At 39.7% G+C, this 72,089-nt stretch overlaps 6 non-coding genes across 6 annotated transcripts; 4 read left to right on the top strand and 2 right to left on the bottom strand.

Moving 5' to 3' along the window:
• The first annotated feature begins 4,312 nt into the window (after window positions 1–4,312).
• LOC148567502 (small nucleolar RNA R71) lies at window positions 4,313–4,415 on the top strand. Its single transcript, XR_015881563.1, has one exon. It is a non-coding gene; the product is annotated as a small nucleolar RNA R71 (small nucleolar RNA).
• A 9,429-nt stretch (window positions 4,416–13,844) lies between these two features.
• LOC148567501 (small nucleolar RNA R71) lies at window positions 13,845–13,947 on the top strand. Its single transcript, XR_015881584.1, has one exon. It is a non-coding gene; the product is annotated as a small nucleolar RNA R71 (small nucleolar RNA).
• Window positions 13,948–29,680: 15,733 nt separating this feature from the next.
• Window positions 29,681–29,788, top strand: LOC148567500 (small nucleolar RNA R71). The gene has a single exon (XR_015882190.1). It is a non-coding gene; the product is annotated as a small nucleolar RNA R71 (small nucleolar RNA).
• Window positions 29,789–54,819: 25,031 nt separating this feature from the next.
• On the top strand, window positions 54,820–54,927 carry LOC148567499 (small nucleolar RNA R71). Its single transcript, XR_015881906.1, has one exon. It is a non-coding gene; the product is annotated as a small nucleolar RNA R71 (small nucleolar RNA).
• Window positions 54,928–61,787: 6,860 nt separating this feature from the next.
• Window positions 61,788–61,895, bottom strand: LOC148567498 (small nucleolar RNA R71). Its single transcript, XR_015882244.1, has one exon. It is a non-coding gene; the product is annotated as a small nucleolar RNA R71 (small nucleolar RNA).
• An 8,750-nt stretch (window positions 61,896–70,645) lies between these two features.
• LOC148567497 (small nucleolar RNA R71) lies at window positions 70,646–70,749 on the bottom strand. Its single transcript, XR_015882327.1, has one exon. It is a non-coding gene; the product is annotated as a small nucleolar RNA R71 (small nucleolar RNA).
• Between the last annotated feature and the right edge of the window lie 1,340 nt (window positions 70,750–72,089).

The following is a 72,089-nucleotide window of genomic DNA, read 5'->3' as shown; positions in this document are numbered from 1 at the left end:
TTGCACCAGCAGCAATGCTGTCAAAATTTAGTATCTTGATGGCCCAGAGAGCTTTGTGTTCCAGCTCCAGTGGTAAGTGACAAGCCTTCCCATAGACCAGTTGATATGGAGACATTCCAAGTGGACTTTTGAATGCTGTTCTGTATGCCCAAAGAGCATCATCCAGCTTCTTCGACCAATCCTTTCTAGATACACCCACAGTCTTTTCCAGGATCCTCTTCAGCTCTATGTTGGATATCTCAGTTTGCCCACTTGTTTAAGGATGGTAAGGTGTGGCTACTTTATGTTTTACCCCATATCATAGGAGGAGAGCTTCTAGTGGTTTGTTACAAAAGTGGCTCCCTCCATCACTGATGAGGGCTCTTGGGACTCCAAACCGGCTAAAGATATTCTTCCTGAGGAAGTTCATGACTACCTTGTTATCATTAGTTGGGGTTGCGATAGCCTCTACCCACTTGGAAACATAATCCACTGCTACCAGGATGTACTTGTTTGCATATGAGGTTGGGAATGGTCCCATGAAATCTATTCCCCACACATCAAACAGTTCCAGTTCCAAGATGAAATTTTGTGGCATGGCGTTTCTTTTGGGCAGGTTTCCAGATCTTTGACATTCATTGCAGCTTTTTACTAGTTCCTTGGCATCCTTGAAAAGGGTGGGCCAAAGGAATCCGCTTTGTAACACCTTTGCTGCAGTTCTGTCCCCTCCAAAGTGCCCGCCATAACATGAACCGTGGCAATTCCACAGGACTTCTCTTCCTTCTTCTTCCAAAACACATCTTCTAAGGATTCCATCTGAACATTTCTTGAAGAGATATGGCTCGTCCCAGACAAAGAATTTTGCATTATTCATGAGCTTCCTTTTTTGATGTTTATTGATCCCTGGGGGTAATGCCCCAGTTGCCTTGAGATTTGCAATATCTGCAAACCATGGTGCTTTGTGAACTGTCATCAACTGCTCATCAGTGAAGAGCTCGTTCACATTTGTATCATTTCCTCCACCTTGATCATGAGGGATTCTGGATAGGTGATCTGCCACCTTGTTCTCCACTCCTTTCTTGTCTCTGATTTCAATATCAAATTCCTGCAATAGTAAGATCCACCTTATTAGTCTTGGCTTTGATTCTTGCTTGGCAAACAAATATTTAAGTGCTTTGTGATCTGTAAAGACAATCACTTTAGCACCAATGAGGTATGATCTAATTTGTCAAATGCAAAAACTATTTCTAGCAACTCCTTTTCAGTAGTGGTATAAATTTTTTTAGTTTCATTAAGGACTTTGCTAGCATAGTATATCACACGAACTAAGTTATCTTTCCTTTGTCCTAACACTGCCCCAACTGCAAAATCAGATGCATCACACATCAATTCAAGTGGTAGGTTCCAATCAGGTGGGGAAATGATAGGAGCAGAGGATAACCTCATTTTCAAATGTGCAAATGCTAGCATGCATGTTTCATCAAAGATAAATGGTGTATCAGATACAAGGAGATTGCTTAAGGGCTTGGCTATCTTTGAAAAATCTTTAATGAACCTTCTGTAAAAACCAGCATGCCCTAAAAAACTCCGAATTGCCTTGACATCACTGGGTGGGGGTAGTTTTTCAATAAGTTCTTCTTTAGCTCTATCAACCTCAATGCCTTGGTGAAAGACCTTGTGACCAAGGACTATTCCTCCTGTCACCATGAAGTGGCATTTTTCCCAGTTCAAGACCAAATTGGTCTCTTGGCATCTTTTCAATACCAAGGCGAGGTGATGTAGGCAACTAGGAAAGGAATCTCCGAATACCGAGAAATCATCCATAAAAACTTCAATGAATTTTTCTATCATATCTGAAAAGATAGAAAGCATGCAGTGTTGGAAAGTTGCAGGGGCATTACATAACCCAAATGGCATGCGCTTATAGGCAAACACTCCATACGGACAAGTAAATGAGGTTTTCTCTTGGTCTCTAGGATCAACCACTATTTGGTTATATCCTGAATAACCGTAGAGAAAATAACAATATGCGTGCCCTGCAAGTCTTTCCAACATCTGATCCATGAATGGAAGGGGAAAATGGTCTTTTCGTGTAGCCTCATTGAGTTTTCTGTAGTCTATGCGCATCCGCCATCATGTGATAGTCCTTGTAGGTATGAGCTCATTCTTCTCATTGGTAACCACAGTGATTCCTCCTTTATTGGGCACAACATGCATGGGGCTAACCCAAGGGCCGTCCGAAATTAGGTATATGACCCCTCCTTGCCAAAGCTTCATAACCTCTTTCTGCACCACTTCCTTCTTGATTGGGTTCAGCCTTCTTTGGGATTGAATGGATGGCTTGGCATCATCTTCCAACACTATTTTATGCATGCATATGGCTGAACTGATTCCCTTCAAGTCAGCAAGGGTCCATCCAATGGCATCCTTATGCTCCCGCAGCACCTTGAGTAGCTCGTCCTCTTGATCTTGACTGAGGGATGAATTTATGATCACTGGGTAGTTTTTATTTTCTCCTAGATATGCATATTTGAGAGTGGGTGGCAGTTCTTTGAGTTCAAGTTTGGATGCTTCTGACTTTTCGTTCCCTTCCTTTAGTGCATTTGGTATATGTATTTCTGCTGTGGCCACCTCTTCACTTGATTCAGATTCTTCCTCCACCAATCTCTCGTCCTCTTCAGGTTCTTCTTCTTCAAAATTCTCCTGCACTTCATCCTCAAGTGCATCTAACCTCATGCATTCCCCCAATTGTTCTGGTGGGTAACTCATGGCCTTGAACACATTGAATGTCATCTTTTCATTGTGTAATCTGAGGGTGAGGTCACCCTTCTGAACATCAATGACAGCTCCAGCAGTGGCCAAGAATGGCCTTCCCAAGATGATGGAGGTCTTGGCGTCCTCCTACATGTCCAGCACCACAAAATCTGCTGGAAATATGAAATCTCCCACTTTTACCAGCAAATCCTCTACTATCCCGTGAGGGAATTTGAACAATCGGTCTGCCAGTTGTAGGGCCATTTTTGTTGGTTTAGCCTCCTCAATTTTCATCTTTCTCATCATAGCTACTGACATCAAATTGATGCTGGCCCCTAAGTCACAAAGAGCCTTCTCTACTGTGATTTCTCCTATAATACAAGGGATCTGAAAACTCCTAGGATCCTTCAATTTCTGGGGTAGTTTATGCTGAATGATAGCACTACACTCTTCGGTTAGTATCACAATCTCATTGTTCTTCCAGCTTCTCTTCTTAGTCATTAGCTCCTTCAAAAACTTGGCATAGAGTGGCATTTGTTCTATGGCTTCAGCAAAGGGTATGTTGATTTGTAGTTTCTTGAAGATTTCCAAAAATCTCAAGAACTGGTTGTCATCTTCCTTTTTCTTCAATAGCTGGGGATATGGGGCTCTTGAGATGTTCAGTTGTGGCATCCCTTTTTCTTTCTGCGGACTTGGCGTGGGAGATTGAACTCCATCTTGCTTTTCCCCCTTTTCATTTGAGCTTTCTTCTTGTGGTTTTTGGGGCAGTTCCTTCAGTTCCTTCCCACTCCTAAGTGTGATAGCTTGACACTCCTCCCTTTTGCTTGAATTGGCATCATAGCAAAGGTTGTGGTTCGGAAGCTGCTTAAATAGATAGCTGATTTGTGTCTCCAGTTTCTTGATGGCAGCATTTTGATTCTGCATATTTGACTGCACTTCCTCTCTGAATGCTTTACTGTTTCGAATGTCTTTGCATACTCCTTCAATTAAGGTTTCGATCTTAGAGAGTTTGTCATCAATTGATGGGTGATTCGGAGCAGATGTGCTGTTTTGGTTTTGATAGGCGTGTGGAGAAGTGTTGTTGCGGGGGTTGTAACGTCTCTGGTCTTGGTCTTGATCTTGCTCACTTCCCCACCCAAAGTTTGGGTGGTTTCTCCATCCAGGGTTGTAGGTCTTGGAGTATGGATCATAGTTTTTCCTTGGTGAATTCCCAATGTAGTTGGCTTGCTCCTGACTACCCTCTGCTTCTTCATTCACTCCTTCTTGGATTGTTGATGAAGTTGAGATTCCTGCTACTTGGTTCCGCTCCATCTTCTTGGCGAGGTCAGCTAGCTACTGGGTAATGAGCTTGTTTTGGGCCAACAGAGCATCTACATTGTTTAGCTCCATTACTCCTCTTGTGTTCCCTCTTTCGGAAGCATAGAAGTAGTCGTTCTCTGCTACTGTTTCAATAACATCTATGGCTTTCTCAATAGTCTTTTTCTTGTTCAAAGATCCTCCAGATGAATGGTCTATGGCCTTCTTTGACTCAAAAGAGAGCCCTTCATAGAAAATGTGCAGCTGCACCCATTCGTTGAACATGTCAGGTGGACACTCCTTGTTAAGTCCTTGAACCTCTCTCATGCTTCATATAGAGTCTCACCATCTTGTTGCCTGAAAGTTTAGACGTCAGCTCTCAGCCTATTGATTCGTTGAGGAGGGTAAAATCTTGCTAAGAATTTGTTCACCACGTCTTCCCAAGTTGTCAAGCTTTACCTTGGGAAAGATTCCAGCCACTTGGCTGCTTTATCCCTAAGTGAGAATGGAAACAAGAGCAGTCTATAGGTGTCAGGATGAACACCATTAGACTTCACTGTGTCACATATCCTCAGGAAGGTGGTTAGATGTTGATTGGGGTCTTCTTGAACACCTCCTCCAAACGAACAGTTGTTCTGAACAAGGGTGATGAGCTGTGGTTTAAGTTCAAAGTTGTTGGCATGGATTGTTGGCTTTTGGATGCTACTTCCACAATTGCCTGGGTTTGGATTGATGTAAGAGCCCAAAACTCTTCTATCCTCCCCAGCATGATTTGCTCTACCTCCTCCCCCATGGTTGTGATCTTCTTCTTCATGATGGTTTTCCATGTTGGGTTCAAAGAATTCCTCTTCTTCCTCAGCACCAACCACTTTCTTTCCTCTTGCCTCCCTCCTTAATCTAAGGAAGGTCCTCTCAGGTTCAGAATCGAAGGAAGTTGAAGCCCCGCTTCTTCTCCCTGTCATACAACCATCAAGTGCAAGCAAGAAAAGATAGGTGCAGAAAGTATTTGTGTCAGATTTACTGTTAGTTGTGGGTGATGCAATATATCAAACAGTTAGTGGGTTAGCAAACAGAATTGAAAATAACAAAGAAAAACAAAAGAATAGAGGGGGAAGGGAAGAAGTTTAACTAAAACAGAAAGTAAATCATTCAAACAAAAAATGAAATTCACAAAATAAAAATGCTCAATCTAGTGATCTTACAATTTAATCATTGTTGATGCACAATCAATCCCCGGCAACGGCGCCATAAACTTGATGCACGGAAAATTTGTCTCGCAACAAATCTCCCTTCGGCAAGTGTACCGAATTTGTCGCCAAGTAAAAACTCACAATAGAGTGAGGTCGAATCCCACAGGGATTGATTGATCAAGCAACTTTAATTAGAAGAATGTTCTAGTTGAGCGAATCCAGAATTTGGGTTGAGAGTTGCAGAAAATAAAATAGCGGGAATGTAAATAACAGAAAAGTAAATGCTAGAATTAAAGGACTGGAAGTAAATGACTGAAAATAAATTGCAGAATTGTAAATGGGAATGGGGGATTTGCTCATAAAAGTAAATGGCAGAAATTAAAGAGAATGGGTAAGATCAGAGATAGGGAGTTCATTGGGCTTAGGAGATGTTGCAATTCTCCGGATCAAGTTCATTTTTATCTCTTCCTCAATCAATGCACTCATTGATCTCCTTGGCAATCTTAATTGATTGAATTACAATTTCTTGCAATTCAATCTCTCAAGTCTTGATCAATAGCCAATTCCTTGGTCAATTGCTCATGAGAAGAGATGAAGTATGGTCACTGATTATACCACATGCATTTCCCAAATCAAGTATTGAGAGGGTTATAGTCACATACCCATCCAAACCCAATTTGGTCCAGCATGAGAAAGCATTTCTAGCTTGATCTCTTCATTCCTCTTTCAAGGTTCAAAAGAGATCCAAGTTTGAATAGCTTCTTTTCCAAGATAACTACTCAATTGGATGAAGATCGAAAGCTTTCAAGTAACATCAAGAGAAAAGATAGAAGAAGAATAATGAAAATTAGTATTGATCCATCAAATTACAACAGAGCTTCCTAACCCAATGAAAGGGGTTTAGTTGTTCATAGCTCTTGAAAATGAAAACAAAGATGGAGAATACATCATAAAACTAGAAAATGCAGAGAAAGTAAAATACAGAGAGTAGTTCTCTTTTTCCAACCTCCAGAACTCCTTTAACAATTCAAAGCTACTCCTATATATACTACTTCTCTCAGCTTCTAGTTGGCTCTTCAAGTCTTGGGCCTTTGGATCTTGAGTTTAAAGCAGTTCTCTTCTTCATTTGGGCTTGGCTTTACTTGCAGAGAGAAAATGTGAAGTGGGCAGAGACTTTAGCTCAGGACATTAGGGGTCTTAACGTTTAGTGAAAATATGAGTTCGAGAACGTTAGTGACAATCAACTTTCTCACTAACGTTACTAAGTAAAAGCCACGTTAACTTCAACGTTAGTGGCATAAACGTTGCCACTAACGTTGCCTCTAAGTCCTTCGCACACGTTATTGAGACTTAACATTTCCAATAACTTAGAAAAGCCCCCTTTGTTCCCACGTTAGAGCCCACGTTAACTTAGTTAACGTGGCTCTTTAACGTGGGCTTGCCATCCTTCGAGAACGTTAGTGACACTCAACATTGTCACTAACGTTCCAAGGTGCCCCTATGCCTCACGTTAGAGTCCATGTTAACTAGGTTAACGTGGCTTCTAACGTAGCCATGCTTAGCCATCCCCAACGTTAGTGACAATGTTGAGTGTCACTAACGTGGAAGTTAACGTGGCTCTTTGGGGGGTTGTGTGGTTGCTTCCAACGTTAGTGACAATGTTGGGTGTCACTAACGTTGTCGACCACTCTTGCTTCTTACGTTAGCTCCCACGTTAACCAAGTTAACGTGGGAGTTAACATGGTATGTTTCTCCTTAGGCCAACGTTAGTGACAATATTGAATGTCACTAACTTTGGCGTTTCTCCCCCTTTCTAACGTTAGAGGCCACGTTAACTAAGTTAACGTGGACTCTAACGTGGCCACTTATGAGCATCTGCCAACGTTAGTGACAATGTTAAGTGTCACTAACGTTGGCTCAACTTTCCTTCTCCACGTTAGAGTTCACGTTAACTTAGTTAACGTGACTCTTAACGTGGTCAATGATGGCTTCGAGAGTGTTATTGGCAATCACTTTTCTCATTAACTTTGCAAGTTACCTCCCATTCCTTGCTTCCTTTGGTCCTGAAATCAAGCAATAGAGTGCATCAAAGTTCTAGTCCAAGTCATGGGTAATGCAACATACAATTTGTCACTAAACTTATGCAAAATCCTCATGAAATAATATAAAATGCACAATGTATGCTTGAATCAAGGTGTAAGTGAATATCTACCCAAAACTAGCTTATTTCCTAAGGAAATGCATGAAACTAACCTAAAAACAGTAAAGAACAGGTCAGTGAAACTGGCCAAGATGCCCTGCCATCACAACACCAAACTTAAAGCTTGCTTGTCCTTACGCAAGTACTGGAACAAGAGAATGATGAATGGAATGCCAAGAGCAATGAGTCATTCTTGTGGAAGTCATATCACTGATTTTATGGTGGTTTCATGCATAGCAACTTAGGTTCATTCCTGGCTTTCAGACCTTTATCATGTCTTAAAACACTCACTTTGCTTACATCCCATGAGACTTTTATTCATTGATCCCTTTATTGTCATTTCAGAGCTTATTGGTGTTCTTAGGCTAAGTGCTCTGTAAGGGGGCAACTTTTTAAGATAAGCTTTCAGCCAACACTCCCGAACCAGTTGGTTCAAGGTGCTAGGTGTTGAAGCACCCCTAAGGACTTACTCCCTCAAGTCTCTCCCCCATACATACACACCACAGGCATATAGTTCATTTATTTTCCTTCTTGAGACCTTGTGTCCAGCACCTTTTTGGGTTACTAAATGCTCTGTGGTGAGGGTTACTCTTGATAATGGACTTTCAGCCGATAATCCCGGGTTAGTTAACCCAAGTTACCAGGTGATAAAGCACCCCTAAGAGCTTATTCATCCAAGTAGATCCCTCACACAGGAACACCACAGACACATATCTTAAGAACAAAACCATTGGTGCCTAGCCTTATTGCTTACTCTTTTTCTTTTGTCTTTTTCCACTTTCATTATTCTTTTCTCTTTCTCTTATTAGGATCTTGTCATATACTTAGTCTCATGAGGTGTGTTCAAAGCAAAGTATTCAGGCCAGATAGTTGTCATCCCACCTTATGATTGAACCAACTTAGCTGACTTATGATCATACCATAAACTCATGAATGTACTCTATAGTGTGAACTCCACTCTGGTCTTTTGAAACATAAACATTGTCTCTTCATTTGATTAAAAAGGGACATGCATACAAGTAAGTAAAGTAGGGATGCAGTGACATAAAGACTAGTGCACATAGACCTATTCAGAACTTAAAAGACAGAATTTAAAAAGGGTTCAACTACGAGTAACTACAAATCAAAAGTGCATTCCGACTTCCAATTTTCAACAATTCTGAGTACAATGGAATTAAGTAACAATACAACCTTCGGGTGATGATTTCTGGTTGCCCTCTCTCTTTGTCATCATCCTAGTTTTTGCTGCCTCGCTTCTTTGGGTGGAGGTGCACCATTTCCTCATAAGATTCCTACAAGGTTACTGGAAGTTGCTTGTTCCCAAAGCACTTGAGACATAGTTAGTTTGCATGTATGCTGGTGCTTTTGGAACTCAATTTGGTGTGTGAACACCAAACTTAGTTCCTTGCCCAGTGAAAACATTGTACATATGCAGAGAACCCCATATCTTATTGTCACAAAGCAATGATCACCTATAGTCTAACTACATCTAAGTGGTTTCTCTTGATTGGGTGGAGCTAGCAATGTTCTTTTGGAGTGGAGTGTAGTTCTAACCAATGTCCTTTTGGTGGAACACCAAACTTAGAATTACACCATCACTCTAGGATTGTTCTGGTGTGGAACACCAAACTTAGCTCCTTACAATACAGGGGAAACGACTTGTGATGATTTTTTTTTATTGAAATAAAGATGAAAGTGAAACTACCTGAGGTTGGGTTGCCTCCCAACAGAGCGCTCTTTTATCGTCGCTAGCTCGACGAGTCCTTAATTACTTGAGATGGTACTTTACTCTGGGGTTTTCCCCAGGTTGCCCAGATAATGCTTGAGTCTTTGTCCATTCACTGTAAAAGTCCTCTCTGAACCTTCATCCGTGATTTCGATGTGGCCATATGGTGATACTTTCGTAACCATGAAAGCTCCGGACCACCTTGACTTGAGTTTTCCTGGGAACAACCTTAATTTAGAATTATAAAGGAGTACTCGCTGCCCCTTTTTCGAAACTCCTGGGCGCAAGATGCATGTCATGTTTTCTCTTTGCCTTTTCTTTATACATCTTAGTGTTTTCATAGGCTTGTGACCTGAATTCCTCCATCTCTTGCAGCTGCAAGATCCTTTTTGCACCAGCAGCAATGCTGTCAAAATTTAGTATCTTGATGGCCCAGGGAGCTTTGTGTTCCAGCTCCAGTGGTAAATGACAAGCCTTCCCATAGACCAGTTGATATGGAGACATTCCAAGTGGACTTTTGAATGCTGTTCTGTATGCCCAAAGAGCATCATCCAGCTTCTTCGACCAATCCTTTCTAGATACACCCACAGTCTTTTCCAGGATCCTCTTCAGCTCTATGTTGGATATCTCAGTTTGCCCACTTGTTTAAGGATGGTGAGGTGTGGCTACTTTGTGTTTTACCCCATATCGTAGGAGGAGAGCTTCTAGTGGTTTGTTACAAAAGTGGCTCCCTCCATCACTGATGAGGGCTCTTGGGACTCCAAACCGGCTAAAGATATTCTTCCTGAGGAAGTTCATGACTACCTTGTTATCATTAGTTGGGGTTGCAATAGCCTCTACCCACTTGGAAACATAATCCACTGCTACCAGGATGTACTTGTTTGCATATGGGGTTGGGAATGGTCCCATGAAATCTATTCCCCACACATCAAACAGTTCCAGTTCCAAGATGAAATTTTGTGGCATGGCGTTTCTTTTGGGCAGGTTTCCAGATCTTTGACATTCATTGCAGCTTTTTACTAGTTCCTTGGCATCCTTGAAAAGGGTGGGCCAAAGGAATCCGCTTTGTAACACCTTTGTTGCAGTTCTGTCCCCTCCAAAGTGCCCGCCATAGCATGAACCGTGGCAATTCCACAGGACTTCTCTTCCTTCTTCTTCCGAAACACATCTTCTAAGGATTCCATCTGAACATTTCTTGAAGAGATATGGCTCGTCCCAGACAAAGAATTTTGCATTATTCATGAGCTTCCTTTTTGATGTTTATTGATCCCTGGGGGTAATGCCCCAGTTGCCTTGAGATTTGCAATATCTGCAAACCATGGTGCTTTGTGAACTGTCATCAACTGCTCATCAGGGAAGAGCTCGTTCACATTTGTATCATTTCCTCCACCTTGATCAAGAGGGATTCTGGATAGGTGATCTGCCACCTTGTTCTCCACTCCTTTCTTGTCTCTGATTTCAATATTAAATTCCTGCAATAGTAAGATCCACCTTATTAGTCTTGGCTTTGATTCTTGCTTGGCAAACAAATATTTAAGTGCTGTGTGATCTGTAAAGACAATCACTTTAGCACCAATGAGGTATGATCTAATTTGTCAAATGCAAAAACTATTTCTAGCAACTCCTTTTCAGTAGTGGTATAAATTTTTTTAGTTTCATTAAGGACTTTGCTAGCATAGTATATCACACGAACTAAGTTATCTTTCCTTTGTCCTAACACTGCCCCAACTGCAAAATCAGATGCATCACACATCAATTCAAGTGGTAGGTTCCAATCAGGTGGGGAAATGATAGGAGCAGAGGATAACCTCATTTTCAAATGTGCAAATGCTAGCATGCATGTTTCATCAAAGATAAATGGTGTATCAGATACAAGGAGATTGCTTAAGGGCTTGGCTATCTTTGAAAAATCTTTAATGAACCTTCTGTAAAAACCAGCATGCCCTAAAAAACTCCGAATTGCCTTGACATCACTGGGTGGGGGTAGTTTTTCAATAAGTTCTACTTTAGCTCTATCAACCTCAATGCCTCGGTGAGAGACCTTGTGACCAAGGACTATTCCTCCTGTCACCATGAAGTGGCATTTTTCCCAGTTCAAGACCAAATTGGTCTCTTGGCATCTTTTCAATACCAAGGCGAGGTGATGTAGGCAACTAGGAAAGGAATCTCCGAATACCGAGAAATCATCCATAAAAACTTCAATGAATTTTTCTATCATATCTGAAAAGATAGAAAGCATGCAGTGTTGGAAAGTTGCAGGGGCATTACGTAACCCAAATGGCATGCGCTTATAGGCAAACACTCCATACGGACAAGTAAATGAGGTTTTCTCTTGGTCTCTGGGATCAACCACTATTTGGTTATATCCTGAATAACCGTAGAGAAAATAATAATATGCGTGCCCTGCAAGTCTTTCCAACATCTGATCCATGAATGGAAGGGGAAATGGTCTTTTCGTGTAGCCTCATTGAGTTTTCAGTAGTCTATGCACATCCGCCATCCTGTGATAGTCCTTGTAGGAATGAGCTCATTCTTCTCATTGGTAACTACAGTGATTCCTCCCTTCTTGGGCACAACATGCATGGGGCTAACCCATGGGCCGTCCGAAATTGGGTATATGACCCCTCCTTGCCAAAGCTTCATAACCTCTTTCTACACCACTTCCTTCATGATTGGGTTCAGCCTTCTTTGGGATTGAATGGATGGCTTGGCATCATCTTCCAACAGTATTTTAGGCATGCATATGGCTGAACTGATTCCCTTCAAGTCAGCAAGGGTCCATCCAATGGCATCCTTATGCTCCCGCAGCACCTTGAGTAGCTCGTCCTCTTGATCTTGACTGAGGGATGAATTTATGATCACTGGGTAGTTTTTATTTTCTCCTAGATATGCATATTTGAGAGTGGGTGGCAGTGCTTTGAGTTCAAGTTTGGATGCTTCTGACTTTTCGTTCCCTTCCTTTGGTGCATCTGGTATATGTATTTCTGCTGTGGCCACCTCTTCACTTGATTCAGATTCTTCCTCCACCAATCTCTCATCCTCTTCAGGTTCTTCTTCTTCAAAATTCTCCTGCACTTCATCCTCAAGTGCATCTAACCTCATGCATTCCCCCAGTTGTTCTGGTGGGTAACTCATGGCCTTGAACACATTGAATGTCATCTCTTCATTGTGTAATCTGAGGGTGAGGTCACCCTTCTGAACATCAATGACAGCTCCAGCAGTGGCCAAGAATGGCCTTCCCAAGATGATGGAGGTCTTGGCGTCCTCCTACATGTCCAGCACCACAAAATCTGCTGGAAATATGAAATCTCCCACTTTTACCAGCAAATCCTCTACTATCCCGTGAGGGAATTTGAACAATCGGTCTGCCAGTTGTAGGGCCATTTTTGTTGGTTTAGCCTCCTCAATTTTCATCTTTCTCATCATAGCTACTGACATCAAATTGATGCTGGCCCCTAAGTCACAAAGAGCCTTCTCTACTGTGATTTCTCCTATAATACAAGGGATCTGAAAACTCCTAGGATCCTTCAATTTCTGGGGTAGTTTATGCTGAATGATAGCACTACACTCTTCGGTTAGTATCACAGTCTCATTGTTCTTCCAGCTTCTCTTCTTAGTCATTAGCTCCTTCAAAAACTTGGCATAGAGTGGCATTTGTTCTATGGCTTCAGCAAAGGGTATGTTGATTTGTAGTTTCTTGAAGATTTCCAAAAATCTCAAGAACTGGTTGTCATCTTCCTTTTTCTTCAATAGCTGGGGATATGGGGCTCTTGAAATGTTCAGTTGTGGCATCCCTTTTTCTTTCTGCGGACTTGGCGTGGGAGGTTGAACTCCATCTTTCTTTTCCCCCTTTTCATTTGAGCTTTCTTCTTGTGGTTTTTGGGGCAGTTCCTTCAGTTCCTTCCCACTCCTAAGTGTGATAGCTTGACACTCCTCCCTTTTGCTTGAATTGGCATCATAGCAAAGGTTGTGGTTCGGAAGCTGCTTAAATAGATAGCTGATTTGTGTCTCCAGTTTCTTGATGGCAGCATTTTGATTCTGCATATTTGACTGCACTTCCTCTCTGAATGCTTTACTGTTTCGAATGTCTTTGCATACTCCTTCAATTAAGGTTTCGATCTTAGAGAGTTTGTCATCAATTGATGGGTGATTCGGAGCAGATGTGCTGTTTTGGTTTTGATAGGCGTGTGGAGAAGTGTTGTTGCGGGGGTTGTAACGTCTCTGGTCTTGGTCTTGATCTTGCTCACTTCCCCACCCAAAGTTTGGGTGGTTTCTCCATCCAGGGTTGTAGGTCTTGGAGTATGGATCATAGTTTTTCCTTGGTGAATTCCCAATGTAGTTGGCTTGCTCCTGACTACCCTCTGCTTCTTCATTCACTCCTTCTTGGATTGTTGATGAAGTTGAGATTCCTGCTACTTGGTTCCGCTCCATCTTCTTGGCGAGGTCAGCTAGCTACTGGGTAATGAGCTTGTTTTGGGCCAACAGAGCATCTACATTGTTTAGCTCCATTACTCCTCTTGTGTTCCCTCTTTCGGAAGCATAGAAGTAGTCGTTCTCTGCTACTGTTTCAATAACATCTATGGCTTTCTCAATAGTCTTTTTCTTGTTCAAAGATCCTCCAGATGAATGGTCTATGGCCTTCTTTGACTCATAAGAGAGCCCTTCATAGAAAATGTGCAGCTGCACCCATTCGTTGAACATGTCAGGTGGACACTCCTTGTTAAGTCCTTGAACCTCTCTCATGCTTCATATAGAGTCTCACCATCTTGTTGCCTGAAAGTTTGGACCTCAGCTCTCAGCCTATTGATTCATTGAGGAAGGTAAAATCTTGCTAAGAATTTGTTCACCACGTCTTCCCAAGTTGTCAAGCTTTACCTTGGGAAAGATTCCAGCCACTTGGCTGCTTTATCCCTAAGTGAGAATGGAAACAAGAGCAGTCTATAGGTGTCAGGATGAACACCATTAGACTTCACTGTGTCACATATCCTCAGGAAGGTGGTTAGATGTTGATTGGGGTCTTCTTGAACACCTCCTCCAAACGAACAGTTGTTCTGAACAAGGGTGATGAGCTGTGGTTTAAGTTCAAAATTGTTGGCATGGATTGTTGGCTTTTGGATGCTACTTCCACAATTGCCTGGGTTTGGATTGATGTAAGAGCCCAAAACTCTTCTATCCTCCCCAGCATGATTTGCTCTACCTCCTCCCCCATGGTTGTGATCTTCTTCTTCATGATGGTTTTCCATGTTGGGTTCAAAGAATTCCTCTTCTTCCTCAGCACCAACCACTTTCTTTCCTCTTGCCTCCCTCCTTAATCTAAGGAAGGTCCTCTCAGGTTCAGAATCGAAGGAAGTTGAAGCCCCGCTTCTTCTCCCTGTCATACAACCATCAAGTGCAAGCAAGAAAAGATAGGTGCAGAAAGTATTTGTGTCAGATTTACTGTTAGTTGTGGGTGATGCAATATATCAAACAGTTAGTGGGTTAGCAAACAGAATTGAAAATAACAAAGAAAAACAAAAGAATAGAGGGGGAAGGGAAGAAGTTTAACTAAAACAGAAAGTAAATCATTCAAACAAAAAATGAAATTCACAAAATAAAAATGCTCAATCTAGTGATCTTACAATTTAATCATTGTTGATGCACAATCAATCCCCGGCAACGGCGCCATAAACTTGATGCACGGAAAATTTGTCTCGCAACAAATCTCCCTTCGGCAAGTGTACCGAATTTGTCGCCAAGTAAAAACTCACAATAGAGTGAGGTCGAATCCCACAGGGATTGATTGATCAAGCAACTTTAATTAGAAGAATGTTCTAGTTGAGCGAATCCAGAATTTGGGTTGAGAGTTGCAGAAAATAAAATAGCGGGAATGTAAATAACAGAAAAGTAAATGCTAGAATTAAAGGACTGGAAGTAAATGACTGAAAATAAATTGCAGAATTGTAAATGGGAATGGGGGATTTGCTCATAAAAGTAAATGGCAGAAATTAAAGAGAATGGGTAAGATCAGAGATAGGGAGTTCATTGGGCTTAGGAGATGTTGCAATTCTCCGGATCAAGTTCATTTTTATCTCTTCCTCAATCAATGCACTCATTGATCTCCTTGGCAATCTTAATTGATTGAATTACAATTTCTTGCAATTCAATCTCTCAAGTCTTGATCAATAGCCAATTCCTTGGTCAATTGCTCATGAGAAGAGATGAAGTATGGTCACTGATTATACCACATGCATTTCCCAAATCAAGTATTGAGAGGGTTATAGTCACATACCCATCCAAACCCAATTTGGTCCAGCATGAGAAAGCATTTCTAGCTTGATCTCTTCATTCCTCTTTCAAGGTTCAAAAGAGATCCAAGTTTGAATAGCTTCTTTTCCAAGATAACTACTCAATTGGATGAAGATCGAAAGCTTTCAAGTAACATCAAGAGAAAAGATAGAAGAAGAATAATGAAAATTAGTATTGATCCATCAAATTACAACAGAGCTTCCTAACCCAATGAAAGGGGTTTAGTTGTTCATAGCTCTTGAAAATGAAAACAAAGATGGAGAATACATCATAAAACTAGAAAATGCAGAGAAAGTAAAATACAGAGAGTAGTTCTCTTTTTCCAACCTCCAGAACTCCTTTAACAATTCAAAGCTACTCCTATATATACTACTTTTCTCAGCTTCTAGTTGGCTCTTCAAGTCTTGGGCCTTTGGATCTTGAGTTTAAAGCAGTTCTCTTCTTCATTTGGGCTTGGCTTTACTTGCAGAGAGAAAATGTGAAGTGGGCAGAGACTTTAGCTCAGGACATTAGGGGTCTTAACGTTTAGTGAAAATATGAGTTCGAGAACGTTAGTGACAATCAACTTTCTCACTAACGTTACTAAGTAAAAGCCACGTTAACTTCAACGTTAGTGGCATAAACGTTGCCACTAACGTTGCCTCTAAGTCCTTCGCACACGTTATTGAGACTTAACATTTCCAATAACTTAGAAAAGCCCCCTTTGTTCCCACGTTAGAGCCCACGTTAACTTAGTTAACGTGGCTCTTTAACGTGGGCTTGCCATCCTTCGAGAACGTTAGTGACACTCAACATTGTCACTAACGTTCCAAGGTGCCCCTATGCTTCACGTTAGAGTCCACGTTAACTAGGTTAACGTGGCTTCTAACGTAGCTATGCTTAGCCATCCCCAACGTTAGTGACAATGTTGAGTGTCACTAACGTGGAAGTTAACGTGGCTCTTTGGGGGGTTGTGTGGTTGCTTCCAACGTTAGTGACAATGTTGGGTGTCACTAACGTTGTCGACCACTCTTGCTTCTTACGTTAGCTCCCACGTTAACCAAGTTAACGTGGGAGTTAATGTGGTATGTTTCTCCTTAGGCCAACGTTAGTGACAATGTTGGCGTTTCTCCCTTTCTAACGTGGACTCTAACGTGGCCACTTATGAGCATCTGCCAACGTTAGTGACAATGTTAAGTGTCACTAACGTTGGCTCAACTTCCCTTCTCCACGTTAGAGTTCACGTTAACTTAGTTAACGTGACTCTTAACGTGGTCAATGATGGCTTCGAAAGTGTTATTGACAATCATTTTTCTCATTAACTTTGCAAGTTACCTCCCATTCCTTACTTCCTTTGGTCCTGAAATCAAGCAATAGAGTGCATCAAAGTTCTAGTCCAAGTCATGGGTAATGCAACATACAATTTGTCACTAAACTTATGCAAAATCCTCATGAAATAATATAAAATGCAAAATGTATGCTTGAATCAAGGTGTAAGTGAATATCTACCCAAAACTAGCTTATTTCCTAAGGAAATGCATGAAACTAACCTAAAAACAGTAAAGAACAGGTCAGTGAAACTGGCCAAGATGCCCTGGCATCAATCTTCTGTTTTGATTGTGAATTATTCACTCCGGAAGGGGGTTTAATTTAATGAATGCTTGTGTGAGCCTCGGAAGGGGAATCACTTGCATTAGGTTTGAAGCTCTATCCTTCACTATTCTCTTGACCAACACCATTCGGGAGGAATTGAGATCTTGAGAATTAGTGTGGCTTATGGATGAGAGATATGTGCTCTAACTCTTCTCATGACAATTAGATCAAGGAATTGGCAAGATTGATTATGATTAGAGAAATTGGATTGCCAAGGAATTGGGATCCAATCAATTTCAATCCGCCATAGATCTACCCATATGACTGAGAAAGGAGTTGAGACCCAATTGATTGTTGAAGGATTATAGTATCTCCAATCCTTTCCTTGAATTTCTTCAACTTTGATTTCTCTGCACTTGCTTCAACTTACAATTGTTCAGTTTTGTTCTAAATCCCAGCACTCAATTCCTTTTAATTTTCATGCAATTTATTTTCCCTTGTAATTTAGATTCTGAAATTTAAATTCCTTGCACTTTAAGATTTAGTTATTTACATTACTTGCAATTTAAGATCCAGTTCTTTTACTTTCTTGCAATTTAAGTTTTAGTAATTTACCTTTCTTGCCATTTAAGTTTCTGCTATTTTACTTCTAGTAATTCAATTTCCTGCAATTTATTTTCTGTTAATCCCATTTCACTCAATTCATCAATATTAGCTTAACTAAATTCATCACCATACTAAAGTTGCTTAATCCATCAATTCCTATGGGATCGACCTCACTCTTGTGAATTATTACTTAATGCAACCCGGTTCACTTGCCGGTTAGTTTGAGTGGAAGTCTAATTTTCCGCCATCAAGTTTTTAAAAACTTGATGATGGAAAATTAAGATTTCTACTCAGACTAATGGGCAAGTGTATTGGGTCGCATCAAGTAGTAATAACTCACCGGAGTGAGGTCGATCCCACAGGAATTGATGGATCAAGCAATTTTAGTATGGTGATGAATTGAGTGAAACTGATAATCAGAAGGTAAAGTGCAAGGAATTTAAAGTGCAGAATGTAAATTGCATCAAATGTAAAGGGAATGGGTGTTGGGAAATTAAATGAAACATAAATAATAAGGAGAAAGATTCATTAGGGATTGGAGATATCATAATCCCCAACGAATCAAATGGGTCTCAACTCCTTTCTCAATTATATGAGTAGATCTATGGCGGATTAAAATTGATTGGATCCCAATTCCTTGGCAATCTAATCTCTCTAATCACAATCAATCTCACCAATTCCTTGATCCAATTGTCATGAGAAGAGGTTAAGCATTGTCTCTCATCCATAAGCCACAAAGTCTCTCAATATCTCAATTCCTCCCGAATGGTGTTGATTAAGAGAGTTGTGAGAAATATAGCTTCAGTTCTAATTTCCATGATTCCCCTTCCGAATCTCACATGGAAATTCACAGATTCAAACCCCCTTCCGGAGTGAATGAACCTCAATCAAAACAGAAGTTATTTCTTAGCTATCCAGATGAATTGAGAAGAAGAAGACGTTCATTAATCCATTAAAATCGTGTGGTGCGTGATAAGGTCAGGTGACGTGGACGCGTGGGTCACGCGATCGCGTGGCCTGTTTTGTGCGATTGGCGCGAGTGCAGCCTCGCGGTCGCGCAACTCTCTGTTGGAAACTCTTTTGCCAAAAATCTGGGTGACGCGATTGCGTGGGGCATGCGATCGCGTGAATGGCCATCTTTTAAAAACGACGCGGACGCGTGGGGCACGCGTTCGCGTGGTGAGGCTTGGGCTTCCAGCACGAGTCCAGCCCAACTCCAGCTCAACTTTCTACCATACACCCATTTATGTCGATTCCACAGAGCCACGCGTTCGCGTGGGTGACGCGGACGCGTGGGGAAGCTATTTTTCAAATGATGTGGCCGCATCGGCGACGCGGTCACGTGGATCAGTTTGTGCCATTAGCGCGCCTCCAGCCACGCTTTCGCGTGACTTTCTGTTTACTTTCTTTTCTTCACAACGCACATACAACGCGGACGCGTCGGCGACGTTGTCGCATCGCGTGCGAAAATCCCTTTTTTTTTGATAATCTGAAAAAAAATGCAGAATGTAGTGTTAATATGAATGCGATGCAAAACTCCAGGTTCAATATAATAAAATAAAATGAAACCCAAAAACAAATAAAACTAAATAAAAATAAAAAAAAAAGAACGATCATACCATGGTGGGTTGTCTCCTACCTAGCACTTTTAGCTAAAGTCCTTAAGTTAGACATTTGGTGAGTTCCCTGTTATGGTGGCTTGTGCTTGAACTCATCCATAAATCTCCACCAATGTTTGCATCTCCAGTAGCCTCCGGGGTCCCAAACTAAGCATGTAAAGCCCTTAAGAAGCTTCAAACAGATTCTTAGGCTCCCGGGGTAACAAGTGTCAGAGCAGATTCCAGGATCCCAAATCTTGCTTTTACACCCATCCTTGTCGGGATCTGTATTTTTCCAACTGGGTGATAAGTAATTTGAATTCCCACTGCAGCTACCAAACAGCTTCCTAGACCCATTCAGTTGAGCTTTACACCAACCTTTGCGTTTAAACTTAAAGCTTCCAACCATGATGAACCTTGCAGGACAATTCTTACCACTGGCCATCTTCCTCTTACTCTTAATGTTACAAAGAGCTCTAAGTTGACCATCCATCTCCAATAGCCCATATTCAAGTGGAATTAGAAAGCTAAGGGATATGAATTTTACCCACTTGAATGTTGTGAAGGATGATGGCAACTTAGGGGGATGTATTTTTAATGAAATTGCAAGCTCCACTCCCTTGTGCTCTTCTCTGGTAATTACCACCTCTTTGCAAGCTTCTTCAATTTCAACCTCTTCCTCTTGGTAGCTTTCTTCCAATTCAATCTCCTCTTCATTGCTTTCCAAGGGCATGGGAGGTTATGCTTATTCTTCTTGAATCTCTACCTCTTGATCAACCTCTTCCAAGTCTTCAACTGTGATATGCCTTGGAGGTTGTACACCCTCCTCAGCATCAATTTCAAAGGTCTTGGAAGGGGGTTCTATGACTGGACTTTCCCATGGAGGTTCTGCGTCTCCTAAGTCTTCAACCACTTCTTCTTCTTTGATAATTACAGCTTCCTCCACTTCTTCCAGTACAAAGTCATGCTCCGTACTGTCCACTGCAGTTTCTAATATCTCCTTCATGCTACGTTCTTCATTAGATTGCCCACATGAAGCCATGGGAGCACTTTGAGTGTCTGAGCGTCGGGAACCTAATTGACTTATCGCTTGATTTAGTTGATATAGAGTTGCATGAAATCGATCCGCTGCTTCCTTGAGATGATCCCTTGATTCTTCCTTCACTAATTCTTCAACCACTCCTTCGACTCCAAGGATTTTTACTACCTTCACCTTTAGGGCCTCCTCTAGCTGAAGCATGGATTCGCGAAGATGATCCCTTCTCTCTTGTTCCATGTCAATAGCATCATTGGGATCATGTTGCTCCTGGATTGATGGATGTGGGTGCTCTTCCATGGATTGAAAAGGAAGTGCACTAGAGCTTGAGGGTTAATTGTTGAAGGTATTTGGTGGTCAGATTTGGGCGACGAGAGCTTGTATAGTAGAGTTTAGATCAGTAAGTGCTTTCTCCATGGAGGTTTGGGGTGGATAGGAGGGTTCATTTGGCTTATAAGGTGGTTGGTATGGTGGTTGAGGGTTAGGGTCATATGAAGGTGAATGGCGGAAAGGGGCTTGTGAGTATGGTAGTCCAAGTCATGTTGAGGAGAGGGTTCATAGGCATATGGTGGTGGTTGTTGATAGTCCATTGGAGGTGGTTGTTGCCATGAGGGTTGATCAAATCCTTGTGGCTCCTCCCATCATTGATTCTTCCAACCTTGATGCCTGTTCTCATTGTAATTTCCTCTTCCTACAACATAATTGTAACCAGACTCATAGCCAAAGGGGTGAGAGTTCATAGTAGTAAATAAAAATTAAAAACAAAAATAAAAACAAATTTAAATTAAAAGAATATTTAAATTTTGAATTTTTGAAATTTGAAATTTGAAAATTTGAAATTTGAAAATTTTTGAAATTTGAATTTTGAAAATTTTTAAATTTGAGTTTTGAAATTTGATTTTTGAAATAAGATAAGATAAAATAAAAATTTTAAAATAAAAACTAATAACCTCTTAACTTAAGAAAAAGCAAAAATAAAAACAAATAAACAAGCAAAAATAAAATATTTACAATAACCAATAACAAGGCACACGTTTGCAATTCCCCGGCAACGGCGCCATTTTGACGTTGGGATTTTTGCCAGTAAAGAATTTTATAAAAACAGTCGCGTTGTAGATATAATCTCTAAACCAACAGAAATCCCTTCGTACAAATGTTTTGGTTGTCACAAGTAATAAACCCCTTTAAAATTGATAACCGAATATTTAAACCTCAGGTCGTCTTCTCAAGGAATTGCAGGGAGGTATGTTCTTATTATTGGTTATGAGTTTGTAAATTGGGGTTTTGGAAGTAAGGAGGGAATATGTTATATGACAAGTAAAATAAAATAATAATAATAAAATCTCTTGGCAAGGTATAAGAATTGGAATTCCTATCCTAGTTATCCTTATCAGGTGTGAAGATAATTGGGTTTTAATCCCACTTGGTCAGCCTTTATTAAACAAAGGAAGGTTAAGTGGACTGATTAGCTTGATTCTCAAGTCCTAGTCAACTCCTGTGGAGAGACTAGTGTTATAGCAATCCTAGCTCAAGCAGAATCTGCCAATTTCAATCACTTGCTGAGTTTGATAACTCAAGTACTACCAATCACTTGACCAAAGCCAAAAGGGAGAAAAATATCTAAATTAAATTGAAGGCAATCTTAAACATAGCAAAGCAATCTTAAATCTGAAATACCTCAAATAACATTAATTAAAAAAATTATATGTAACATGGAAGGGTTCATAAATTAAATTGGGAAAAAAATAAAAATAAAGAACCTGGGATTGAGAGCCACTCCTAAAACTAAGAGAAATCCTAAATCCTAATCCTAAGAGAGAGGAGAGAACCTCTCTCTCTAAAAACTACATCTACTCCTAAAATTTTGAATATGAGAGCATGATTATGAATGGATACATTCCCCCACTTTATAGCCTCTAATCTGTGTTTTCTGGGCCGAGAACTGGGTCGAAAACAGCCCAGAAATCGCTGGAAAAGAATTCAAATACGCTGATTTCCGTCACTGCGACGCGGCCGCATGGAGCACGCGGTCGCATCACCTAGCATTAGGGAAACTATGGCATATTATATATCAAATCAAAGCCATGGACGTTAGCTTTCCAACGCAACTGGAACCGTGTCGTTTGGGCCCCTGTAGCTAAAGTTATAGCTGTTTGAGTGCGAAGAGGTCAGGCTGGAAAGCTTAGCAGTTTCTCCAACTTCTTATATTCCTTCCACTTTTTCATGCTTCCTTTCTATCCTCTGAGCCATTCTTGCCCTGTAATCTCTGAAATCACTTAACACACATATCAAGGCATCTAATGGTAATAAGAGAGGATTTAAACATAGGGAACTTAAGGCCAAAGAAGCATGTTTTCAATCATAGCACAAAATCAGGAAGGAAAACATAAAGCATGCGATTAGTATGAATAAATGGGTAAAGAATTGATAAAAACCACTCAGTTGAGCACAAGATAAACCATAAAATAGTGATTTATCAGTCACCTCATGCATACGCGTCGCCAGCTGAATTTTTCCACTCCACTTGTCACAGGCGCTCTTGGGTGAAGAACGTAGCGCTCCTACCTAAGAGCGCTCTTGGTCATGTATATTGCTATGCAGAAGAACGTAGTGCTCTTAGAGAAAAATGGAGCGCCAAATTTCCTTCATTTAATCATAGGCCACGCTTTTAAAAGCGTGGCCTAAGGTTCTAAAGCGTGCTCAAACTTCAAAGTGTGCTCAAAAGATCAAAGCAATATACAATTTAAGCATTAAACATTAATTCTTGTGTGAAAAAGCATAGAAAAATACAACATGATGCGCAGTCATCACTACCTCAACAAATGACAATAAAGTAGTGATCAATTTCTTGAGAAAGAACATATTTAGCCGATTTGGGGTTCCTATAGCTCTTATAAGTGATGGGGGAACTCACTTTTGCAACAATCAACTTGAGACACTCCTTGGTGCACGAAATTGTGATCATCAATGGCGCCATCAACATGGTACGCTCAATTGTAATCTCAGCTTTTTATCACAACTTCGCACAACTAACCAGCAAGTGCACTGGGTCGTCCAAGTAATAAACCTTACACGAGTAAGGGTCGATCCCACGGAGATTGTTGGTATGAAGCAAGCTATGGTCACCTTGTAAATCTCAGTCAGGCGGATATAAAATAATTATGGAGTTTTCGAAATTAAATAATAAAAGAAGGATAGAAATACTTATGTAAATCATTGGTGAGAATTTCACATAAGCGCATAGAGATGCTTTCGTTCCTCTGAACCTCTGATTTCCTGTTGCCTTCATCCAATCAATCCTACTCCTTTCCATGGCTGGCTTTATGTAAAGGCATCACGGTTGTCAATGGCTACATCCCATCCTCTTGTGAAAATGGTCCAAATGCTCTGTCACAGCACGGCTAATCATCTGAGGTTCTCGATCATACTGGAATAGGATTCACCCTCCTTTTGCGTCTGTCACTACGCCCAGCACTCGCGAGTTTGAAGCTCGTCACAGTCATTCAATCCCAGAGTCCTACTCGGAATACCACAGACAAGGTTTAGACTTTCCGGACTCTCATGAATGCCGCCATCAATCTAGCTTACACCACGAATATTCTGATTAAGAAATCCAAGAGATACTCATTCAATCTAAAGTAGAACGGAAGTGGTTGTCAAGCACACGTTCATAGGGAATGATGATGATTGTCACGTTCATCACATTCAGGTTGAAGTGCGAATGAATATCTTAGAAGCGGAATAAGTTGAATTGAATAGAAAAACAGTAGTACTTTGCATTAATCTTTGAGGAACAGCAGAGCTCCACACCTTAATCTATGGAGTGCAGAGACTCTACCGTATGAAAATACATAAGTGAATAGAGGGTAGGCATGGCAGAGTGGCCAGCCCCCAAACGTGATCAATAGATCAAAATATAATCTAAAGATATCTAATACAATAGTAAAAAGTCCTATTTATACTAAACTAGTTACTAGGGTTTACAGAAGTAAGTAATTGATGCATAAATCCACTTTCGGGGCCCACTTGGTGTGTGCTTGGGCTGAGCTTGAATGTTACACATGCAGAGGCTCTTTCTGGAGTTGAATGCCATGTTGTAACGTATTTCTGGCGTTCAACTCTGGTTTTTGACTTGTTTCTGGCGTTTAACTCCAGACAGCAGCGTAGAACTGGCGTTCAACGCCCTTTTACGTCCTCTAAACTCGTTCAAAGTATAGACTATTATACATTTCTGGAAAGCCCTGGATGTCTACTTTCCAACCCAATTGGAAGCACGCCATTTTGAGGTCTGTAGCTCCAGAAAATCCACTTTGAGTGCAGGGAGGTCAGAATCCAACAACATCAGCAGTCCTTCTTCTACCTCTGAATCTGATTTTTGCTCAAGTCCCTCCATTTCAGCCAGAAAATTCTTGAAATCACAGAAAAATACACAAACTCATAGTAAAATCCAGAAATATGAATTTAACATAAAAACTAATGAAAACATCCCTAAAAGTAACTAGATTCTACTAAAAACATACTAAAAATAATGCCAAAAAGCGTATAAATTATCCGTTCATCACAACACCAAACCTGAATTGTTGCTTGTCCCCAAGCAACTGAAAATCAAATAGGATAAAAAGAAGAGAATATACTATAAATTTCAAACTATCAATGAAACATAGCTCCAATCAGATGAGCGGGACTTGTAGCTTTTTGCCTTTTGAATGTTTTTGGCATCTCACTTTATCCATTGAAGTTCAGAATGATTGACTTCTATAGGAACTCAAAGTTCAGATAGTGTTATTGATTCTCCTAGTTCAGTATGATGATTCTTGAACACAGCTATTTTATGAGTCTTGGCCGTGGCCCTAAGCACTTTGTTTTCCAGTATTACCACCGGATACATAAATGGCACAAACACATAATTGGGTGAACCTTTTCAGATTGTGACTCAGCTTTGCTAAAGTCCCCAATTAGGGGTGTCCAGGGTTCTTAAGCACACTCTTTTTTTTTTTTTGCTTTGGACCTTGACTTTAACCGCTCAGTCTCAAGTTTTCACTTGACACCTTCACGCCACAAGCACATGGTTAGGGACAGCTTGGTTTAGCCGCTTAGGCCAGGATTTTATTCCTTTAGGCCCTCCTATCCACTGATGCTCAAAGCCTTGGGATCCTTTTTATTACCCTTGCCTTTTGGTTTTAAGGGCTATTGGCTTTTTGCTCTTGCCTTTTGGTTTTAAGAGCTTTGGCTTTTTTTGCTTGCTTTTTCTATTTTTTTTTCTATTTTTTTTTCTTGCTATTTTTTTTCTGCAATCTTTGTTCTTTGCTGCTTTTTCTTGCTTCAAGAATCATTTTTATGATTTTTCAGATTATCAAATAACATGTCTCCTTGTCATCATTCTTTCAAGAGCCAACATATTTAACATTCTTAAACAACAACTTCAAAAGACATATGCACTGTTCAAGCATTCATTCAGAAAACAAGAAGCATTGTCACCACATCAATATAATTAAACTAAGTTCAAGGATAAATTCGAAACTCATGTACTTCTTGTTCTTTTGAATTAAAATAGTTTTCATTTAAGAGAGATGATGGATTCATATTCACTACTTTAAGGCATAGTTACTAAATACTAATGATCATGTAATAAGACACAAACTTAGATAAGCACTTATCATAAAAAACGAAAAATAGAGAATATAAGAACAAGGAATGAGTCCACCTTAGTGATGGTGGCGTTTCCTTCATGAGGAACCAATGATGTTCTTGAGCTCTTCTATGTCTCTTCCTTGTCTTTGTTGCTCCTCCCTCATTGCTTTTTGATCTTCTCTTATTTCATGAAGGATGATGGAGTGCTCTTGATGTTCCACCCTTAATTGTCCCATGTTGGAACTTAATTCTCCTAGGGAGGTGTTGATTTGCTCCCAATAGTTTTGTGGAGGAAAATGCATTTGAGGCATCTCTGGGATCTCATGGTGATGAGCTTCCTGCGCCTCTTGGGCTCCATGAATGGGCTCTCTTGCTTGCTCCATCCTTTTCTTAGTGATGGGCTTCTCTTCCCCAATGGGAATGTCTCCTTCTATGAAAGCTCCAGCTGAGTAACATAGATGGCAAATAAGATGAGGAAAAGCTAGCCTTGCCATGGGGGAGGACTTTTCGGCCATTTTGTAGAGTTCAAGAGAGATGACTTCATGAACTTCTACTTCCTCTCCAATCATGATGCTATGAATCATGATGGCTCGATCCACAGTAACTTTGGATTGGTTGCTAGTGGCGATGATGGAGCGTTGTATGAATTCTAACCATCCTCTAGCTACAGGCTTGAGGTCCAGTCTTCTTAGTTGAATCGGCTTGCCTTTGGAGTCAATCTTCCATTGAGCTCCTTCCACACATATGTCCATGAGGACTTGGTCCAACCTTTGATTAAAGTTGACCCTTCTAGTGTAGGGGCGTGCATCTCCTTGCATCATAGGCAAGTTAAACGCCAACCTCACATTTTCTGGGCTAAAATCTAAGTATTTCCCCCGAACCATGGTGAGATAATTCTTTGGGTCCGGGTTCTTACTTTGATCATGGTTCCTAGTGATCCATGCATTGGCATAGAACTCTTGAACCATTAGGATGCCGACTTGTTGGATGGGTTTTGTTAGAACTTCCCAACCTCTTCTTTGGATTTCATGTCGGATCTCCGGATACTCATTCTTCTTTAGCTTGAAAGGGACCTCAGGGATCACCTTCTTCTTGGCCGCAACATCATAGAAGTGGTCTTGATGAGCTTTGGAGATGAATCTTTCCATCTCCCATGACTCGGAGGTGGAAGCTTTTGTCTTCCCTTTCCCTTTTCTAGAGGATTCTCCGGTCTTAGGTGCCATCAATGGTAATGGAAAAACAAAAAGCTTATGCTTTTACCACACCAAACTTAGAATTTTGCTCGCCCTCGAGCAAGAAAAGAAAGAATAGATGAAGAAGAAGAAGAAGAAATGGAGGAGAGGGAGAGGGAGATGTGTTTTGATCAAGAAGGGGAAGAGAGGGTTTTGTTGTGTGAATTTGAAGAAGAATGGAGGGCTATATATAGGGAAGGGAGGGGGTAAGGTTTCGGCCATATATGGTGGGTTTGGGTGGGAAATTGATTTTGAATTTTGAAGGTAGGTGGTGTTTATGAGGTAGGTTTATGGGGAAGAGTGGGTGGATGTGAGTGGTGAAGTGGTGATAGGGAAGAGAGATTGAGGTGATTGGTGAAGAGTTTTGGGGAAGAATGTTTATGGGATTGTGTGAAAGAGGGGTGAGAAGAAGTGAGTGGAGGTAGGTGGGGATCCTGTGGGGTCCACAGATCCTGAGGTGTTCAAGGATTTACAGCCTTGCACCCAATTAGGCATGCAAAAATGCCCTTGCACACAACTCTGGGCGTTCAGCGCCAGATTGGTGCTTGTTTTGGGCGTTGAACGCCCATTTGTTGCCAATTTCTGGCGTTGAACGCCAGAACCATGCTTGTTCTGGGCGTTCAGCGCCAGCTCTTCTCCAGGGTGCAATTCCGGTGTTCAAACGCCCAGATGCTGCCCATTTCTGGCGTTCAGCGACAGAACCATCCTCTATTCTGGTGTTGAACGCCCAAAACATGCTTCTTACTGGCGTTTAAACGCCTGTAAGGTCTTCCTCTAGGGTGTGATTTTTTTTTTCTAATGTTTTTGATTCTGTTTTCAATTTTTTGATTTATTTTGTGACTCCACATGATCATGAACCTAATAAAACATGAAAAACAATAAAAATTAGATAAATAAAAATTGGGTTGCCTCCCAACAAGCGCTTCTTTAATGTCAATAGCTTGACAGTGGGCTCTCATGGAGCCTCACAGATGTGCAGAGCTTTGTTGAGACTCCCCAACACCAAACTTAGAGTTTGGATATGGGAGTTCAACACCAAACTTAGAGTTTGGTTGTGGCCTCCCAACACCAAACTTAGAGTTTGACTGTGGGGGCTCTAGTTGACTCTGTTTTGAGAGAAGCTTTTTATGCTTCCTCTCCATGGATACAGAGAGAGATCCTTGAGTTGTAAACACAAGGTTGTCCTCATTTATTTGAAGGATCAATTCTCCTCTGTCCACATCAATCACAGCTCTTGCTGTGGCTAGGAAAGGTCTTCCTAGGATGATGGATTCATCCTCTTCCTTCCCAGTATCTAGGACTATGAAATCAGCAGGGATGTAAAGGCCTTCAACCTTTACCAACACGTCCTCTACTTGTCCATAAGCCTATTTTCTTGAATTGTCTGCCATTTCTAATGAGATTTTAGCAGCTTGCACCCCAATGATTCCCAGTTTCTCTATTACAGAGAGGGGCATGAGGTTTATCCCTGAACCAAGGTCACACAGAGTCTTTTCAAAGATCATGGTGCCTATGGTACAAGGTAGTAAGAACTTTCCAGGATCCTGTTTATTCTGAGGCAATCTCAGTTGATCCAGATCACTTAGTTCATTGGCAGCTTGCTCTTCAGTAACATCCTCATTCTCTTCAGAAGAGGAATACTCATCAGAGCTCATGAATGGCATAAGGAGGTTCAATAGAATCTCTATGGGCTCTAGATGAGTCTCTGATTCCTTTGGTTCCTCAGAGGGAAGCTCTTTATTGATCACTGGACGTCCCAGGAGGTCTTCCTCCTTGGGATTCACGTCCTCCTCTTCTCTTACAGGTTTGGCCATGGTAATTAATTCAATGGCCTTGCACTCTCTTTTTGGATTTTCTTCTGTATTGCTTGGGAGAGTACTACGAGGGTTTCAGTGATCCTTTTACTTAGCTGGCCCACTTGTGCTTCCAAATTTCTAATGGAAGACCTTGTTTCATTCATGAAACTTACAGTGGCCTTGGACAGATCAGAGACTAAGTTTGCTAAATTAGAGGTATTTTGTTCAAAGTTCTCTGTCTGTTGCTGAGCGGATGTTGGAAAAGGCTTGCTATTGCTAAACCTGTTTCTTCCACCATTATTAAAGCCTTGTTGAGGCTTTTGTTGATCCTTCCATGAGAAATTTGGATGATTTCTCTATGATGGATTATAGGTGTTTCCATAAGGTTCACCCATATAATTTACCTCTGCTATTGCAGGGTTTTCAGAATCATAAGCTTCTTCTTCAGAAGATGCCTCTTGAGTACTGTCGGATGCAACTTGCATTCCATTCAGACTCTAAGAAATTATATTGGCTTGCTGAGTCAATATTTTGTTCTGAGCCAATATGGCATTCAGAGTATCAATTTCAAGAACTCCCTTCTTCTGAGGCGTCCCATTACCCACAGGATTCCTCTCAGAAGTGTACATGAACTGGTTATTAGCAACCATGTCAATGAGTTCTTGAGCTTCTGCAGGCGTTTTCTTTAGGTGAATGAATCCACCCACAGAAGTATCCAATGACATCTTAGCTAGTTCAGACAAACCATCATAGAATATATCCAGGATGGTCCATTCTGAAAGCATATCAGAAGGACACTTTTTGGTCAGTTGCTTGTATCTTTCCCAAGCTTCATAGAGGAATTTACCTTCTTTCTGTCTGAAGGTTTAAACATCCACCCTAAGCTTGCTCAGCTTTTGAGGAGGAAAGAACTTGGCTAAGAAAGCCATGACCAGCTTGTCCCAAGAGTTCAGGCTATCTCTGGGTTGAGAGTCTAACCACACTCTAGCTCTGTCTCTTACAGCAAAAGGGAAAAGCATGAGCCTGTAGACTTCAGGATCTACTCCATTAGTCTTAACAGTATCACATATCTGCAAGAATTCAGTTAAGAACTGAAAAGGATCTTCAGATGGAAGTCCATGAAACTTGCAGTTCTGCTGCATCAGAGAAACTAATTGAGGTTTCAGCTCAAAGTTGTTTGCTCCAATGGCAGGAATGGAGATGCTTCTTCCATGTAAATTGGAATTTGGTGCAGTAAAGTCACCAAGCATTCTCCTTGCATTATTGTTGGTGGGTTCGGCTGCCATCTCCTTTACTTGTTCGAAATTTTCAATAAGGTTGTCTCTGGATTGTTGTAATTTAGCTTCTCTTAGTTTCCTCTTCAATGTCCTTTCAGGTTCTGGATCAGCTTCAACAAGAATGCCTTTTTCCTTGTTCCTGCTCATAAGAAAGAGAAGAGAACAAGAAAAGAAGAGGAATCCTCTATGTCACAGTAAAGAGGTTCCTTATTGTTAGTAGAAGAAAAGGAATAGGGGTGAAGAAGAATGAAGAATCCAAACACAAGGGTAAGGATAGGAGCAGTGATGTGAGATGAAGAGAAGTGTTAGTAGATGAATAAATAATTAGAAGGGGATGAGGGAGAAGGATTTTCGAAAATTATTTTTGAAAAAGGGTTAGTGAATTTTGAAAATAGTTTTTGAAAAAGGTTAGTAGTTTTCGAAAAAAAATAAAAAATTAAAATAATTAGTTAATTAAAAAGAAATTTTGAAAAAGAGGGGAGATATTTTCGAAAATTAGAGAGAGAGAGTTAGTTAGGTAGTTTTGAAAAAGATAAGAAACAAACAAAAAGTTAGTTAGTTAGTTGAAACAATTTTTGAAAAGATAAGAAGTTAGGAAGTTAGAAAAGATATTTTGAAATCAAATTTTTGAAAAAGATAAGAATCACAATTAATGACTTGATTCACAAGAAATCACAAGATATGATTCTAGAACTCAAAGTTTGAATCTTTCTTAACAAGCAAGTAACAAACTTGAAATTTTTGAATCAAAACATTAATTGATGATGTTATTTTCGAAAATTATGAGATAAAATTAAGAAAAAGATTTTTGAAAAATATTTTTAAAATTTTCGAAAATAACTAAGAAAAATGAAAAAGATTTGATTTTTGAAAAAGATTTTGAAAAAGATAAGATTTTTAAATTGAAAATTTGATTTGACTCATAAAAACAACTAGATTTTAAAAATTTTTGAAAAAGTCAAATCTAATTTTCGAAATTTTAAGAGAGAAAAAAGGGAAGATATTTTTTGATTTTTTAATTTTTATGATGAGAGAGAAAAACAACAAAAAATGATGCAATGCATGAAAATTTTTAGAACAAAACAATGAATGCATGCAAGAATGCTATGAATGTTAAGATGAACACCAAGAACACTTTGAATGTCAAGATGAACATCAAGAACTTATTTTTGAAAATTTTTATATGCAAAGGAAACATGCAAGACACCAAACTTAGAAATCTTTCATGTTTAGACTCTATGGATGCAAAAATGCACATGTAAAACAAGAAAAGATGCAAAACAAGAAAGCATCAAGATCAAACAAGAAGATTTATCAAGAACAACTTGAAGATCATGAAGAACACTATGAATGCATGAATTTTTTTTGAAAAATGCAAGATGAATATGCAATTGACACCAAACTTTCAACTTGACTCAAGACTCAAACAAGAAACACAAAAATATTTTTGATTTTTATGATTTTCTAGTTTTTTTGTATTTTTTCAAAAATTATTTGAAAAAGAGAAAAATAAGGATTCCAAAATTTTTAATATGAATTCCAGGAATCTTCAATTTTTAGTCTAAAGCTCCAATCTGAGGGTTAGGCATGGCTTAACAGCCAGCCAAGCTCTAGCATGTAAATTACATCCATTGAGATGATTAGTTGAAGACCAATCCCAAAGCAGTTTGGGTATGGCTTTACAGCCATATAGGATTCAACATGTTTCATGAAACACTAGAATTCATTCTTAAAAATTCTGAAGAAAAATATATTTTTGAAAACTTTTTTTTTTTTTCGAAAACAGGTGAGAAATTTTTGAAAGGTTTTTGAAAAACTTTTGAAAATAAAACAAAAAGAAAATTACCTAATCTGAGCAACAAGATGAACCGTCAGTTGTCCAAACTCGAACAATCCCCGGCAACGGCGCCAAAAACTTGGTGCACGAAATTGTGATCATCAATGGCGCTATCAACATGGTACGCTCAATTGTAATCTCAACTTTTTATCACAACTTCGCACAACTAACCAGCAAGTACACTGGGTCATCCAAGTAATAAACCTTACGCGAGTAAGGGTCGATCCCACGGAGATTGTTGGTATGAAGCAAGCTATGGTCACCTTGTAAATCTCAGTCAGGCGGATATAAAATAATTATGGAGTTTTTGAAATTAAATAATAAAAGAAGGATAGAAATACTTATGTAAATCATTGGTGAGAATTTCAGATAAGCGCATAGAGATGCTTTCGTTCCTCTGAACCCTGCTTTCCTGCTGCCTTCATCCAATCAATCCTACTCCTTTCGATGGCTGGCTTTATGTAAGGGCATCACCGTTGTCAATGGCTACATCCCATCCTCTTGTGAAAATGGTCCAAATGCTCTGTCACAGCACGACTAATCATCTGAGGTTCTCGATCATACTGGAATAGGATTCACCCTCCTTTTGCGTCTGTCACTATGCCCAGCACTCGCGAGTTTGAAGCTCATCACAGTCATTCAATCCCAGAGTCCTACTCGGAATACCACAGATAAGGTTTAGACTTTCCGGACTCTCATGAATGCCGCCATCAATCTAGCTTACACAACGAAGATTATGATTAAGAAATCCAAGAGATACTCATTCAATCTAAAGTAGAACGGAAGTGGTTGTCAGGCACGCGTTCATCAGGAATGATGATGATTGTTTCTGGCGTTTAACTCCAGACAGCAGCGTAGAACTGGCGTTCAACGCCCTTTTACATCGTCTAAACCCGTTCAAAGTATGGACTATTATACATTGCTGGAAATCCCTGGATATCTACTTTCCAACGCAATTGGAAGCGCGCCATTTTGAGTTCTGTAGGTCCAGAAAATCCACTTTGAGTACAGGGAGGTCAGAATCCAACAGCATCAGCAGTCCTTCTTCTACCTCTGAATCTGATTTTTGCTCAAGTCCCTCAATTTCAGCCAGAAAATACCTGAAATCACAGAAAAATACACAAACTCATAGTAAAGTCCAGAAATGTGAATTTAACATAAAAACGAATGAAAACATCCCTAAAAGTAACTAGATTCTACTAAAAACATACTAAAAATAATGCCAAAAAGCGTATAAATTATCCGCTCATCACTCCTCCTAAAATATAGTGTTAAGCACAAGGTAGCAATCCCATATCACCCACAAACCAATGGTCAAGTTGAGATTTCACATAGAGAACTCAAGAGAGTCCTTGAGAAGACTGTTGGAATCTCAAGAAAAGATTGGTCTAAGAAGCTAGATGATGCGTTATGGGCCTATGGAACAGCTTTCATGACTCCTATTGGCATGTTTCCATGCCAATTAATGTTTGGAAAGGCTTGTCATCTTCCAGTGGAGCTTGAACATAGAGCATTTTGGGCTCTAAAAAATGGCATGATAAAAAAACTAGCAAGAAGAGAGTTTGTAGAAGGTCAAAAAGTGCTGCTATGCAATTCAAGGCTAAAGTTCTTCCTTAAGGTCTCTCTCTATGGTCATGTAGAGCTTATGGAGGACAAGACACAGAGGAATTTCACTGTTAATGGCCACAGGCTTAAGCACTACTTGGGGGACTCATTGGATGAACAGAGAGGGAGTTATAACCTCAGCTAAGGAGGAAGAATCGTCATGCTAGTGACGTTAAAGAAGCGCTAGTTGGGAGGCACCCCAACACTCATATCCTTTCAATTTCCTGCTTTCTAGAAGTAGTTTATGTTTGTTAACTTAGGTAGTTTAAATTTTCAGTTCTAGTTGTTAATTAATTATTGATAGTTCTTTGATTCTTTTAGTTAGCTAAAAGTGCAATGTTGCATATACACTAAGTGAGGTTGATTAACTGGGTTGAGGAACTAGCTAAAAAGCTAAGTTTGGTGTGGCTATTAACCCACTTAATTTAAGCTTACAACAAAACTTGATTGAATTAATCTTGGAAGTAAGCCCAAAAATTAAGTTTGGTGTGGCCACCACCATAGGAAATTCACACAGAAAGCCCAATTTGGTTTAAGTTTGAAAGCAATTAGTAAATTGGTGGGTGCATAAATGGCTACTTTATTCCACCCATTATGTACAAATTAAAGTCTAATCATGAAACCAATATACCATATGCAATGAAATTAAGTTTGGTATCCCAAAAGACACCCATTAATTGCTTTTTAATTTAGAGAATACGAAGCATTTTTTTTGTTACTGATGGGGTTTCTCGGATTGCATTTTTAGGAAAAGGTGGGGCCAACATGATTGATAGCTCATTAAGTCAAGGAGTCAAAGTGTACTTACACTTTGGAACTCAAACACCTAAAGAAAGCTTAAGGGATAGTGGTTGGCGCCTCTTCCCACACTAGGCGCCACTCCCAAGTGGGAAAACATTCAATTCTTTTCACTCTTCCCACCTTCCAGATTCCTCTTCCCACCCCTATAAATCCCACCCACCTTTCCATTTTTTTTCCACACTACAACCTCAACACTCACAACCGAAACACCATCTGCACTTCTAGCTTTCTTCCTAACTTTCTCTTTTTATTTTTGATCTCTTGATTGGGAGAATCAAGTCCTAAGTTTAGTGTTATAGCAAACCTTTCCTTTACTCTCTTTCTTTGCCTCTTTCTTTAGCCTTCCATTAACCATTCAAACCCTCTTTTCTTACCTCAATGGCACCACCAAGAGCCTCCTCATCAAAGAAAAGAAGGACCAAGGAAACTAGCTCCGGATCACCAAGCTTCAATGAGTACAAGTTTCTCTCATCATTCAACCAAAACCAATTCTATGGATGGGTGAGTGAGAGGAAAATGATTCCAGAGGTGGGCTTCCAACTTGGAAGGAATGAACACATAGAGATCAATAAAGAGATCAACAACAGAGGATGGACACTCTTGTGCAACCCACCAAAGAAAGTGGTGGAGAGCTTGGTTAGAAAATTCTATGCTAATGCTATGCCACAACCTGGGCAACCTTATGACTATCTAAGCTATGTGAGGGGGAAGACTATTGACTATAGTCCCTCCAACATAGATAGAATGCTGATGGTGAAGCACACAAACTCCAACCGGAGCTATGAAGAGAGGGTGAAGCAACAAGACCCTGGATTTGAAGAGATCTTGAACGGAATCTACGTTCTGAATGTACAATAGATTAATGACAAGGATGGAAGGCCAAACCAATTGAGGGGGAGAGATTTGAGCCCCCAAGCTAGGGGGTGGCTAGATTTTGTAAAGAGATCCCTCAACCCCACCTCTAACCCTTCGGAGGTCACCTTGGAGATAGCTGTGCTCATATACGGCATCATGAAAGGGGAGAATGTCAATGTTGGGGTGGAGAAAATAATTGATAAAGTTTTGGTGGACCAAGACAAGCCTATAACTGCCAAGAAGATGGCTAAAGTAGTGGCTGTCAACCCACTACAACAAAGGGCAAAGGGGCAGAGAGCTCATGTTCAAGAACCACAAGAGCCACCATAACATGAGGAAGCCTTTGTTCAACCACAATACCTACCACTTCCAGCACCATTTCAACAATTTCCTGAAGGCTTCAACTGGGAGCAAATGCAAGGATACATTCATCAAATGCAAGGAGATATACACCACTTGAGAGAAGATTTAAGCCAACTTAGGGAGCAACAAAAGCAATGGGACAAAATGCAAGAAAGCATTCAAAAACTCCAAGGAAGTATGGAGTACATGAAGGAGCATCAAGGCCAATTCAACTGGGGGGAGATGTAAGGCAGCCTCAACAAAATCATAGAACAGAATAAATGGCAGCAGAGGAACCTTGCTGAATTTAGGAATCTTTATGATGCTAGAACCACTTTAAGAAGGCAGTATAATATTAACACACAAGCAAAGCTGAATCACTTGTGCAATGCTGTGGCCGCCTTGAACCCTGGATATCCAACATTCATGCAAGGAATGGAGGAGCTAAGTGCTAGGCAAGAAGAGATATTGGCCAAGCACAAGGAGGATGAGAGGACCTACATGAGAAGGCTGGGTTTTTGGAATCCCAAGGATACCAAAGCACAAGAAGGATGGTGATGACTCCTCCTCTAAGAAGAAAGATAAAGGAAAAGGGCCAATAAAATGAAGCTGCTCCAAGAATCAAAGGTTGTTGAGTCCCAGGGTTGAAAACTTAAATTCTGAATTTCTATTTAGTAGTTTGTAGTATTACGATAGTTGTTGTTTAGTTTCTTTATGTTTTGAAGTCTTTTTATGAGTCCTTTATGCTTAAGTTGAGAAAGAAAATGTTGTTTAAGTTTCATAACATCAATAAAAGTAGTTTGTGTTCATAAGAGTCAATGATGAGTTGTTGCAAAAACATGAGTAAAGAGACTAAGACCAAGTGAGATAATTTAAGACTAAGAGATAAGGAACCAAATATAGAACCTTGAATGAATTTGGAAGAATATAAGTCATAATGAACAATTGGACTTAGAGGATAAGACAAGTAGATGCTAAGGATGACTCTTGAATATCCATAGAACCAAGAAGTAGTAAGTAAAAGACCCAAGGCCCTGAGCATCAACTACTAGGATAAAAGAAAGAAACAAATAGCTCAAAGAGCCAAGATCATAGTAGATGCTTGTGGTGAAGATGTGTCAAGAAGAGAGACATGGGCAAGTAAATTCTTAGGGGTGTTTCAATACCTAGTACCCTAAAACCAACTAGTTTGGAAGTGCTAATTGAAAGCCTAATCTAAAGGGTCATCTTGAGACAAAACAGTTAGAGTCGTGGTCAATTGAAACAACAAAAGAGAAGTAAAGAGAAAAGAACAATCAAAAAGAAAAATAAGAGCAATTCTTGCTACTTCAAGGTGACAATCAATAGAAAGGGCTCCTAAGGCAAGCACTTAAAAGAATCCTCAAGAGTCTAGGAATTCATTATGATATGAGAACAATAAGATTCATACATGAGTTAATACTTAGCCCCTATCCTTGGTAATGAATGCATTTTCTTAAAGTCAAGTCTCAATCTATTTAAGAATAACTCACATTGATTTGCTTGGGGACAAGTAAAGCTTAAGTATGGTGTTGTAATGACTTGCATTATCTACCTCTTTCTCTTACCTAAAAGGACCTTAAAAGAAGCATAATCTGATTCAATCAATGCAATTTCATGAAGTAAATGATGAATATTATAGTACATTGCTTTGAAATGAGTTTGTGTTGAATTTCAGGAGTAAAGAGAAAAAAAAGAAGGAGGAAACAAGAAAAAAAAGCTGGGCATGTGAAGTTGGGCGTGCCACTTGAAACAAATGCCATCATATAGTATGGGCGTGGCACGCCAGTTGACAATTCCAAAAGAGGATTCTTGAAGCTTCAACATGGGCATGGCATGCTAGGGCCAGGCATGGCATGCCAGCTATATTTTCCAGAGAAGCATTCTTGGAGCTTTAACAAGGGCATGGCACGCCAGGGCTAAGCGTGGCACGCCAACTATATTTTCCAGGAAGTAATTTTGAAGACCACAAAGGGGGCGTGGCACGCCAGGCTGGGCGTGGCACGCCAACCCCCAGCCAACACTGGGCGTGCCACTTGGGTTCAAAGGCTTGGCACACCAGTTTATTATTCCAGAAAGAGAACTTGATGGTTCAACACTGGGTGTGCCACTTAGGCTCGAAGGCGTGGCACACCAAGCTTGAAGAATTTCACACCACCAAGGGCATGCCACTTAAACTCGATGGCGTGGCATGCCAATACACTTAACTAGAGGAGCATGAAGGAAGTACTAATGCTGGACGTGCCACTTGATGTCGAAGGCATGGCAAGCCAACTCTAGCAACCAAGGAAGAAGAAGACTGGGCGTGCCACTTGAGACTTAACGCGTGGCACGCCAAGACTAGATAACCCTGGGCGTGCCACTTGAATGCTGGGCGTGGCACGCCAGTCACTGGACCATGTGGACTTATTCATGCACTATCAAGGGTGTGGCACGCTAGTATTGTATTCCAGAGAGTGAGGATAAAGGCTTACCAAGGGCGTGGCATGCCACCTACTGGGCGTGGCACGCCAGTATTGTGTTCCAGAGAGTGAAGATGAAGGCTTACCAAGGGCGTGGCACGCCACCTACTGGGTTTGGCACGCTAGTGTTGTTTTCCAGGAAGAGAAGATAAAGTGCTTACTATGGGCGTAGCACGCTAGACCTGGGCATGCCACACTAGTTCAAGATTCCGGGGAAGAGGAGTACAGGAAGAGCCTGGATGTGCCACTTGAGCTCGAAGGCGTGGCACGCTAGGGTAACTAAGCAAGAAGAGACCCTGGGCGTGCCACTTGGGCTCGAAGGCGTGGCACGCCAGGGTAGTTGATGAAGAAGGCGTGCCACTTGCAAGTCAGACGTGGCGTGCCAAGCCAAGCTGTGAAGCTAGGCGTGGCACGCCACTCAAATGCCAGCCACACGCTAGGCATATGCTTCATTTTTATGAGTTTTTCCTTTTCCCTCCAGTTGTAATTTTCTTTTCTCTTTTGTATTTTCTTAATTCTAGTGATAGGAATAGTATAAATAACCCCTAGAAGTACTGAAAAAGGAGTTAGATTGGCATGTAGGATTGAATACTTAGCTTTAGTTTTACTTTTACACTTCATCTTCTCTATCTCTTATACTTTTCTCTAAGCTGTGAGTAACTAAACTCCCTCTCATTGGGAAAAGGAGCTCTGTTGTACTTGATGGATTAATGATAGTGAATTTCTTCTTCTCTTCATCTTCTCTTTGATTTTCTAGAAGGAATTTCGTTTTTCATTCTAGTGTTCAATCATCTTCGAAAAGAGGTTAAATGCAAAATGGGTTTCATGGGAACCTTGGAAAGGAAACATGAAACCATGCTTTAAATCCCTTCTCACACTTGAGTAGATCTGGGTTTTGGGATTGGATATGGTGACATGAAATCCTCCCATTAATTGGATCTATGAAGATGTGTGGTATAATCAGAGACAAAGCATATCTTTATTCATGAGCAATTAGATCGAGGAATTGGCTGATTATCAAGATTTGAGAGATTGAATCACCAAAGGATTTAAATTTTTGCGCTCAATATTCTCTATCTATATTGATTTGCTTAACTAAATTCTCTCATTAACTAAAATTTCTCAATCAATCAATCTCTGTAGATTCGACCCCACTCCACTGTGGGTTATTACTTGACGATAATTTGGTGTGGTTGCCAAAGAACGGATTCATTTTATATGGGGAGTGAATTCTGGTCATCACATAAACACTTAGACTAGTAAGCCATATAGCATAAAAACAAACAAACAAATAGACAGCAAATGACTCATAACTAATAGGACACTAATCCACAAGGGCACAATTGCACTTTTAATTAACATGTTTAAGCTAGAGAAAGTTAAGTAACAATACAACCTCTTGGAGTCCACTTGTTTCCTCCTTGTCATCCCCATCCTTAACTTTTGTATCCTTCTTTGTCTCCTCGGATGATAGTGCATAATTCTTCCAGGAGATTGATTGAATTCTTGCAAAGTTATTGGAAGTTGCTTGTTCCTGAAGCACTTGAGAAATGGTTAGCATGCATGTATGCTAGTGATTTTTTGAACTTAAGTTGGTGTGGGAACACCAAACTTAGTTCGTTGCCTATTTCTATAAGCAGCAGAGTGAATACATGCATGAAACATCAAGTACTTTTATTAAGAAAACAAACTATGAATTGGAAATTAAACAAGTATTAAGTAGTTTCTCTGATTGTTTGGAGTTGATGACTAGTCATGCCGAAGTTTACAATGTGTTCTTAATGAAATCTGTGGTGGAACACCAAACTTAGAATTACACACTCACCCTTGAATTACTTTGGTGTGCAACACCAAACTTAGCTCCTTGCAATACAGGGAAATCTAGTTAACTCTTTTATTGAAATAACTAAGAAAGGAAAACTACCTCTGGTTCAGTTGCCTCCCAACAAGCTCTCTTTTAATGTCATTAGCTTGACATGTTGCTGATGACTTTCTTCCTCTTCTTCCAGTTTGGCAAGAGGAGTAACCTCAGGGGAAAGAAGAGCCAGCTAGTATCCTCTGTCTTGGCCTCTTTCCAGCAAGCTTCCTTTTGTTATTTTCTTGATTGAACTTGCTTGTTGGATCATGGGTTGGATTGCTTATAGTTGACTTTTCCTTCTTCATGGATATGGTCAATTGCAGCTTGGTCACAATCCTCTTTTTCAGTGCTCTTGTTGGTTGCCTTCACTTCTTGGATATCAAGGCTTCGGTGTTGTGTGATGGTTGGAGTGTTCTCTTCATCAAAAGCCTCTTGAATTGGTGGTTCAATAAACCCTTCTTCTATGCAACCCTCTGCTTCACTTGAGTGTGGACTCCCTTGATTGACTTCCTCACTTTCTTCTGCATGATGTTCCATTAAGTCCTTTGGGAGTGAGCCTTCATGTTACTCTGTCACCTCAAGTAGCCTCTGTGGATATGGAATCCTCGGCTCATATGCCTCCACAACCTCCTTTTTCATTGGGTTTTCACTTAGTACAAGAGTCTCTTTTTCTTGCTTTTCTAATTCCTCCTTTGCACTCAACATTTGCTCTAAAAGCACGTCCATGTTTTTGAAAGAAGTTTCTTGTTCCTTCCAAGATTTCTTCGTCTCCTCTTCATATCTTTCAAGCATGGACTCAAGCTTTGAGAGTCTTTGGTTCAGGGAAGTTTCTGTGGGTTGTGAATTTTGGAAGGGATTTTGTGTTAAGGCATAGTCAAGTGATGAAAAATTTTCATATGGAAAACTGGGAGGTGAGTGATAGGCAGGATGGTCATCGTTGGTCTAGATTTTCTTCTTAAAGAAAGGAATTACTTCATTGTAATCATAGCTCCAAACCGACAAACAATCCTCGCGTCAAATTAAGATTTGTGGTTTTGTGTCACAAAGAACAAACCCCTAATAAGAATTAACTGAAGTATTTGGACTTCGGGTCGTCTCCCTAGGATACAATGAAATGCTTAATTATTGGCTATAAAGGGGTAAGGGGGGTTTTGGTTCATAAGAGGGCAAGAAAAGTAAATTAGGCAAGTAATTAAAAAAAACAAGATAAAGAACTCTTGGCTAAGACTTAGGTAATTGAGATCACCATCCTTGTCAACAAACCAAATATTGATAATCATGAGAGGCCAACCTATTAAGTCTACTTCCCAAAAGCTTTAAGTACGTAACATCTACTCCTAAGCTTGGAGTACGTCAAATAGGTTTGATCACATCAACCCTTAAGTCCTAACCTACCTACTAATTAACTTAGTAGCGGGTTAGCATCAATGGGTATAAAATTGATCACCATGGGTTCCCAAATCACCAAATCCATTATACCCAATAACTCAAGTTTACCCAATTCCCTTAACTTAGACCAAGAATTGATAAAACTACTCAAAAACTAAAGAGAACATTTCGTCAAACACATAGAGTGCAATAGAAGTAAACATCATAAATTGCAAGAATAATAAAATCTACCAACTACTAATTGCAAGGAAAGTAAATTCATAACTCAATTCATCAATAAAAAGAAACATCAACATCAAATTGCATTAAATGTAAACCAAATCCAACATAAGTTCATCATCACAAAAGGGAGCAAAATAAGAAATTAACATCAGAAATAAGAGGATCAAGATGTAGAAATGAGAAATTATAAAAAAACAAGATGAGATCAAGTAATTAAACATGGATCTAAGACAATCTAACCTAATCCTAACCTAATTCTAGAGAGAAGAAGGAGCTTCTCTCTCTAGAAAACTAACTAAAGGCTCATGTTGGCTAAACTAATTACTCCCCCTTTTCTTGGACTTCAATTCTGCATGAAATACACGCAGAAACATGTTAGATTTGGGCCTGGGCTGCTCAGAAATTGCCCCCAGTGTTTTGCCTTTAAGTGGGCCACGTGAGAGTATCGGCGCGTATGCGCCATGTGCGCGTGCGCATCGATTGGCAAATTCTTCATCCGCGTGGACGCGTCATGTACGCGTGCGCATCTCTATGCGAAACCACTTCTGCGTGTATGCGCCTTGTACGCGTGCGCGTCCATTGGTGCATTCCCAATCTTTGTTTCTTGATGCATTCTCCACTTTGCATGCTTTCCTCCTCATTTCTTCCATCCAATACTTGCCTTATGAACCTGAAATCACTCAACAAACACATCAAGGCTTCGAATGGAATTAAAGTGAATCAAAATCACCAATTTAAGGGCTTAAAAAGCATGTTTTTACACTTAAGCACAATTCAAGGGAGAATTAAAAAACCATGCTATTTCATTGAATAAATGTGGGAAAAAGTGGTAAAATCCCCTAAAATAAGCACAAGATAAATCACGAAATCGGGGTTTATTAAATCTCCCCACACTTAAACTAAGCATGTTCTCATGCTAAAATCAAGAAGGAAGCAAAGGGTATTAACATTTATTCAATGAAAACTAACTAAATGCAATCTATCTACATGCAACCTATCTACATGATGCAATAGTTTAGTCAAAATAAATCAATCTCCAGGAATACACATGCAAGCACAAGGGCTAAGGTATTATCAATTAAGCCAAACCACAATTGGATTGAATCATTGAAAAAGTTCACAAACTTGCAAGAAAAGATGATCATGGGTGTAAACATGTAATTGAGCGATCGAACCCTCGCCGGATGTGTATCCGCTCTAGGCACTCAAGTGTATGGGGTTGATTCACTCAATTCTCCCCTAATCATGCTTTCCAAGACTTATTTTTCATCTAACAATCAACAATTACTTTATGCATGCGTACAAATATCATGAGGACTTTCCCATAGGCTGTAATGGGGCTATGGTCAAGGTAGGATGCATATGGTCAAGTGAGCTTGAAATTCGAATCTTTAATGAGCTTAAACTTCCCACCTAACCTATGACGACCTAAACAATTCTAAACAAACCTAGCTATCCATTCTTCACTTTTTAACACACTCATGAATCCTTTTTAGATTCTCACACATATGCATTGAATTTATGAAATTTTAAACTTTAGGACATTTTGTTCCCTTTTTGTTGCAAAATTTTTTCTTCTTTTTTTTTTCAAGCTAAAATATATATTCAAGAACATCAATGCATAGGTTTACACATGATTAATACATGAGTATGTACCTAATTCTTGAAAATTTTTCAACAAAAACATAAAGACACTTTTATCTCTACCCAACGTACCCAACTTCCCCAAAATCAAGTAATGACCACTCTCACTAGCCTAAGCTAATCAAAGATCCAAACAAGGGACATTTATTGTTTTTCACTTAAACTTGTAATGTGCTACAATTATGAACAAATGGGTTAAGCATAGGTTCAAGATTGGTTAACAATGGAACATAAAAGGTTAGCTATTTGGGTAAGTGAGCTATTTGAACAATAGTCTCAATCATATAAATGCATGTAGACACAAAATAATGGACATAAAGAATCAAACAAATCAAAGATTACACTCATAGGAAGAGAATAATGCACACAAGAATGAAAGTAAGTGGTCATGTATGATGTAACCACACAATTAGGCTCAAAACTCACATGCTTGTGTTCTTTGCTCAAAACATGATCCACAAGTGTATAATTCAAGCAAGTTCTAAATTTTTTTTCAACCAATTGGGGTGGTGCCCTCAAAATGAATTTCTTGGAAATTTTCATCAAAACACAATTCTTATATAAAAAGGGTCAACTAGATTTTATAAATCCAAAACACTTTCCTAATCACAATCAAAGCCAAAATGCAAAACATATATATATATATATATATATATATATATATATATATATATATATATATATATATATATATATATATAATAAAAGTGTGCAACTACCATTATAAGGGTATCCACAAGTGGGAAAACATTTAACCCTTTTCGTTTCGCACCATTCAAATCACACCCCTCACACCTTATAAAAGCCTCACACTCCCAACTCTTCTCCCACTCTAAACCCCTGATCACACACAAAGAGAATCCATACACCCTTCTTCTCCCTAACTCTTTTTGTCTTCTACTACCTCTCTTCCCATAATTCGTTTCCCTTTCTCTTGATTGGGACAATCAAGTCCTAAGTTTGGTGTTATAACAAAACCTTGTCTTGCAACCTTCCCCAAATTTTTTTTACAACCTCAAACACACTCTCTCAACCTAATGGCACCACCAAAAAGCTCAGTCTCAAAGAAAAGAAAAACCAAGGAACCAACCTCTGGATCCTCAAGCTCTTTCAATGAATACAAATTTCTCTCCGCATTCAACCATAATCAATTCTATGGTTGGATAAGTGAGAGGGAGATCATTCCAGAAGTTGGTTCCAATTAGGGAGGAACGAGCATCCTGAAATCAACATTGAGATCAACAATAGGGGCTGGTCACTCCTATGCAACCCACCAAGGAAGGTAGTAGAGAGCTTGGTGAGGGAGTTTTATGCTAACGCTGTGCCTCAACCAGGATAACACTATGGCTACATTAGCTATGTGAGGAGAAAGTTCATTGACTATAGTCCTTCCAACATAGAGAGGATGCTAATAGTGAAGAGGACAAGCTCCACCCGGAGCTATGAAGAAAGAATGAAGCAACAAGACCCTGGATTTGATAAAATCTTGAACGAGAATTGCGTGCTGAATGTGCAATGGATCAAGGACAAGGATGGGATACCCAACCAATTGAGAAGAAGGGATCTGAGCCCCCAAGCTAGAGGGTGGCTGGAATTTGTAAGGAGGTCCCTAATCCCCACATCCAACACTTCAGAGGTGACCAAGGAGAGAGCTGTGCTCATATACAGCATCATGAAAGGTGAGAATGTCAATGTGGGGGAGATGATTGCCAACAACATCAACAAGGTGCTGAAAAGCACTAGTGACAACACAAGGTTGGCATTCCCCATTATTGTACAGAGGTTATGTGATGAAGCTGGAGTTGAAAAGATCATTGATGAGGTGATAGTGAAGCAAGACAAATTTATAACTGCCAAGAAGATGGCCAAAGTCGTGGCTGTTAACCCACTTCAAAGGGAGAGAGAACAAAGAGCTCATGTTCATGGACCACAACAATAACAAGAAGAGGAAGAGGCAGAAGAGCAACCACACTTTCTAGCACTTCAACCACCACCACCACACTACCAATGGAAACAATTCCCTGAAGGATTCAACTGGGAACAAATGCAAGGAGATGTACACCAAATGAAGGGACACCTACACCACCTAAGAGAAGATGTTAATCAACTCAAGGAGACTCAGCAACAACAATGGAGCCAAGTGAACTAAAACATACAGCAACTCCAAGGGGGTTTTGAGAACCTCAAGGAGCAGTAGGACCAGATTGACTGGGAAGAGGTGCAAAGTGCACTGGACAAAATAGTAGAGTAAGGCAAACGGCAACAGAGGAACCTGGATGAATTCAGAAATCCCTATGATGCCAGAACCATATCCAGGAGGTAGAATGACATCAATATACAAGCGAAGCTGAATCACTTGTGTAATGCCGTGGCCGCTCTAAACCCAGGATACCCAACCTTCATGCATGGAATGGAGGAGCTTAGTGCAAGACAAGAGTAAATTCTAGCCAAACTTAAGGAGGATGAAAGGAATTATATGAGGAGGTCAGGATTTTGGAAGCCCAAGGATGCCAAGGCACAAGAAGGTTCCTCCAAGCAAGATGAAGGTGGCTCCTCCCCTTCCAAGAAGAAGGACAAAGGAAAGGGGCCAATGAATTGAAGATGAAGCTGCTCAAGGTTGTTGAGTCCCATGTTTGACACTCTCTAATTTCTGAAATCATGTTTAAGTTTTTGTTGATTTATTTTCTGTCAAAGTAAATAGTCATGCTAGGATAGTTTATGTTTTCTGCTCAGTTTTATTTCATGTTTAAAGTCTTTATGAGTCCTTTAGATTACAAGAAAGAAAATGCAATGTATTTCAAGTCTTCTCCAACATAAACAAAGTAGAGTTTGTTTCCATAAGAGTTACTGTGAGTTGTGCAAAAACAGGAAGTAAGAAAAACCAAGGCCAAAGATAGATCATCCAACAAACTAAGGAATAAGAAACTAAGTGTATAACTTTGAATGAACTAAAAAGAAAATAAGTCATGGAAAGCAACTAGTCTTAGAAGGTATAACAAGAAAAGGTTAAAGGGTGTTCCGTGAATATCCATAGAACCAAGAAATAGTAAGCATTAAAGACCCAAGGCTCTGAGCATCAACTACTTGGATAGAAAAGAAACATTAAAAAGCTCAAAAAATGAGAGTTAAGGATCCTAGTAGATGCTTGTGGTGAAGATGTGTCAAGAAGAGGCCTGGGCAAGTAGATTCTTAGGGGTGTTTCAACACCCAGTACCCTAAAACCAACTAGTTTGGGAGTGCTAATTGAAAGCATAATTAAAGGGTTATCTTAAGACAAAACACTTAGAGTTGTAGTCAAGAAAGCACAACCAAAGAGAAATTGAAACAACTCTAACTACTTCAAGGTGACAATTAATAGAAAGGACCCCTGAAGTTTAAACTTGAAAGAACCCTCAAGGATCTAAGAGTTTTTCATGACATTATAACATTCATACATGTGTGAACACTTAATCCTATCCTTAGTTATGTTGCATTCATTCAAAGGCCAAGGTCTCAATTTATAAAAGGGCTACTCACATTGATTTGCTTGGGACAAGCAAAGATTATGTTTGGTGTTGTGATGACTTGCATCATTTACCCTTATTTCTTGTATAAAGAGGACCATAAAAGAGCATAAATCTCATTTGATCAGCACAATTGATGAGCGGATAATTTATACGTTTTTTGGCATTGTTTTTAGTATGTTTTTAGCATGTTTTAGTTAGTTTTTATTATATTTTTATTAGTTTTTATTTAAAATTCACTTTTCTGGACTTTAATATGAGTTTGTGTATTTTTCTATGATTTCAGGTATTTTCTGGCTGAAATTGAGGGACTTGAGCAAAAATCTGATTCAGAGGCTGAAAAAGGACTGCAGATGCTGTTGCATTCTGACCTCCCTGCACTCGAAGTGGATTTTCTGGAGCTACAAAAGCCCAATTGGCGCGCTCTGAATTGCGTTGGAAAGTAGACATCCAGGGCTTTCCAGCAATGTATAATAGTCCATATTTTGCCCGAGATTTGATGGCCCAAACCGGCGTTCAAAGTCAGCTCAAGAATTCCCAGCATTAAACGTCGGAACTGGCACCAAAGTGGGAGTTAAACGCCCAAACTGGCACCAAAGCTGGCGTTTAACTCTAGGAAAAGTCTCTACATGAAAATGCCACTTGATGTCGAAGGCATGGTACGCCAACCCAAGAATCTCACTATGGTGTGCCACTTGAGTACTGGGAGTGGCATGCCAGCTACTGGAACCAAGGCAAGATTATTGGCGTGGCACGTCAGCCTCTAGGTGTGGCACGCTGGTATAAGTTTCCAGAGAGGGTGAAGGAGGCCAAATACATGGGGCGTGCCACTTGGTGTTGAAGGCGTGGCATGCCATCCACTAGTCCTCACTTTGGCGTGCCACTTGAATCCCAGGCGTGTGATGAGCGGATAATTTATACGCTTTTTGGCATTGTTTTTAGTATGTTTTTAGTAGAATCTAGTTACTTTTAGGGATGTTTTCATTAGTTTTTATGTTAAATTCACATTTCTGGACTTTACTATGATTTTGTGTGTTTTTCTGTGATTTCAGGTATTTTCTGGCTGAAATTGAGGGACTTGAGCAAAAATCAGATTCAGAGGTTGAAGAAGGACTGCTGATGCTGTTGGATTCTGACCTCTCTACACTGAAAATGGATTTTCTGGAGCTACAGAACTCAAAATTGCGCGCTTCTAATTGCATTAGAAAGTCGACATCCAGGGCTTTCCGGCAATATATAATAGTCCATACTTTACCCAAGTTTAGACGATGCAAATTGGCGTTCAACGCCAGCTCTCTGCCCAATTCTGGCGTCCAGCGCCAGAAACAAGTTGCAAAGTGGAGTTCAACGCCCAAACTGGCACAAAAGCTGGCGTTCAACTCCAAGAATGACCTCTCCACGTGTAGACTTCAAGCTCAGCCCAAGCACACACCAAGTGGTCCCCGAAAGTGGATTTATGCATCAATTACTTACTTCTGTAAACCCTAGTGACTAGTTTATTATAAATAGAACTTTTTATCATTGTATTCGCAGTCTTGGTTACTCCGGTTCCTCTCTGGGGCTGAGGCCAATGAACTCCATTATCACTTATGTATTTTCAACGGTAGAGTTTCTGCACTCCATAGATTAAGGTGTGGAGCTCTGCCGTTCCTCAAAGATTAATGCAAAGTACTACTGTTTTCTATTCAATTCATCTTATTTCGCTTCTAAGATATTCATTCGCACTTCAACCTGAATGTGATGAACGTGACAATCATCATCATTCCCTATGAACGCGTGCCTGACAACCACTTCCGTTCTACATTAGAGTGAATGAGTATCTCTTAGATCTCTTAATCAGAATCTTCGTGGTATAAGCTAGATTGATGGCGGCATTCATGAGAGTCCGGAAAGTCTAAACCTTGTCCGTGGTATTCCGAGTAGGACTCTGGGATTGAATGACTGTGACGAACTCCAAACTCGCGAGTGCTGGGCGTAGTGACAGACGAAAAATGATAGTAAATTCTATTCCAGTATGATCGAGAACCTCAAAGATGATTAGCCATGCAGTGACAGCGCATCGGACCATTTTCACAGAGAGGAATAGGATGCAACAAACGACAAGGGTGATGCCTCCAGACGATTAGCCGTGCTGTGACAGAGCATTTGGACCATTTTTCTGAGAGGATTGAAAGTAGCCATTGGCACCGGTTACATCCTTACACAAAGCCAACCATAGAAAGGAGTAAGACTGATTGGATGAAGACAGCAGGAAAGCTGAGGTTCAGAGGAATGAATGCATCTCCATACGCTTATCTGAAATTCTCACCAATGATTTACATAAGTATTTCTATCCTTATTTTAGTATTAATTTTGAAAACTCCATAACTATTTTATATCCTCCTGACTGAGATTTACAAGGTGACCATAGCTTGCTTCATACCAACAATCTCCGTGGGATCGACCCTTACTCACGTAAGGTTTATGGTGCACGAAATTGTGATCTCCAGGCTCGAACAAATCCTGGTAATGGCTCCAAAGCTTGGTGCTCTGATCTTAATTCATAGTTGTCACAACTTCGATACAACTGACCAGCAAGTGCACTGGGTCGTCCAAGTAATACCTTACGTGAGTAAGGGTCGAATCCCACGGAGATTGTTGGTATGAAGCAAGCTATGGTCACCTTGTAAATCTCAGTCAGGCAGATATAAAATAGTTATGTGGTTTTCGAATATTAATTAATAAAATAGAGATAGGGATACTTATGTAAATCATTGGTAGGAATTTCAGATAAGCGAATGGAGATGCTTTTCGTTCCTCTGAACCTCTGCTTTCCTGCTATATTCATCCAATCAGTCTTACTCCTTTCCATGGCTGGCTTTATGTGATACATCACCACTGTCAATGGCTACTTTCGGTCATCTCTCGGGAAAATGATCCAATGCCCTGTCACGGCACGGCTAATCGTCTGGAGGCATCACCCTTGCCAATGGCTTCATCTTATCTTCTCAGTGAATAATATGCTCACGCACCCTGTCACGGCACGGCTATTCATCTGTCGGTTCTCGATCATGCTGGAATAGGATTTACTATCCTTTTGCGTCTGTCACTAACGCCCTGCAATCGCGAGTTAGGAGCTCGTCACAGTCATTCAATCATTGAATCCTACTCGGAATACCATAGACAAGGTTTAGACTTTCCGGATTCTCTTGAATGCCGCCATCATTCTAGCTTACGCCACGAAGATTCTGGTTAGGAGATCTAAGAGATATTCATTCTAGCTTACTTCATGTAGAACGGAAGTGTTTGTCAGGCACGCGTTCATGAGGGAGAAGGATGATGAGCGTCACACATAATCATCACCTTCATCACGTTCTTGGGTGCGAATGGATATCTTAGAAGAGAAATAAGAAGAATTGAATAGAAAACAGTAGTACTTTGCATTAATCTTTGAGGAACAGCAGAGCTCCACACCTTAATCTATGGAGTGTAGAAACTCTACCGTATGAAAATACATAAGTGAAGGTTCAGGCATGGCCGAGATGGCCAGCCCCCAAAACGTGATCAAAGGATCATAAGGTAATCCAAAGATGTCAAATACAATAGTAAGAGGTCCTATTTATAATAAACTAGCTACTAGGGTTTACATGAGTAAGTATTTGATGTATAAATCCACTTCCGGGGCCCACTTGGTGTGTGTTTGGGCAGAGCTTAAGTGTTGCACGTGCAGAGGCTATTTGTGGAGTTGAACGCCAGTTTTTGTGCCAGTTTGGGCGTTCAACTCTGGTTTTGGATCCTTTTCTGGCGCTGGACGCCAGATTTGGGTAGAAAGCTGGCGTTGAACGCCGGTTTACGTCGTCAATTCTTGGCCAAAGTATGGACTATTATATATTTCTGGAAAGCCCTGGATGTCTACTTTCCAACGCAATTGGAAGAGCGCCATTTCGAGTTCTGTAGCTCCAGAAAATCCACTTTGAGTGCAGGGAGGTCAGAATCCAACAGCATCAGCAGTCCTTTTTCAACCTCTGAATCTGATTTTTGCTCAAGTCCCTCAATTTCAGCCAGAAAATACCTGAAATCACAGAAAAACACACAAACTCATAGTAAAGTCCAGAAATGTGAATTTAACACAAAATCTATTAAAAACATCCCTAAAAGTAACTAGATCCTACTAAAAACATTCTAAAAACAATGTCAAAAAACGTATAAATTATCCGCTCATCACAACACCAAACTTAAATTGTTGCTTGTCCCCAAGCAACTGAAAATCAAAATAGGATAAAAAGAATAGAATATACTATAAATTCCAAACTATCAATGAAACAGAGCTTCAATCATATGAGCGGGACTTATAGCTTTTTGCCTCTTGAATAGTTTTGGCATCTCACTTTATCCATTGAGGTTCAGAATGATTGGCATCTATAGGAACTTCAGATTTCGAATAGTGTTATTGACTCTCTTAGTTCAGTATAATGATTCTTGAACACAGCTTCTTTATGAGTCTTGGCCGTGGCCCTAAGCACTTTGTTTTCCAGTATTACCACCGGATACATAAATGCCACAGACACATAATTGGGTGAACCCTTTCAGATTGTGACTCAGCTTTGCTAAAGTCCCCAATTAGAGGTGTCCAGGGTTCTTAAGCACACTCTTTTTTTTTTTTCTTTTGGACCTTGACTTTAACCACTCAGTCTCAAGTTTTCACTTGACACCTACACGCCACAAGCACATGGTTAGGGAGAGCTTGGTTTAGCCGCTTAGACCAGGATTTTATTCCTTTAGGCCCTCCTATCCACTGATGCTCAAAGCCTTGGGATCCTTTTTATTTCCCTTGCCTTTTGGTTTTAAGGGTTATTGGCTTTTTGCTCTTGCCTCTTGGTTTTAAGAGCTTTGGCTTTTTCTGCTTGCTTTTTCTTTTTCTTTCTATATTTTTTTGTTTTCCCCTATTTTTTTCTGCAAGCTTTGTTCTTTGCTGCTTTTTCTTGCTTCAAGAATCATTTTTATGATTTTTCAGATTATCAAATCACATGTCTCCTAGTCATCATTCATTCAAGAGCCAACATTTTTAACATTCTTAAACAACAACTTCAAAAGACATATGCACTGTTCAAGCATACATTCAGAAAACAAGAAGCATTGTCACCACATCAATATAATTAAACTAAGTTCAAGGATAAATTCGAAACTCATGTACTTCTTGTTCTTTTGAATTAAAACATTTTTCATTTAAGAGAGGTGATGGATTCATAGGACATTTATAACTTTAAGACATAGTTACTAACTACTAATGATCATGTAATGAAGACACAAACACAGATAAGCACATAACATAGAAAACGAAAAACAGAAGAAATAAGAACAAGGAATGAATCCACCTTAGTAATGGTGGCGTTTCCTTCTTGAGGAACTAATGATGTCCTTGAGCTCTTCAATGTCTCTTCCTTGTCTTTGTTGCTCCTCCTTCATTGCTTTTTGATCTTCTCTGATTTCATGAAGGATGATGGAGTGCTCTTGATGTTCCACCCTTAGTTGCTTCCAATAATTGTGTGGAAGAAAATGTATCCCCTGAGGTATCTCAGGGATCTCTTGATTTGCAGTCAAATGTTCTACCACTGAGCTATAGACCCTTGATGGAAGCTTTTGTCTTCCCTTTCCTCTTTCTAGAGGTTTCTCTGGCCTTAGGTGCCATCAATGGTTATGGAAAAAACAAAAAAGCTATGCTTTTACCACACCAAACTTAGAATGTTGCTCACCCTCGAGCAAAAGAAGAAAGAATAGAAGAAGAAGATATAGTGGAGATGGATGGCTGTGTGTATTCGGCCATATGGGTGGGATTGGGTGGGGAAGAGATGTTGAATTTTTGAAGGTAAGTGGGTGTATGGGTGTGAGTGGTAAATGGAAGACAGAAGGGATGAGTGTTTATTGGGGATAGAGGGTGATTGAGAAGAGAGAAGAGAGTGAGTGAAGGTAGGTGGGGATCCTGTGGGGTCCACAGATCTTGGGGTGTCAAGGCATTTACATCCCTGCACCAATTTAGGCATGCAAAATGCCCTTGCACACAACTCTGGGCGTTCAGCGCCAGGTTGGTGCCCATTTTGGGCGTTCAACGCCCCTTTGCTGCCATTTCTGGCGTTGAACGCCAGAACCATGCTTGTTCTGGGCGTTCAGCGCCAGGATGCTCCCATTCTGGGCGTTCAGCGCCAGAACTATGCTCTGTTCTGGCGTTTGAACGCCAGACAGATGCTCCTCCAGGGTGTGATTTTTCTTCTGCTGTTTTTGATTCCGTTTTTAATTTTTATATTTATTTTGTGACTCCTCATGATCATGAACCTATAAAGACACATAACTAAGAAAAAATATAGTTAGATAAATAAACATTGGGTTGCCTCCCAACAAGCGCTTCTTTAATGTCAATAGCTTGACAGTGGGCTCTCATGGAGCCTCACAGATGTGCAGAGCTTTGTTGAGACTCTCCAACACCAAACTTAGAGTTTGGATATGGGAGTTCAACACCAAACTTAGAGTTTGGTTGTGGCCTCCCAACACCAAACTTAGTTTGACTGTGGGGGCTCTGGTTGACTCTGCTTGGAGAGAAGCTTTTTCTGCTTCCTCTCCATGGTTGCAGAGGGAGATCCTTGAGTTTTAAACACAAGGGAGTTCTTATTCCATTGAAGGAATATTTCACCTCTGATAACATCAATCACAGCTCTTGCTGTGGCCAGGAAAGGTCTTCCTAGGATGATGGATTCATCCTCTTCCTTTCGAGTATCCAGGACTATGAAATCAGTAGGTATGTAAAGGCCCTCAACCTTTACTAATACATCTTCTACTTGTCCATAAGCCTGTTTTCTTGAGCTGTCTGCCATCTCTAGTGAGATTTTAGCAGCTTGCACCCCATAGATTCCCAGTTTCTCTATTACAGAGAGGGGCATGAGGTTTATTCCTGAACCAAGGTCACACAGAGCCTTAAAGATCATGGTGCCTATGGTACAAGGTATTATGAACTTTCCAGGATCCTGTCTCTTCTGAGGCAATGTCAGTTGATCCATATCACTTAGTTCATTGATGAACAAGGGAGGTTCAACTTCCCAAGCATCAATGCCAAATAATTTGGCATTCAGCTTCATGATTGCACCAAGAAACTTGGCAGTTTGCTCTTTAGTAACATCCTAATTCTCTTCAGAAGAGGAATACTCATCAGAGCTCATGAAGGGCGTAAGGAGGTTCAATGGGATCTCTATGGTCTCTAGATGGGCCCCAGAGTCCTTTGGTTCCTCAGAGGGAAGCTCCTTATTGACCACTGGACGTCCCAGGAGGTCTTCCTCCTTGGGATTCACGTCCTTTCCTCTCCTCACAGGTTCGGCCACGGCGCTTATGTCAATGGCCTTGCACTCTCCTTTTGGATTCTCTTTTGTATTGCTTCGGAGAGTACTAGGAGGGATTTCAGTGATCCTTTTACTCAGCTGGCCCACTTGTGCTTCCAGATTTCTAATGGAAGACCTTGTTTCATTCATGAAACTTACAGTGGCTTTAGATAGATCAGAGACTAGATTTGCTAAATTAGAAGCATTTTGTTCAGAGTTCTCTGTCTGTTGCTGAGTTGATGATGGAAAAGGTTTATTATTGTTAAACCTGTTTCTTCCACCATTATTAAAGCCTTGTTGGGGCTTTTGATCCTTCCATGAGAAATTTGGATGATTTCTCCATGTTGAGTTATAGGTGTTTCCATAAGGTTCACCTAAGTAATTTACCTCTGCTATTGCAGGGTTCTCAGGATCATAAGCTTCTTCTTCATAAGAAGCCTCTTGAGTACTGTTGGATGCAGCTTGCATTCCATGCAGACTCTGAGAGATCATATTGACTTGCTGAGTCAATATTTTATTCTGAGCCAATATGGCATTCAGAGTATCAACTTCAAGAACTTCCTTCTTCATAGGCGTCCCATTACTCACAGGATTCCTTTCAGAAGTGTACATGAACTGGTTATTAGCAACCATGTCAATGAGTTCTTGAGCTTCTGCAGGCGTTTTCTTTAGGTGAATGGATCCACCTGCAGAAGTGTCCAGTAACATCTTTGATAGCTCAGATAAACCATCATAGAATATATCCAGGATGGTCCATTCTGAAAGCATGTCAGAAGGACACTTTTTGATCAACTGTTTGTATCTTTCCCAAGCTTCATAGAGGGATTCACCTTCTTTCTGTCTGAAGGTTTGAACATCAGCTCTAAGCTTGCTCAGCTTTTGAGGAGGAAAGTACTTAGCTAAGAAAGCCGTGACCAACTTATCCCAAGAGTTCAGGCTGTCTTTGGGTTGAGAATCCAACCATAATCTAGCTCTGTCTCTTACAGCAAAAGGGAAAAGCATGAGCCTGTAGACTTCAGGATCTACTCCATTAGTCTTAACAGTATCACATATCTGCAAGAATTCAGTTAAGAACTGAAAAGGATCTTCAGATGGAAGTCCATGAAACTTGCAGTTCTGCTGCATCAGAGAAACTAACTGAGGTTTCAGCTCAAAGTTGTTTGCTCCAATGGCAGGAATGGAGATGCTTCTTCCATGTAAATTGGAATTAGGTGCAGTGAAGTCACCAAGCATCTTCCTTACATTATTATTATTTTCGGCTGCCATCTCCTTCTCCTGTTCGAAAATTTCTAAAAGATTATCTCTGGATTGTTGTAATTTAGCTTCTCTTAATTTTCTCTTCAGAGTCCTTTCAGGTTCTGGATCTGCTTCCACAAGAATGTTCTTATCCTTGCTCCTGCTCATATGACAAAGAAGAAGGCACAGAATAATAATAATAATAATAGAGATTCTCTTTACCACAGTATAGAGGTTCCCTTATGTGAGTAGAAGAAAAGAGGAAGAAATTCGAACACAGATAGAAGAGGGGGTTCGAATTTGGTGATGATGTGAGGAAGAGATGTTAGTTAATGAATGAATAAATAGAATAGGATGAGAGAGAGGGAGGGAATTTTCGAAAATTATTTTTGAAAAAGAGTTAGTGATTTTCGAAAATGGTTTTTGAAAAATGTTAGTAATTTTCGAAAATTTTTGAAATAAAAAAAATAAAAAAAATAAAAATAATTAGTTAATTAAAAAGAAATTTTTGAAAAAGAGGGAAGATATTTTCGAAAATTAGAGAGAGAGAGTTAGTTAGGTAGTTTTGAAAAAGTTAAGAAACAAACAAAAAGTTAGTTAGTTAGTTGAAACAAATTTTGAAAAGATGAGAAGTTAGGAAGTTAGAAAAGATATTTTGAAAAGATATTTTTGAAAAAGATAAGATAAGAAGATATTTTTGAAAAGATATGATAGGAATTAGTTTTGAAAAAGATTTGATTTTTAAAATCACAATTAATGACTTGATTCATAAGAAATCACAAGATATGATTCCAGAACTTAAAGTTTGAATCTTTCTTAACAAGCAAGTAACAAACTTCAAATTTTTGAATCAAAACATTAATTGTTTATGTTATTTTCGAAAATTTGGTATAAAAATAAGAAAAAGATTTTTGAAAAATATTTTTGGAATTTTCAAAAATAACTAATAATTTTGAAAAAGATTTGATTTTGAAAAAGATTTTGAAAAAGATAAGATTTTCAAATTGAAAATTTGATTTGACTCATGAGAAACAATTTGATTTTCAAAAATTTTTGAAAAAGTCAATCCAAATTTTCGAATTTGATGAGAGAAAAGAGGGAAGATATTTTTTTTGATTTTTGAATTTTCATGATGCAAGAGAAAAACACTAAAAAGGTGCGATGCATGAAATTTTTGAATCAAAACAATGAATGCATGTATGAATGAGATGAATGTCAAGATGAACACCAAGAACATTTTGAATGTCAAGATGAACATCAAGAACATATTTTTGAAAAAATTTTGATGCAAAGAAAACATGTAAGACACCAAACTTAGAAATCTTTAATGCTTAGGCACTAAGAATTCAAGAATGCATATGAAAAACACTATACAACACAAAACAAAAAATGATCAAGATCAAGCAAGAAGACTTACCAAGAACAACTTGAAGATCATGAAGAACACTATGAATGCATGATATTTTCGAAAAAATGCAAGATGCATATGCAAGTGACACCAAACTTATGATATGACTCAAGACTCAAACAAGAAATAGAAAAATATTTTTGATTTTTATGATTTTCTAATTTTTTTGGATTTTTTTTCGAAAATTATTATGAAAAAGAAAAATAAGGATTCCAAAATTTTTAATATGAATTCCAGGAATCTTGCCATATTAGTCTAAAGCTTCAGTCCAGGAATTAGACATGGCTCACTAGCTAGCCAAGCTTTCAAAGAAAGCTCCATTCCAAAACACTAGACATGGCCAATGGCCAGCCAAGCTTCAGCATGTAACACCAGAGTATATTGCTCTTGATAACAAATTGCTGCTCATCATTTACCAAGTATGTAACTTGCCTCTGATGGTTTGGAAGCCTCAGTCCAAAAGAATTTAGACATGGCTTTACAGCCAGCCAGGCTTCACATGCTTCATGAAACACTAGAATTCATTCTTAAAAATTTTGAATAAATTTTTGAAAACATTTTTATTTTTTTTCGAAAACAAAAGAGAAATTTTTTTGAAAATATTTTTGAAAGATTTTTGAAAAGAAAACGAAAAGAAAGTTACCCAATCTGAGCAACAAGATGAACCGTCAGTTGTCCAAACTCAAACAATCCCCGGCAACGACGCCAAAAACTTGGCGTTGTTGCCGGATCAGACTTGGCACTGATGTTACCGGACCAAAAGCTTGCCGAAAACTCAAACAATCCCCGGCAACGGCGCCAAAAACTTGGTGCACGAAATTGTGATCTCCAGGCTCCAACAAATCCTGGTAATGGCTCCAAAGCTTGGTGCTCTGATCTTAATTCATAATTGTCACAACTTCGATACAACTGACCAGCAAGTGCACTGGGTCGTCCAAGTAATACCTTACGTGAGTAAGGGTCGAATCCCACGGAGATTGTTGGTATGAAGCAAGCTATGGTCACCTTGTAAATCTCAGTCAGGCAGATATAAAACAGTTATGTGGTTTTCGAATATTAATTAATAAAATAGAGATAGGGATACTTATGTAAATCATTGGTAGGAATTTCAGATAAGCGAATGGAGATACTTTTCGTTCCTCTGAACCTCTGCTTTCCTGCTATCTTCATCCAATCAGTCTTACTCCTTTCCATGGCTGGCTTTATGTGATACATCACCACTGTCAATGGCTACTTTCGGTCATCTCTCGGGAAAATGATCCAATGCCCTGTCACGGCACGGCTAATCGTCTGGAGGCATCACCCTTGCCAACGGCTTCATCTTATCCTCTCAGTGAATAATATGCTCACGCACCCTGTCACGGCACGGCTATTCATCTGTCGGTTCTCGATCATGCTGGAATAGGATTTACTATCCTTTTGCGTCTGTCACTAACGCCCTGCAATCGCGAGTTAGGAGCTCATCACAGTCATTCAATCATTGAATCCTACTCGGAATACCATAGACAAGGTTTAGACTTTCCGGATTCTCTTGAATGCCGCCATCATTCTAGTTTACGCCACGAAGATTCTGGTTAGGAGATCTAAGAGATATTCATTCTAGCTTACTTCATGTAGAACGGAAGTGTTTGTCAGGCACGCGTTCATGAGGGAGAAGGATGATGAGCGTCACACATAATCATCACCTTCATCACGTTCTTGGGTGCGAATGGATATCTTAGAAGAGAAATAAGAAGAATTGAATAGAAAACAGTAGTACTTTGCATTAATCTTTGAGGAACAGCAGAGCTCCACACCTTAATATATGGAGTGTAGAAACTCTACCGTATGAAAATACATAAGTGAAGGTTCAGGCATGGCCGAGATGGCCAGCCCCCAAAACGTGATCAAAGGATCATAAGGTAATCCAAAGATGTCAAATACAATAGTAAGAGGTCCTATTTATAATAAACTAGCTACTAGGGTTTACATGAGTAAGTATTTGATGTATAAATCCACTTCCGGGGCCCACTTGGTGTGTGTTTGGGCTGAGCTTAAGTGTTGCACGTGCAGAGGCCGTTTGTGGAGTTGAACGCCAGTTTTTGTGCCAGTTTGGGCGTTCAACTCTGGTTTTGGATCCTTTTCTGGCGCTGGACGCCAGATTTGGGTAGAAAGCTGGCGTTGAACGCCAGTTTACGTCGTCAATTCTTGGCCAAAGTATGGACTATTATATATTGCTGGAAAGCCCTGGATGTCTACTTTCCAACTCAATTGGAAGCGCGCCATTTCGAGTTCTGTAGCTCCAGAAAATCCACTTTGAGTGCAGGGAGGTCAGAATCCAACAGCATCAGCAGTCCTTTTTCAACCTCTGAATCTGATTTTTGCTCAAGTCCCTCAATTTCAGCCAGAAAATACCTGAAATCACAGAAAAACACACAAACTCATAGTAAAGTCCAGAAATGTGAATTTAACACAAAATCTATTAAAAACATCCCTAAAAGTAACTAGATCCTACTAAAAACATTCTAAAAACAATGTCAAAAAGCGTATAAATTATCCGCTCATCAGTTTATTACTTGGACGACCCAGTGCACTTGCTGGTTAGTTATGCGAAGTTGTGAAGATATGTTTAGACCATGGTTCTGTGCATCCATTTTTGGTGCCATCGCCAGGGAATCAATTTCGAACAATAATTCACAACCTGAGTAACAATTTCGCATACCAAGTTTTTGGCGCCGTTGCCGGGGATTGTTCGAGTTTGGACAACTGACGGTTCATCTTGTTGCTCAGATTAGGTAACTTTCTTTTTGTTTTCTTTTCAAAAAGTTTTCAAAACTCTTTCAAAAATTTCTCCTTTGTTTTCGAAAAAAAAATATTTTAAAATAAAAATGTTTTCAAAAATATATTTTTCTTCAGAATTTTTAAGAATGAATTCTAGAGTTTCATGAAGCATGTTGAAGCCTGGCTAGCTGTAAATCCATGTATAATTCCTCTGTAGGGCATGTTAGGCTTGTCATGTCTGGATACATACTAAAGCTTGGCTGGCTATTAAGCCATGCCTGACCCTTTGATTGGAGCTTTAGACTAAAGAGCATAAGATTCCTGGAATTCATATTAAAAATTTTGGAATCCTTATTTTTCTTTTTCAAAATAATTTTCGAAAAAATTAAAAGAAAATACAAGAAAAGCATAAAATCAAAAAAATCAAAAATATTTTGTGTTTCTTGTTTGAGTCTTGAGTCAAGTTGAAAGTTTGGTGTCAGTTGCATATTCATCTTGCATTTTTCGAAAAATTCATGCATTCATAGTGTTCCTCATGATCTTCAAGTTGTTCTTGGAAAGTCTTCTTGTTTGATCTTGATGTTTTCTTGTTTTATGACTTTTCTTGTTTTTCATATGCATTCTTGCATCCATAGAGTCTAAACATAAAAGATTTCTAAGTTTGGTGTCTTGCATGTTTTCTTTGCATATAAAAATTTTCAAAAATATGTTCTTGGTGTTCATCTTGACATTCAAAGTGTTCTTGGTGTTCATCTTAACATTCATAGCATTCTTGCATGCATTCAATGTTTTGATCCATAACTTTCATGCATTGCATCATTTTTCTTGTTTTTCTCTCTCATCATAAAAATTCAAAAATCAAAAAAATATCTTTCGCTTTTTCTCTCTTAAAATTTCGAAAATTAGATTTGACTTTTTCAAAAATTTTTAAAATCTAGTTGTTTTTATGAGTCAAATCAAATTTTCAATTTAAAAAAAAATCTTATCTTTTTCAAAATCTTTTTCAAAAATCAAATCTTTTTTTAATTTTTTTTTCGAAAATTTCAAAAATATTTTTCAAAAATCTTTTTCTTAATTTTACATCATATTTTCGAAAATAACATCATCAATTAATGTTTTGATTCAAAAATTTCAAGTTTGTTACTTGTTAAGAAAGATTCAAACTTTAAGTTCTAGAATCATATCTTGTGATTTTTTGTGAATCAAGTCATTAATTGAGATTTTAAAAATCAAATCTTTTTCAAAAACTAATTTCTATCATATCTTTTCAAAAATATCTTCTTATCTTACCTTTTTCAAAAAAGTGATTGCAAAATATCTTTTCTAACTTCCTAACTTCTTATCTTTTCAAAATTTGTTTCAACTAACTAACTAACTTTTTGTTTGTTCCTTACCTTTTTCAAAACTACCTAACTAACTCTCTCTCTCTAATTTTCGAAAAAATCTTCCCTCTTTTTCAAAATTTCTCTTTAATTAGACTAATTATTTTATTTTTTATTTGAATTTTCGAAAAACTAGTAACCTATTTCAAAAACTGTTTTCGAAAATCACTAACTCCTTTTCAAAAATTATTTTCGAAAATTCTCTCCTCCTCTCATCCCCTTCTATTTATTTATTCATCTACTAACACTTCTCTTCATCTCACATCTCTGCTCCTATCATCACCTTTGTGTTTGGATTCTTCATTCTTCTACACCTCTATTCCTTTTCTTCTTCTACTAACAATAAGGAACCTTTTTTACTGTGACATAGAGGATTCCTCTTCTTTTTTTTTTCTCTTCTCTTTCTTATGAGCAGGGACAAAGAAAAAGGCATTCTTGTTGAAGCTAATCCAGAACCTAAAAGGACTCTGAAGAAAAAACTAAGAGAAGCTAAATTACAACAATCCAAAGACAACCTTATTGAAAATTTCGAACAAGTAAAGGAGATGGCAGCCGAACCCAACAACAATAATGCAAGGAGAATGCTTGGTGACTTTACTGCACCTAATTCTAATTTACATGGAAGAAGCATCTCCATTCCTACTATTGGAGCAAACAATTTTGAGCTGAAACCTCAGCTAGTTTCTCTGATGCAGCAGAACTGCAAGTTTCGTGGACTTCCATCTGAAGATCCTTTTTAGTTCTTAACTAAATTCTTGCAGATCTGTGATACTGTTAAGACTAATGGAGTAGATCCTGAAGTCTACAAGCTCATGCTTTTCCCTTTTGCTGTAAGAGACAGAGCTAGAATATGGTTGGACTCTCAACCCAAAGACAGCCTGAACTCTTGGGATAAGCTGGTCACGGCTTTCTGAGCCAGGTTCTTTCCTCCTCAAAAGCTGAGCAAGCTTAGAGCTGATGTTCAAACTTTCAGACAGAAAGAAGGTGAATCCCTCTATGAAGCTTAGGAAAGATACAAGCAGCTGACCAAAAAGTGTCCTTCTGACATGCTTTCAGAATGGACCATCCTGGATATATTCTATGATGGCTTATCTGAGCTATCAAAGATGTCATTGGATACTTCTACAGGTGGATCCATTCACCTAAAGAAAACGCCTGCAGAAGCTCAAGAACTCATTGACATGGTTGCTAATAACCAGTTTATGTACACTTCTGAGAGGAATCCTGTGAGTAATGGGATGCCTATGAAGAAGGGAGTTCTTGAAATTGATACTCTGAATGCCATATTGGCTCAGAATAAAATATTGACTCAGCAAGTCAATATGATTTCTCAGAGTCTGAATGGAATGCAAGCTGCATCCAACAGTACTCAAGAGGCATCTTCTGAAGAAGAAGCTTATGATCCTAAGAATCCTGCAATAGCAGAGGTAAATTACTTAGGTGAACCTTATGGAAACACCTATAATCCATCATGGAGAAATCATCCAAATCTCTCATGGAAGGATCAACAAAAGCCTCAACAAGGCTTTAATAATGGTAGAAGAAACAGGTTTAACAATAATAAACCTTTTCCATCATTCACTCAGCAACAGACAGAGAACTCTGAACAAAATACGTTTAATTTAGCAAACTTAGTCTCTGATCTATCTAAGGCCACTGTAAGTTTCATGAATAAAACAAGGTCTTCCATTAGAAATTTGGAAGCACAAGTGGGCCAGCTGAGTAAAAGGATCACTGAAATCCCTCCTAGTACTCTCCCGAGCAATACAGAAGAGAATCCAAAAGGAGAGTGTAAGACCATTGAATTAATCACCATGGCCGAACCTGTAAGGGAAGGAGAGGACGTGAATCCCAAGGAGGAAGACCTCCTGGGATGTCCAGTGATCAATAAGGAGTTTCCCTTTGAGGAACCAAAGGACCCTGAGGCTCATCTAGAGACCACAGGGATTCCATTGAACCTCCTTATGCCATTCATGAGCTCGGATGAGTATTCCTCTTATGAAGAAAACGAGGATGTCACTGAAGAGCAAGTTGCCAAGTTCCTTGGTGCAATCATGAAGCTGAATGCCAAATTATTTGGAAATGAGACTTGGGGAGATGAACCTCCCCTGTTCACCAATGAATTAAATGCATTGGATTTACTGAGATTGCCTCAGAAGAAAGAGGATCCTGGAAAGTTCCTCATACCCTGTACGATAGGCACCATGATCTTTAAGGCTCTGTGTGACCTTGGTTCAGGAATAAACCTCATGCCCCTCTCTGTAATAGAGAAACTGGGAATCTATGGGGTGCAAGCTGCTAAAATCTCATTAGAGATGGCAGAAAACTCAAGAAAAGAGGCTTATGGACAAGTAGAGGACATGTTAGTAAAGGTTGAAAGCCTTTACATCCCTGCTGATTTCATAATCCTAGATACTGGGAAGGATGAAGATGAATCCATCATCCTTGGAAGACCCTTCCTAGCCACAGCAAGAGCTATGATTAATGTGGGCAGAGGAGAATTAATCCTTCAACTAAATGAGGATAACCTTGTGTTTAAAACTCAAGGTTCTCTCTCTGCAACCATGGAGAGAAAGCATGAAAAGCTTCTCTCACTACAGAGTCAACCAGAGTCCCCACAGTCAAACTCTAAGTTTGGTGTTGGGAGGCCACAACCAAACTCTAAGTTTGGTGTTGGGAAGTCTCAACAAAGCTCTGAACATCTGTAAGGCTCCATGAGAGCCCACTGTCAAGCTATTGACATTAAAGAAGCGCTTGTTGGGAGGCAACCCAATGTTTATTTATCTAATTTTATTTTTGTCTTTCATGTTTTCTTAGGTTCATGATCATGTGGAGTCACAAAATAAACGAAAAATTTAGAAACAGAATCAAAAACAACGGAAGAAAAATCACACCCTGGAGGAAGCACCTGTCTGGCGTTCAACGCCAGAACAGAGCATGGTTCTGGCGCTGAACGCCCAAAATGGGCAGTATCTGGGCGCTGAACGCCCAAAATGGGCAGCATCTGGGCGCTGAATGCCAGAATTGCACCCTGGAGAAGAGCTGGTGCTGAACGCCCAGAATAAGCATGGTTCTGGCATTCAACGCCAGAAATGGGCAACAAATGGGCGTTGAATGCCCAAAATGGGCACCAACCTGGCGCTGAACGCCCAGAGTTGTGTGCAAGGGCATTTTGCATGCCTAAATTGGTGCAGGGATGTAAATGCCTTGACACCTCAAGATCTGTGGACCTCATAGTATCATCTCAGGATCTGTGGACCCCATAGGATCCCCACCTTCCTTCCTCATAATCCTAGTTTTTTTTCCACATCTTCTTCTTCATCTATTCCTTCTTCTTTTGCTCGAGGGCGAGCAACATTCTTAGTTTGGTGTGGTAAAACAATTATGTAAAGGATCTATAGCTCAGTGGTAGAACATGTGGCTGCAAATCAAGAGATCCCTGAGATACCTCAGGGGATGCACTTCCCTCCACATAGTTATTGGAAGCAACTGAGGATAGAAATACCAAAAATCACTAGGAATCAAGCCACAAAGGCAAGGAAGAGACATAAAAGAGCTCAAGAACATCATTGGTTCCTCAAGAAGGACACACCATCATCACTAAGGTGGATTCATTTCTTGTTCTTACTTTCTCTGTTTTTCATTTTCTATGTTAAGTGCTTATCTATGTTTGTGTCTTCATTACATGATCATTAGTAGTTAGTAACTATGTCTTAAAGTTATAAATGTCCTATGAATCCATTACCTCTCTTAAATGAAAAATGTTTTAATTCAAAAGAACAAGAAGTACATGAGTTTTGAATTTATCCTTGAACTTAGTTTAATTATATTGATGTGGTGACAATGCTTCTTGTTTTCTGAATGTATGCTTGAACAGTGCATATGTCTTTTGAAGTTTTTGTTTAAAAATGTTAAATATGTTGGCTCTTGAAAGAATGATGACTAGGAAACATGTTATTTGATAATCTGAAAAATCATAAAAATGATTCTTGAAGCAAGAAAAAGCAGCAAAGAACAAAGCTTACAAAAAAAAAAGGGCGAAAAAAAAATAGAAAGAAAGAGAAAAAGCAAGCAGAAAAAGCCAAAAGCTCTTAAAACCAAGAGGCAAGAGAAAAAAGCCAATAACCCTTAAAACCAAAAGGCAAGGGCAAATAAAAAGGATCCCAAGGCTTTGAGCATCAGTGGATAGGAGGGCCTAAAGGAATAAAATCCTGGCCTAAGCGGCTAAACCAAGCTGTCCCTAACCATGTGCTTGTGGCGTGTAGGTGTCAAGTGAAAACTTGAGACTGAGCGGTTAAAGTCAAGGTCCAAAGCAAAAAAAAAGAGTGTGCTTAAGAACCCTGGACACCTCTAATTGGGGACTTTAGCAAAGCTGAGTCACAATCTGAAAAGGTTCACCCAATTATGTGTCTGTGGCATTTCTGTATCCGGTGGTAATACTGGACAACAAAGTGCTTAGGGCCACGGCCAAGACTCATAAAATAGCTGTGTTCAAGAATCATCATACTGAACTAGGAGAGTCAACAACACTATCTAAACTCTGAGTTCCTAAAGAAGCCAATCATTCTGAACTTCAATGGATAAAGTGAGATGCCAAAACTATTCAAGAGGCAAAAAGCTACAAGTCCCGCTCATCTGATTAGAGCTATGTTTCATTGATAGTTTGGAATTTATAGTATATTCTCTTCTTTTTATCCTATTTTATTTTTAGTTGCTTGGGGACAAGCAACAATTTAAGTTTGGTGTTGTGATGAGCGGATAATTTATACGCTTTTTGGCATTGTTTTTAGTATGTTTTTAGTAGAATCTAGTTACTTTTAGGGATGTTTTCATTAGTTTTTATGCTAAATTCACATTTCTGGACTTTACTATGAGTTTGTGTGTTTTTCTGTGATTTCAGGTATTTTCTGGCTGAAATTGAGGGACTTGAGCAAAAATCAGATTCAGAGGTTGAAGAAGGACTGCTGATGCTGTTCGATTCTGACCTCCCTGCACTCAAAATGGATTTTCTGGAGCTACAGAACTCAAAATGGCGCGCTTCCAATTGCATTGGAACGTAGACATCCAGGGCTTTCCATCAATATATAATAGTCTATACTTTACCCAAGTTTAGATGACGCAAACTGGCGTTCAACGCCAGCTCTCTGCCCAATTCTGGCGTCCAACGCCAGAAACAAGTTGCAAAGTGGAGTTCAACGCCCAAACTGGCACAAAAGCTGGCGTTCAACTCCAAGAATGACCTCTGCACACGTAGACTTCAAGCTCAACCCAAGCACACACCAAGTGGGCCCCAGAAGTGGATTTATGCATCAATTACTTACTTCTGTAAACACTAGTGACTAGTTTATTATAAATAGAACTTTTTATCATTGTATTCGCAATCTTGGTTACTCCGGTTCCCCTCTGGGGCCGAGGCCAATGAACTCCATTATCACTTATGTATTTTCAATGGTAGAGTTTCTGCACTCCATAGATTAAGGTGTGGAGCTCTGCTATTCCTCAAAGATTAATGCAAAGTACTACTGTTTTCTATTCAATTCATCTTATTTCGCTTCTAAGATATTCATTCGCACTTCAACCTGAATGTGATGAACGTGACAATCATCATCATTCCCTATGAACGGGTGCCTGACAACCACTTCCGTTCTGCATTAGAGTGAATGAGCATCTCTTAGATCTCTTAATCAGAATCTTCGTGGTATAAGCTAGATTGATGGCGGCATTCATGAGAGTCCGGAAAGTCTAAACCTTGTCCGTGGTATTCCGAGTAGGACTCTGGGATTGAATGACTGTGACAAACTCCAAACTCGCGAGTGCTGGGCGTAGTGACAGACGCAAAAGGATAGTAAATTCTATTCCAGTATGATCGAGAACCTCCAAGATGATTAGCCATGCAGTGACAGCGCATCGGACCATTTTCACAGAGAGGAATAGGATGCAACCAACGACAAGGGTGATGCCTCCAGACGATTAGCCGTGCTGTGACAGAGCATTTGGACCATTTTCTCGAGAGGATTGAAAGTAGCCATTGGCACCGGTGACATCCTTACACAAAGCTAGCCATAGAAAGGAGTAAGACTGATTGGATGAAGACAGCAGGAAAGTAGAGGTTCAGAGGAATGAATGCATCTCCATACGCTTATCTGAAATTCTCACCAATGATTTACATAAGTATTTCTTTCCTTATTTTAGTATTAATTTCAAAAACTCCATAACAGTTTTATATCCGCCTGACTGAGATTTACAAGGTGACCATAGCTTGCTTCATACCAACAATCTCCGTGGGATCGACCCTTACTCACGTAAGGTTTATTACTTGGAGGACCCAGTGCACTTGCTGGTTAGTTATGCGAAGTTGTGAAGATATGTTTAGACCATGGTTCTGTGCATCCATTTTTGGTGCCATCGCCAGGGAATCAATTTCGAACAATAATTCACAACCTGAGTAACAATTTCGCATACCAGCGTGGCACGCCAGTATCCTTCAGAGAGCAAAAGAACCATTGGGGTGTGCCACTTAAGTTCGTGGCGTGGCTGATGCCAAGGCATCATAGGCTAGTTTCACTAGCATTTTTCTGTTAGTTTTAGTTGTTTTATGCATTTTCTTGAGCTTAAAGTAACCAAAAATGGTTAAATGAAGAACAAAGTAATGAACCATCCAAACAATATGATTTTGATGCAAATTCCATGAGTTTTAGTTATATTACTTAAATGCTATGAATTAAAGATTTCTCATGAAATTTTGCAAGACTTTGATGCAATTGTTTGGATGATTTCAGGGAAGAAGAGGCTAAGCAAGGAAGCAACAAAATCAATAAAGGAAGCTTGAATATCACATGTGGAGTTTAAGTTCTAGTTTAAGCCTAAACTGGAGCTTAAACGCCAAAATCATGAAGAATAAGAAATGCTGGGATTGAAGTTTAACCTCCAGTTTGACCTCAAACTGGAGGTTAAACGCCAGAATGAAAAGCCTCACTTAAGGAGCATTCCACGTTTAACCTCCAGTTTGACCTCAAACTGGAGGTTAAACGCCAGAATGAGTATGCCACCCAGGGAGGAGTTCCACGTTTAACCTCCAGTTTGACCTCAAACTGGAGGTTAAACGCCAGAACCAGGAAGAGTGCCAGGGAGCCACTCCACGTTTAAGCTCCAGTTTGACTCAAACTGGAGCTTAAACGTGTTCGATAGCTTTTCTACTCCAGGGTTGCTCTCTCCATCTCCACGTTTAACCTCCAGTTTGACCTCAAACTGGAGGTTAAACGTGTTCGACACCTCCAGGGCCACCATTCCAAGCTTCCACGTTTAACCTCCAGTTTGACCTCAAACTGGAGGTTAAACGTGTTCGACCTCCAGTATGCCTCCACCCTTTTCCACGTTTAACCTCCAGTTTGACCTCAAACTGGAGGTTAAACGTGTTCGACCTCCAGGGCTGCCCTTCCTATCTCCACGTTTAAGCTTCAGTTTAACCTTAAACTGAAGCTTAAACGTGTTCGACTACATGACTCTCCAGGGCTACCTTCTTCCATTTCCACGTTTAAGCTTCAGTTTAACCTTAACTGAAGCTTAAACGTGCTTCTACAAATGGCCTCACTGGAAGTGTCTGGCGTTTAAGTTGCAGTTTAAGCTTAAACTACAACTTAAATGCCACTCTTGAAAAAAGGTTTCTGGGCCAAAAATATTGTGATTTAAGTTAGTCTTTGAGCACAATTATTAACTTAAACTTACTTTGGTATGAAACCCAATTGAATATCATGGTTTATGGGATTGGGCCTGAAGGATTGATGAGTTTGAAATCTCAATTTATTGAGTCATGTGTCATTATTTGATTATCACTAAGTTGGCTCAATAAATGTTACAGGATTTGGATCAACAACCTCATCAAGATTATGGATCATAAACCCAAGGCAAAAGGAAAGCAAGGAGAGGCCTCAAAGCCCAAGAAGCACAACTGAAGCTCAATATAGAAAGTGTATAAATAGGATAGAAGTTAAGTTAGAGAGGACTTTTACTTTCACTTTTAGCTAGTTTTCCTTTTCTTTGTAATTGAATTCAGAGCTATGATTCACTAAACCCCCTTTCATTGGGTTAGGGAGCTCTATTGTAATTCAATGAATCAATAATAGTTTATCTTCTTCTTCAATCTTTTCTCTTGGATTTTGTTAGAAAGCTTCTCGATCTAATTCCATTGAGTAGTTGTCTTGGGAAAGAAACTACTCATACTTGGAATCCTTCGGAGCCTTGGGAAAGGAATGAAGGATTCATGCTAGAGAAGCTTTCTCACAGTGGATTGGATTGGGGTTTGGATGGATATTGTGACATGTAATCCTACCAAATTGTGGTTCATGAAATTGTGTGGTATAATCAGTGATCAAGCATCATCTCTTCTTATGAACATTTAAACCAAGGGATTGGGAATTTGTTTGTTTTTAGAGAGCATTGGTGAGCCAAGGAATTGGGATCCAATCATATAAGATTGCCAAGCAAAATTCAATGAATGCATTGGTTGAGGAAGAGATATACATGTTTTGATTCGGAGATTTCAATATCTCCTAAACCCAATGAATTCCCCATTTCTGATTTCCACTTTCTCTTTACATTCTGCAATTCAATTCTTGCAATCACCCCCATTCCCTTTTAATTTCAGCAATTTACATTCTGCTCTTTAATTCATGCAATTTAAGATTCAGCCCTTTAATTTTCTTGTCATTTACTTTTCCCGCCAATTTTACATTCCGCAATTCTCATCTCAAATCTTGATTCCGCTCAACTAGAACACACTTCTAATCCGAATTGCTCACTCAACCAATCCTTGTGGGATTCGACCTCACTCTATTGTGAGTTTTTACTTGACGACGATAACCGGTGCACTTGCCGGAAGGAATTTTGCCGATCGTGCAATTTCCTAATCGTAGCATAACTAGTTTATGCGTATCAAGTTTATGGCGCCGTTGCCGGGGATTGGTTTTCGATTGACAATTCTCAAATTGGAAGCTAACTAGATTGAGCAATTTTCTCTTGCTTTGTTAATTCTGTTCTAGATACTTGTTGAATTTTAATTTCTGCACTTGGTTACATGCTTTCCTTCTTTATGCCTTTAAATTCATGCAACTAACTCACTGACTCACTAACTGTTTGAATTAATTCCTCAATTGAGCTAACCATACTCTTCCATTAACCAAGAGTATTTCACTTGTTTGTGTTTGAGCTGTGTTCTTGTATGACAGGTAGGAGAGGAGAGACATCAACTCCTCCATATACCGAACCAGAGAGGACCCTTCATAGACTTAGAAGGGAAGCAAGAGGGAAGAGAGTAGTGGGAGAAGAGGAATCTGAAGGAGAATCTGAGGACAATTTTGAGGAAGCTTTAGATCTCAACATGGATAGAGAAGTTCACAACCATGAGAGAGCTGATGGAAACGATGCCATCCCTGAGAGGAGGGTTCTTAGTTCATACATAAACCCAACCTCTGGGAATTGTGGTAGTAGCATCCAGAAACCACCCATTCAGGCCAACAATTTTGAGCTCAAGCCACAGCTAATATCACTTGTGGAAAATCATTGTTCCTTTGGAGGAAGTGCTAATGAAGACCCAAACCAACATCTCACAAAATTCTTGAGAATTTGTGACACTGTAAAGTCCAATGGAGTCCAGGAAGATGCCTATAAACTGCTTTTGTTCCCATTTTCACTTAGGGACAAAGCAGCTAAGTGGCTGGAATCATTCCCAAGGGGGAGTCTAACAACATGGGATGAGGTGGAAAGCAAGTTTCTGGCACGTTTCTACCCTCCACAAAAGGTCAATAGGCTTCGATCTGAGGTTCAGACTTTTAGACAACAAGATGGTGAAACTCTCTACGAGGCATGGGAGAGATTCAAGGACTTGACAAGGAAATGCCCACCAAACATGTTCCATGATTGGGTGCAACTGCACATCTTTTATGATGGGCTCTCTTATGAATCAAGGAAGGCTGTAGACCATTCATCAGGAGGTTCATTGAACAGGAAAAAGACTGTGGAAGAAGCCATTGAAGTGATCGAGACAGTGGCTGAGAATGAGTACTACTATGCATCAGAAAGGCACAACACTAAGGGAGTCATGGAGCTGAACCATGTTGATACAATTCTAGCCCAAAACAAGGTGTTTGCCAAGCAACTAGCAGAGCTTACCAGGCAATTAGAAACAAAGCAAGTGGCTGCAATACACACACAAGATCAAGAGGAAGTAGGCATTGAAGGAGGTGATTGGGATGAGGCTAACTATGTGGGAAACCAACAAAGGCAATCATATGATCCACATTCCAACACTTACAACCCAGGCTGGAGAAACCACCCAAACTTTGGGTGGGGAAACCAACAAACCCAACCACAAAACCACAAACCTTACAACCACAACCAACAAAACAATTCCACATACCAAAACTCCAACCAAAGATCATACCAAGCCACACAAAACACTTACCCCCAATCATCATATCATGGCCAAAATAATCAACATACCCAACCTAATCCGAACCAACAATTTCAAGATCAATTAAACCGGATAGAAGGAATTATGGCAACCATGAGTCAAGACATCATTGAACTGAAGAGCTTCAGGGATGATGTGAGAACTACCTTAAGAAACCATGGTGAAAAACTCAAAAGGATGGAATCTCAAGTAGGAGAGCTATCTCAACAGGCACCCAAATCAACTGCAGTGTTCCCTAGTGACACAGAAAAGAATCCTAAAGGGGAACAAAAGAGAGTAAGATGGGAAGAATGCAAAGCCATCACCATAATGAAGGAAGTCTCAGAAGAAGAAGGAATCAGGCCCTCAGAGCAGGAACCAGAAATCTTGAAGGAAGGTGTGGAAGAAGTTAAGCAAGAAGGTGGAACTGAGCAAGCCAAGGAACTGCAAAAAGGCATGATGGAAATATACCAACCAAAAGCACCATTTCCTGAGAGGTTAGGAGGAGGTGAAAAAAGGAAAACCTACTCAAGGTTTCTAGAGACATTTAACTCTCTTCATGTCAATATTCCTTTTCTTGAGATTCTTCATCAAATGCCCACACACATCAAGTATTTAAAGGAATTGTTAAGCAAAAAAAGAGTTTTGAAGGGAGGACAAACAGTGACAATGAACAAAGAATGCAGTGCTCTCATCAAGAAGGACACACTCTCTAAGAAAACGGACCCAGGAAGTTTTCATATCCCTTGCATCATAGGGGAAACAAAAATTGACAGAGGATTCTGTGATCTAGGAGCTA

The sequence above is a fragment of the Arachis ipaensis genome, chromosome B4 (genome assembly GCF_059453495.1).
Source record: "Arachis ipaensis isolate K30076 ecotype BB chromosome B4, ASM5945349v1, whole genome shotgun sequence".
Taxonomy (NCBI): domain Eukaryota; kingdom Viridiplantae; phylum Streptophyta; class Magnoliopsida; order Fabales; family Fabaceae; genus Arachis; species Arachis ipaensis.
The sequence above is the reverse complement of the archived record's forward strand: the minus strand, read 5'-3'. Positions and strand labels throughout refer to the sequence as shown.